This window comes from Gopherus flavomarginatus, chromosome 3 (assembly GCF_025201925.1).
Source record: "Gopherus flavomarginatus isolate rGopFla2 chromosome 3, rGopFla2.mat.asm, whole genome shotgun sequence".
In the NCBI taxonomy this organism is placed as follows: domain Eukaryota; kingdom Metazoa; phylum Chordata; order Testudines; family Testudinidae; genus Gopherus; species Gopherus flavomarginatus.
The window spans coordinates 143408855-143480422 of record NC_066619.1 but is presented as its reverse complement, the minus strand read 5'-3'; the positions used below and the strand labels follow the sequence as shown (position 1 = coordinate 143480422).

General features: G+C 44.6%; 2 protein-coding genes across 3 annotated transcripts; one reads left to right on the top strand and one right to left on the bottom strand.

Moving 5' to 3' along the window:
• Positions 1 to 32148: 32148 nt before the first annotated feature.
• SARAF (store-operated calcium entry associated regulatory factor) lies at positions 32149 to 54433 on the bottom strand. Of its 2 annotated transcripts, XM_050948328.1 has the most exons (6): positions 54316 to 54433; positions 50014 to 50189; positions 48243 to 48648; positions 42557 to 42665; positions 37441 to 37568; positions 32149 to 35292 (listed from the first exon to the last, which is right to left on the bottom strand). In XM_050948328.1, the coding sequence occupies exons 1-6, from the start codon at positions 54416 to 54418 to the stop codon at positions 35267 to 35269; spliced, it is 948 nt and encodes a 315-aa protein (XP_050804285.1). In that variant the 5' UTR covers positions 54419 to 54433; the 3' UTR covers positions 32149 to 35266. The 2 variants fall into 2 exon arrangements, with proteins under 2 accessions (XP_050804285.1, XP_050804286.1); XM_050948329.1 differs by lacking the exons at positions 32149 to 35292; positions 37441 to 37568 and adding an exon at positions 39763 to 39995 and having other exon boundaries at positions 54316 to 54430.
• A 7208-nt stretch (positions 54434 to 61641) lies between these two features.
• Positions 61642 to 70670, top strand: LEPROTL1 (leptin receptor overlapping transcript like 1). The gene is made up of 4 exons (XM_050948362.1): positions 61642 to 61758; positions 65446 to 65524; positions 67077 to 67263; positions 68242 to 70670. The coding sequence occupies exons 1-4, from the start codon at positions 61743 to 61745 to the stop codon at positions 68356 to 68358; spliced, it is 399 nt and encodes a 132-aa protein (XP_050804319.1). The 5' UTR covers positions 61642 to 61742; the 3' UTR covers positions 68359 to 70670.
• The last annotated feature ends 898 nt before the right edge of the window (positions 70671 to 71568 follow it).

Here is a 71568-nt window from a genome sequence, read left to right as displayed (position 1 = left end):
CATCTGCAAACTTTGCCACCTCACTGTTTACCCCTTTCTCCAGATCATTTATGAATAAATTGAATAGGATTGGTCCTAGGACTGACCCTTGGGGAACACCACTAGTTACCCCTCTCCATTCTGAGAATTTACCATTAATTCCTCTCCTTTGTTCCCTGTCTTTTAACCAGTTCTCAATCCATGAAAGGACCTTCCCTTTTATCCCATGACAGCTTAATTTAAGTAAGAGGGACCTTTGGTGAGGGACCTTATCAAAGGCTTTCTGGAAATCTAAGTATACTATGTCCACTGGATCCCCCTTGTCCACGTTTGTTGACCCCTTCAAAGAACTCTAATAGATTAGTAAGACATGATTTCCCTTTACAGAAACCATGTTGACTATTGCTCAACAGTTTATATTTTTCTATGCGTCTGACAATTTTATTCTTAACTATTGTTTTGACTAATTTGCCTGGTACCGGCGTAATTGCCAGGATCACCTCTAGAATCCTTTTTAAATATTGGCGTTACATTAGCTAAGTTCCAGTCATTGGGTACCGAAGCTGATTTAAAGGACAGGGTACAAATTTTAGTTAATAGATCCACAACTTTACATTTGAGTTCTTTCAGAACTCTTGGGTGAATGCCATCTGGTCCCGGTGACTTGTTAATGTTAAGTTTATCAATTAATTCCCAAACCTCCTCTAGTGACACTTCAATCTGTGACAGTTCCTCAGATTTGTCACCTACAAAAGCCGGCTCAGGTTTGGGAATCTCCCTAACATCCTCAACCGTGAAGACTGAAGCAAAGAATCCATTTAGTTTCTCCGCAATGACTTTATCATCTTTAAGTGCTCCTTTTGTATCTCGATCATCAAGGGGCCCTACTGGTTGTTTAGCAGGCTTCCTGCTTCTGATGTACTTAAAAATATTTTATTACCTTTGGAGTTTTTGGCTAGCCGTTCTTCAAACTCCTCTTTGGCTTTTCTTATTACACTCTTACACTTAAGCTGGCAATGTTTATGCTCCTTTCTATTTGCCTCACTAGGATTTTACTTCCAGTTTTTAAAGGAAGTCTTTATCTCCCACTGCTTCTTTTACATGGTTGTTAAGCCACGGTGGCTCTATTTTAGTTCTTTTACTGTGTTTCTTAATTTGGGGTATACATTGAAGTTGGGCCTCTATTATGGTGTCTTTAAAAAGCACCCATGCAGCTTGCAGGGATTTCACTTTAGTCACTGTACCTTTTAACTTCTGTTTAACTAACCCCCTCATTTTTGTATAGTTCTCCCTTTTGAAATTAAATGTCACAGTGTTGGGCTGTTGAGATGTTCTTCCCACCACAGGGATGTTGAATGCTATTGTATTATAGTCACTATTTCCAAGCGGTCCTGCTATAGTTACCTCTTGGACCAGCTCCTGCGCTCCACTCAGGATTAAATCTAGAGTTGCCTCTCCCCTTGTGGGTTCCCGTACCAGCTGCTCCATGAAGCAGTCATTTAAAGTATCGAGAAATTTCATCTCTGTATTTCGTCCTGAAGTGAAATGTTCCCAGTCAATATGGGGATAATTGAAATCCCCCACTATTATTGGGTTCTTAATTTTGATAGCCTCTCTAATTTCCCTTAGCATTTTATCATCACTATTACTGTCCTGGTCAGGTGGTCGATAATAGATCCCTAAGATTATATTTTTATTAGAGCATGAAATTTCTATCCATAGAAATTCAATGGAACATGTGGATTCACTTAAGATTTTTATTTCATTTGAATCTACATTTTCTTTCACATATACTGCCACTCCTTCCCCTGCACGACCTGTTCTGTCCTTCCGATATATTTTGTACCCCAGACCGATTGTGTTCCATTGATTGCTCTCAGTCCACCAGGTTTCTGTGATGCCTATTATATCAATATCCTCCTTTATCACAAGGCACTCTAGTTCACCCATCTTATTATTTAGACTTCTAGCATTTGTGTACAAGCACTTTAAAAACTTGTCCCGGTTTATTTGTCTGCCCTTTTCTGATGTGCCAGATTCTTTTTTATGTGACTTTTATCATCTGATCCGGCCCTTACATTATCCTCTTCCGTCCTCTGCTCCTGACTATAACCTGGAGATTCTCTATCATCAGACTCTCCCCTAAGAGAAGTCTGTGTCCGAGCCACATGCTCCTCTGCAGCAGTCGGCTTTCCCCCATCGCCTAGTTTAAAAACTGCTCTACAACCTTTTTAACTGCTCTACAACCTTTTTAAAGGTTATAGGACAGAGACTGTGACCCCCACACACACACACCAGAGATCAGGGCCTGGCATCCTCTCCCTGAGAAGAGATTCCTCCTGCATGCACCCGGGGTGAGGATTCAGCCCCGTCCAAGAATATTTTCACTAGCTGCCTATGACAATAACTAAACTAGTGTGACTTCACCAGCAGAGTGCAGCCACATTGCTTGGTTTATGTCATCTTATGCTAATTCCGGTGTGAATCGTGTCCACACAGATCTGCAATTTTTCAAAATAAATGCACAGAAGTCTAGATGGATATCCCATGGTGCAGTGTTCTGGAAAAGCCCTCATGTGTTGAACAAGGTTGTATACTGGTATGGCTATATCACTCTAATTATACCACCATAGTTATACCAGTATAACTCCCTGTATGGACACTCTTATTGGATGTGTTTCTAAAAGCTCTGCTCTAGGAATCATTTTGGGGCAGTTCTCTGTCCTGTATTATTTAGGGGATCAGACTAGATGATCACAATGGTCCCTTCTATCCTTGGAATCTATGAAAAGGTTTGTCCACATGGGGAGTTATACTGGTATAATTATTTTAGCATAATTAGGCTGGTAAATTTCCCTGCATAGACAAGTCCTAACGTGCTGCTATAGTGGGCAGACAAAAAAAGCAAGAACACCCTGAAACCTCTGTTTTCTCAGATCTTGGAAGTTGATGAACAGCCTAAGGCTGTGTCTACACTGCACTCCTTACAATGGCAGAGCTGTGCAGTTGCAGCCGTGCCATTGTAAGGTGCGCAGTGTAGCCGCTTTTATCTCCGTGAGAGGGCTCTCCTGGTGACAAAATAAAACCACCTCCAATGAGGGGTGGTAGTGTCATTGCCAGGCGCCCATCTCCTGATGCCAAAGCACTGCCCACAGCGCTTTTTGTCATTAAAACCCCTGGGCACAAAAAGGTTAACTACGAAAGTGCACTGTAGACATGGCCTAAGCCCTCCCACCCCCCCCGCCCAAAATATGCACCCAAGTCATTGGCAGCCAGGAGCCTGCTGTCCTGCAGGCTGTGGGGTTATTTCAAGATTTGTTCCTTGAATTTTTTTCAAATATTGGCAACTCTGGGATTCTGCTTATTAGCAACCTCTCGGTTCCCAGCAAAAAAGGACAGTTACCTGTTCCGTGACTGGCGTTCTTCGAGATGTGTTGCTCAGGTGTGTTCCACTATAGGTGTGCGTGCTCGCCACATGCACCGGTGCTGGAAGTTTTTCCCTTAGCAGTACCTGTAGTGGGGGAGTCCCGCTGCGACCCCTTGAGTGGCGCTGACATATCGTGCTATAAAGGGGGCTGTGCTTGCCCCCCACCCTCAGTTCCTTCTTGCCAGACAACTCCGACAGAGGGGAAGGAGGGTGGGACGTGGAATCACCCGAGCAACACATCTCGAAGAACGCCAGTCACGGAATAGGTAACTGTCCTTTCTTCTTTGAGTGATTGCTCATGTGTATTCCACTATAGGTGACTCCAAGCTATACCTGATGGAGGTGGGTAGGAGTTCAAATGTAAAGTTTTAAGGGTTACCGAGGTGGAGCACCGCCTTACCAAACCTGGCGTCATCCCTTGTTTGGAAGACGATCGCATAGTGTGATGAAAAGGTGTGGACAGAGGACCACGTAGCAGCACTACAGATGTCCTGAATAGAGACATGAGCCACATAAGTCACTAACGAGGCCTGGGCTCTGGTGGAATGCGCCTTTACAATAGGAGGCGGGGTAACCCCTGCCAGGGCATAACAGGTGCAAATGCACGAGGTGAGCCAGCGGGAGATGCGCTGGGTGAACACCGGCTGTCCCCTCATATGCTAGGCCGAAGCAATAAAAAGCTGGGGGGATCTCCTAAATGACCTGGTTCTGTCCAGGTAGAAGGCCAGCGCTCTGCGCACGTCCAACGTGTGCATGCTGCATTCCTCATTGGAGGAATGGGGTTTAGGACAGAGGATCAGGAGAAAAATATCCTGATCCATGTGAAAAACCGAGACTACCTTTGGCAAAAAAGCGCGGTGAGGGCGGAGCTGAACCTTGTCCTTATGGAAGACCGTATACGGTGGTTCAGAAGTCAGGGCCCTGAGCTCCGAGACCCGGAGGGCTGAGGTGATGGCCAGTAGGAATGCCACCTTCTATGACAGGTGGGACAACGAGCACATGGCTAACGACTCAAAGGGAGCCCTGTGAGGCGGGAGAGCACCAGGTTCAGGTCCCAGAGCGGAACCGGGGGTCTGGCGTATGGGAATGCCCGATCTAACCCTTTCAGAAACTGGGCCGTCATGTGATGCGAGAACACAGACAGGCCTTGCACCGGGGCGGTGGAAGGCCGAAATGGCCGCCAGGTGCACCCTGACCGAAGAGGGTGCCAGCCCTTGGGTCCTAAGGAAGAGGAGGTAGTCGAGGACAAGCTGGATAGATGCGGAGGAAGGAGAGGAACCTCTATCCCTTGCCCACATAGAGAACCTATACCATTTAGCCAGGTAGGTTCGACGTATGGAGGGTTTCCTACTTTCCAGCAGGCCCTTCCTCACATCCTCAGAACACCTCCCTTCCTCCTCATTTAACCACGGAGCAGCCACACTGTCAGGTAGAGCGTGGCTAGGTTGGGATGGAGGAGACGACCTTCCTCCTGGGAGAGGAGGTCAGGGCAGATCGGCAGCCAGCACAGAGGGGCCACTAAGAGTTGCAGTAGGGACCCATACCAATGCTGACCGGCCCAATCCGGGGCTATAAGAATAACCCTCACCCCGTCTGACTTCACCTTCTGTAGGACCCTGCCTATTAAGGGGAAGGGTGGGAAGGCATACAACAGGGGCCCCAACCATGGGAGCAGGAAGGCATCCCATATCGCCCCATTGCCTCCTCCCACTCTGGAGCAGAATCGAGGACACTGTTGATTCTGAGCAGTGGCGAACAGGTCTACCTGGGGAGCACCCCACTGTAGGAAGATCATCCTGGCTACCTCCCTGTGCAGGGACCACTCGTGCTGCTGGGAGAACACCCTGCTCAGATGGTCTGCGAGTATGTTGCTCTTGCCAGGCAGGTACAAAGCCCGCAGAAGTACGTTGTGGGTTATACAAAACTCCCACAGGAGTTGGGCTTCCTGGCATAAGGCCCAGGAATGCGTGCCCCCATTTGTTGATGTAATACACGGCGGTCGTGTTGTCTGTAAGGACTCTGACCACCTTCCCCTGTATGTGCTGGCAAAATGTGCTGCCATGCACGTGCAAACGGGTGTCTGACTGTTCTTCAAACAGGGCCTTGCCATCAAACGGCAGGTCCTGCATTATAGATTGGGACTCGACCGACAACCCCGAGAGCAAGAGCCACGATTCCCATCGCATGGAGACTGCGGAAGCCATCGTACGAACGGCTGTGTCTGCTGCATCCGAAGCCGCCTGGAGAGCTGCTCTGGCCGTGGCCGCACCCTCGTCGATCAGAGCCCAAAACTCCTTTCCATCCTTGTCTCGAACAAGGGGCTCAAACTTAGAGAGGGAACCCCAGAGATTAAACTCATACCTGCTCAGCAGTGCCTGGTGGTTGGCTACTCTGAGCTGGAAACTCGCAGACGAATAAACCTTTTTCTAAAGATGTCCAGTCTACGAGCGTCCTTGTCTTTTGGTGTGGGCACGGGCTGGCCATTCTGCTCACGGTGGTGGACCGACTCTACCACCAAGGAGTTAGGAGTGGGTGGGTATATAGGTACGCGTGACCCTTTGTGGGGACGAAGTACTTCCTCTCAGCCTTTTTGGAAATTGGACCAAGCGAGGCCGGGGTCTGCCAGAGGGGATGCTGGCTACTCCCTGATGGGATGGGAACGGCACACACCCCGGTACCGAGGAGGCGAGGACATTAAAGAGGTTATCAGAGGGTTCCTCCATCTCTTGGCCCAGAGCTCGAGATTTGCTGCCACCCTCCTAAGCAGCTCCTGGTGCACCATGAAGTCCTCTTGGGAAGAGGGAGGTGGCACTGCAACTGAATCACCCTGCTCCAAAGAGGTGGATGGTGCGGTGCCTTCAGCAACCGACGGCATCGTGGGCTCAACGTCCATGTCCGGTGCCAAAGTCGGTGCTGGGGGTTCACTATTGTCCTTGCCAGGGAACGGCTTGGAAATTAGATGCATCGGGCGCCGGCTGGGCTGGTTGCTCATGCGGTGCGGCACGGCCCAGGGAGAGACAGCTGCGTGCAGACGCCGAAGTCCTAGAGGAATGCACAGTGCCGTAGGAGCGGTCTCTATCATGATGGCTCCTGCCTCGAGACTTCGACCTGGAAGAAGTCGAGAGGTAAATGTTCAAAGAGGTGTCTCTGGACTCCCTGCAGTGCTTGTGACCACGGCCACCTCGGTGCTGGGGGCTCTCGGGACACACTCTGAGCATGGCCTCTGTGATGGTGGGCGCTTGAGTACAAGCATCAGTGCCGATGGCGGCGAGACCTGTTCCTCTCAGACTGACTGGAGGAGGAACGGCAGCATCTCTTGTCACCTCCTCGATGGCATCCGAGACCAGAGGAGTGGGATCCGCTCACTGAAGGCCTCCGACACCTCCGGGGAGGGCTGATGGGCGCCCAAGGGCAGCTTCCCACGGGACTGGGGGCCCTAATGAGGTAGCACACCTGGCACCAGAAGCGTCAAGATATCACGCGTGGCCTGAGCTGCCTCTGGTGTCGAAGGCATGCGTACTTCAGGTGAGGCTCGCGCGGACGGGACTGGACTACTCTGCTCAGTGCGAGTTGGAGGTCTATGTCCCGATGGGGATCATGGGCTGCTCAACTCAGGTCTGTCCTCACCCCTGTGCTATTCTCGGCGCCGCTGGGTCCTCCCTTGTTTAGCAGGGGAGCGGTGCCAGCTCGTTGACGGCGCCTCGCTGTGCACCGAGGACACGGTACCGGGCACGGAATCAGGATGGCGCACCGGAGGCGCTTCGCTGCGTGCCAAAGATGAGGTGCGGGCGCGGGCTCGGCTCGACGCGCCGGTGCTGGGGTCAATGCTGACTCTATGAGGAGAGCTTGGAGTCGGATCTCACGCTCCTTCTTTGTTCGCGGCTTGAAGGAGTGGCAAATTTTACACTTCTCACTAATGTGAGCCTCACCCAGACAGCAAAGACATTGACTGTGTAGATCGCTTCTGGGCATGGAGTTGCGACAGGAGTCGCACGACTTGACGCCTGGGCCACGGTGCATGCCCCAAGCCAGGCTTTGCAAGAGAAAGTTCAGCAAAGAAGTTTTCAAGGAAACTGGATACCACTAAGGCTATAACGCTGCAGCCAAGTCTGGAGCAAGTTTCGACTACCTTCACTGGCGGCAAGAAGGAACTGAGGGTAGGGGGAGCGTGCAGCCCCCTTTATAGCGTGATATGTCAGCGCCACTCCAGGGATCGCAGCGGGGCTCCCCCACTACAGATACTGCTAAGGGAAAAACTGCCACACCGGTGCACGTGGCGAGCATGCACACCTATAGTGGAATACACAGGAGCAATCACTCGAAGAAGAAGTTGCTATTATCTTAGAATTGCCAATAAGCGAAAGGCAAGTTTGCAGGGCTGCAACCTATCTGTGAATTGCCTTCCTGGGCTGCAGCCTTTCAAACCCACTTGCAGCCAGGGAAAATGTTACTAACCACATACCTATTGCCAATATCTGAATCCCATTAACATTAATGTCAATGGGACAGGATCAGTTCCAGGCAAGATGTTGCAATTAAGTTAAAGTTGTTGATATCAGAATTATAATTATTAAGCAACATCCACTGTACTTCCTTGGGCTCCTGTGGTGGCTCCTACAACTCCTAGACCCCAGCCCTGCAATACGCAGTATGTAGCTCGACTGCTGCATAGAGCCTCACTGACTTCACTGCAGGAGCATCAGTCCACCTTTGTGCTCCATGCAGCCCCTCTCTGCCCCCAGCTCCTGCCTTGGACTCGGGTCTCTGCTGCAGCTCCTCTGTGATTGGGTGGTCCATTTCAACCATCCCTAATTTAATCTGAGTACATGGAGCTGGAGATACCATCAGCTGAGACCTACGAGGACTTTGATCTAAGAACCCAGAGGAGAGTCGTTTATTTTTTAGAAAAAAAAATTAAGAAAATGGTTAGACAGTTTTTTAATTATTAAAAAAGATGAAAACTTTTTTTTTAAATAGTGTATTTCTAATACCTTGGTCAAAACTGGCTTGTTTAATTCCAAGCAGCATGGTTTCTCATTTAGCATTCATATTTGCAATGTTTTACAACTGTGCATACTTAGTTACACAGTGAATTATTCCCTGATCCCCACCTCCCCATTGCAAATTCTTAGCTCCGGTATAGAGGAGAACATGTAAAATTAACCAAGCTTGTGTTTGCTGGCAAGGGAAGAGAACCATATTGGAACGTGACCCAGGAATGGCTGCTGTTCTGATGATAACATGGGACTGCCTGCACTAGAGAAATGACTCATTGCTGACAATGGGTGGCAGTGACAGGTGCAGTACAATCAGTGCTGAACATTATTTAACGGCAAGTGTAGCCCAGGGCAAACTGGGTTCCATGTGGTTCCAATGCACTTTGACCAGTTTTGAGCCTCAGTTTCTGAAGAAGTCCAGAAACACTTGCAGTTAAATCATGTTCAGCATTGATCTAGCTGCACCTGTTTCTGATGCCTATAAACCAGGCTAGAGAGAGAGAAATACAAAAGGGGCTTGATTTTTACCTTCATCGCATTCGGAATCTGTAGCAATTCTGGGCCTTCTGATATTGCTTCAGAAAGCACTGGGGATATGCAGAAAAGCAAGAAGAAAGCACTCTTTTGGGGCCTGGACAAATGCCGATAAAACATTTCACCTGGACAAAGGTCAGTCCTGTTTCACAGCACTTCTCGAGTAGCAGTGTTTACTGTTCACTCCCCAATCTTGCGAGGAGCTCAGTGTGGGCAAGCCCCTACCCCCATACAAAGGCCTGCTCATTGCAAGATCGGGCCACAGCTGGAAAGAGACCCATTCCAAGAGCCACATAAAGCATTAATTCATGCTGTAGGAAGAGCTGAGATACTTTCTAATGCGGACTGAAGTGTTTTGATTTCAAACTCTTTCTCCCCCATAAACTGCTGCATGGAAATTCGGCTTTTCCTTATCTACTGCCTTATAAAAAACAAGAACTCTAAACTCCATTCCTTGCTGGAGACTTTCCAATCTATTTGCATGTTCCTGTGCATATTGGTATTATTGGCCAACCAAAGTGTTATTTTGCAGTGTGGTTTGTGCTAGACTAATTTGAGAACTTGATCACTTGAGTTAACTCTGAAGTGAAGATGCACACTGGCAGGCTGAGGCCTTTCCTCCACTGTTGCTGCTTGGGGCCTCCTCCTGCCTGGAAAGGGGAGGGAGGTGAGGCCACTAGGGAACTACATGGTAGTGATGGACCCACATTTTAATGTGCATAGGGTCCTTGATCTCCTTGACTCAGCCTCAGACGTATTTGTCGCTTCCCTTGTGCATCAGATTACCGGTGACTCTTGGAACATGCACAGGTGCAGTGCAGCCTCCTACTTGCTGCCGCTGCAGTTCTAATTCCCCTGCTTAGTGGCCAGGTTTCTCACCTGAAGCTGATCCAAAGATCTCTCTCATATTAGTCAGGGCCACCCAGAGGATTCAGGGGGCCTGGGGCAAAGCAATTTCTGGGGCCCCTTCCATAAAAAAAAGGTGTAATACTATAGAATACTATATTCTTGTGGGGGCCCCTGTGGGGCCCAGGGCCAATTGCCCCACTTGCCCCTCCGGGGGCCCTGGGAAAAATAAACATTTAAAAACCTTCTGCATCTCAGAACAAACCCCATTATGAGAAAACTTCTTTTCAAGTCACCTTTACAAGGTATCACTGGGTCTCAGCATCAGCTAGTGCTAAAAGGCACTAAAGCTCATTAAAAGGGTTGGAAAAAGATTTTCCATCAAAACTTTTCTTGGATCGAAAACTAGGGGTTTTTTAAAAGTAGAAAAAAATCATGGACAATGTCTGCTTTCCTTCAAAATTTGTTGTGGTTTTTTTAATTGAAAAGCTGAAATTAGTCTGCCAAAACCTGAATATGGTTTGGGGTTTCAGAAGTGTGTGGCCAAATATTTGCTGCTTGCTGTGTTTGATTGTTTAAAGAAACAATACAAAAATTCTGATTAAAAAAAATCCAAAACTTTTGAACCACCTCAGCTTGTGACCAAACGCCCGAGCCCATCCAGTCAGAGATTTTTCCAGGTTTCTGATACTCTGCTGGCTTCCTTGACTCATATCTGTCTCCATAACTTTGGGTTCATTTAGCTTAGAACGTAAGAACGGTCGTACCGGGTCAGACCAAAGGTCCATCCAGCCCAGTATCCTGTCTACTGACAGTGGCCAATGCCAACTGCCCCAGAGGGAGTGAAGCTAACAGGTAATGATCAAGTGATCTCTCTCCTGCCATCCATCTCCACCCTTTGACAAACAGAGGCTTGGGACACCGTTCCTTACCCATCCTGGCTAATAGTCATTAATGGACTTAACCTCCATGAATTTATGTTTCCTAGAGACTGGCTCCATGGGGTCCCTCACAAACTGGAGGCGGTTACTGTGGGTTTATCTTTAGCATAGATTATGTACATACTCCACGAACTGAGCATTTGAGCTTGTTCCAGAATCTGGGATGAGCCTATGTTGTGAAAACTGAAATGCTCAAAATAGCACATGCACTTGACTGGACACAGGGTGCTAAAATTAAATTAACCCAGGGGGTCTCAAACTGGGGGTCGGGACACCTCATGGGGTCATGACATTATTACTGGGGGTTGCGAGCTGTCAGCCTCCACCTCAAACCCTGCTTTGCCTCCAGCATTTATAATCGTGTTAAATATATAAAAAAGTGTTTTTAATTTATAGGGGGGGGTCGCACTCAGAGGTTTGCTGTGTGAAAGGGGTCACCAGTACAAAAGTTTGAGAACCACTGAATTAACCCCTCTGGAGCCTTGGGGAATGCAGGGGAGGGGGGGTCTCCCTTGGTAGGATTGGGAAGGAGGTAGGTGGTGTAGGATATTGCTCTTCTCATGTGATTCCCTCTCCCATGGCTCTCTTGGCTCTATCACTGTTAATCTAAAGTGGCTAATTTTAATGTAGCTGCTCTCCCCTGACATGACTCTCCCTATGGCACTGAAATTAAATATAGACTATAATTTGGCATTTGAGAAGTGAAAGGGATGATAGCCGTAAGGGAAAAGATAACAGCTTGTCTCTTTATGTTAAATAGCTGTCTGCAAGCCTCAACCTGCTGAATGAGCTTTAGGGTAGGGAAGGCTGTGCCTCCCAAACAGCCTGGCCCTGCCCCGTCTGACCCCCACCCACTTCCTGCTCCCCGACTGCTGCCTCAGGATCCCCGATCCATCCTGCTCCTTGTCCCTTCACTGCCCCCGAGATGCCCCTCAACCACCCCCTGCTTCCTGTCCCCTGACTGCCCCGACCCCTATCCACACACCCCCAAGTCCTGACAGATCTCCGGAATGCCAACGATCCAACCTCCCGTTCCCCATTCCCTGACCACCTCCCCAGAACCACTGTCCCCAGGACTCCCTACCCCTTATCCAACCCCCCCCAGCCCCAGCCCCCTTACTATGCCGCTTACCCCCGCCCAGGGGTGAAAGTAACTTTCAGGACTTACCGGTACTGCAGGAGTCCTGAGGGGTGTGTGGCCTCAACCAGAAGAGGTGTGGCTTCAAGATTTAAAGGCCGAGGGGCACGGGCTGTGGCTGGGAGACCCAGGGGCTTTAAATCAACCCCGGGGCTCTCAGCTGCAGAGGTGGCTGGGAGCCCCTGCAGCTCACGGGCAAATTAAAGTGCCCTGGGCTCTGACCTCCAGCAGCCAGAGCTGCGGGCAAGATTTAAAGGGCCCAGAGCTCCCGCTACTGTGGGGAACCCCAAGCCTTGCTGGGCTGGGGCTGAGATTTAAAGGGCCCGGAGCTCCTGCCGCTGTGGGGAGGTCTGAGCCCTTTAAATCCGTCTGCAGTCCGGTCATGGGAGCCGTGGGTCAGATTTAAAGGGCTCTGGGCTGGCTGCAGCTGCGGGAGCTCTGAGCCCTTTAAATCCGGCCCCAGCACATCCACTGGAGCTGTGGGCGGGATTTAAAGGGCTCTGGGTTCCCCGCAAGAGCGGGGAGCTCTGAGCCCTTTAAATCTCAGCCCCCAGAGCCACGGGTCGGATTTAAAAGGTTCTGGGCTGCCTGCAACCACGGGAGCTCTGAGCCCTTTAAATCGGGCCCCAGCCTGACCGCCGGAGCCACGGGCGGGATTTAAAGAGCTCTGGGCTGCCTCCTGTGGCGGGGAGCCCAGAGCCCTTTAAATCCCCACCGTGGAGGCCAGTGCGGTCCAGCACGGTGTGCTGGCTCTTGCCGCTACGCCGTACCGGACCAAACCGGCTTACTTTTACCTCTGCCCCCGCCTCTCCCGGATCCTCAGCGCACCATGGACAGCACTGCAGCGACATAGCTCCATGGGACCTGAGCTCCTGCTGCTTGGCCGCAGCTCACAGCCCCGCCCCTTACCACACGGCTCTGAGCGGGAGGCGCTCAGGCCCTGCTCAAGCTACACCGCTTTAGCTCTATCCAGGCGCCGGGGGATGGGGGGAGCCTCAAAATTCTTGTGGGAGCCCCTGTGGGGCCCAGGGCAAATTGCCCCACTTCCCCCCTCCCCCCCCGAGTAGCCCTGATATTAGTGTCAGTGGTCTGACAATTGACTCCTGCCTCTTGTGAGTTGTCCTGTTTTCCGACACAATTCAAGTCAACAAGAGAAATGTCAGGTGATCAGTGGCAAGCACTTGATCACATTAAACGAAAGGGTCCTGGGGGCAATGGTGGAGAGGAAAGTGCTATTCCCATTTCATAGCAGAACTTCTCTCTCAACTTGACAGGGCTCAGCTGTGGGACAAAGTCCAAAATGAAAGACAAACAACTAATTCTTGCAGCAACAGGATCTGCCATAGGATTCCTTCCTTGCATGTAAATAGCTCTTCCTATAAGTTCAACTCTGTGCTTATTTCTGCTACAGCACTGGCCAGCAGTAAAAGAGACGCAGATTTATGTGGCATACAGTTAAATTGGAGACTAAAATGAGTGATAGCCCTCAGAACGCTAAATAGATTATTGTTGTTTATTTATTAAAGTTTTGTACTTATAAATGGTGGTTTTGAGACTTCAGGGCCATCAGAAGACTGCAGAAAACATCCACAAATGCTGTGGAGTCTTTCACTCCAAGTGTATGGAATTCTGCAAAGAATTACCATGGTAAATTCTAAAGAGCCGTCGAGTCAAATGGTTTTTCTCATTTACTTAACTTTTACTGAGCCTGCAAACATTTAATACACGTAACTTTATTACTGGGCTCAGTTTTGCCACACTGAATTGTATCTATCTGCATAGGTGGCCCATTGACTTCAGTGGAGTAAATATTTGTAAAGTAAGAGCCAGATTCACAAGGCAAATTAAGACACTTTGCTGTCTATTGAAATTCTCACCCCCAAGGTAGGTGTTCAGGCTCCCCATGCAATGTATGGAGCTAGATATCTAAAAATGGGATTCTTAAACTCAAGATATTACTTCATGTCAGTTAGGGTGGCAGAATCAGATTCATAGGTGTTAAGGCCAGAAGGGACTATCATGATCATCTAGTCTGACCTGCACACCGCAGGCCACAGAACCTCACCTACCCACTCCTGTAATAGACCCCTAACCTCTGGGTGAGTTACCTAAGTCATCAAAACTTAATTTAAAGATTTCAAGTTAGAGAATCCACCATTTACTCTAGTTCAAACAAGCAAGTGCCCCAGGACCCACACTGCAGAGGGAGATGAAAAAGGCCAGGGTCTCTGCCAATCTGTCCTGGGGGAAAGTCCCTCCCAATTCCAAATATGGTGATCAGTTAGACCTTGAGTAAGTAGGCAAGACTCACCAGCCAGACACCTGGGACAGAATTCTTTTCATTAACTTGGAACTCTCCCCATTTCTTACTGTTGGAGATATTTGCTAATAGCAGTCAATGGCCTGGTCTACACTATGCGTTTAAACCGATTTTAGCAGCGTTAAACCGATTTAACGTTGTACCCATCCACACTACGAGGCCCTTTATATCGATATAAAGGGCTCTTTATATCGGTTTCTGCACTCCTCCCCGACGAGAGGAGTAGCGCTAAAATCGGTATTACCATATCGGATTAGGATTAGTGTGGCCGCAAATTGACAGTATTGGCCTCCGGGCGGTATCCCACAGTGCACCACTGTGACTGCTCTGCACAGCAATCTCAGCTCGGATGCAGTGGCCAGGTAAACAGGAAAAGCCCCACGAAATTTTGATTTTCATTTCCTGTTTGCCCAGCGTGGAGCTCTGATCAGCACGGGTGGCAATGCAGTCCCAAATCCAAAAAGAGCTCCAGCATGGACCGTACGGGAGATACTGGATCTGACCGCTGTATGGGGAGACAAATCTGTTCTATCAGAGCTCCGTTACAGAAGATGAAATGCCAAAGCATTTGAAAAAAAAATCTACAGGCTACACAGTGCTGCGTGACAAGCGTAACGGGAAGCCAGAGACTCAAACGGACGCTCATGGAGGGAGGGAGGGGGTACTGAGGACTCCAGCAATCCCACAGTCCACAGCAGTCTCCGAAAAGTATTTGCATTCTTGGCTGAGCTCCCAATGCCTGTAGGTTCAAACACATTGTCCAGCATGGTTCAGGGTATAGCTCGTCAATTTACTCCCTCCCCCCCCACGTGAAAGAAAAGGGAAAGAAATAGTTTCTTGACTTTTTTCAATGTCACCCTATGTCTACTGAATGCTGCTGGTAGACGCGATGCTGCAGCAGTGAAGAGTAGTATCCGCTCCTCTCCCCTTCCTGGTGGCAGATGGTACAATATGACTGATACAGAGCGACTGATAACCATCTCTGCTATCATGCAAAAGCAAATGAATGCTGCTGTGTAGCGCTGGAGTATCGCCTCTGTCCGCAGCATCCAGTACACATACGGTGACTCTAAAAAAAAAAAAGCTGAACGGGCTCCGTGGTTGCCATGCTCTGGTGTCTGCCAGGGCAATCCAGGGAAAAAGGGCGCGAAATGATTGTCTGCCGTTGCTTTCCCGGAGGAAGGAATGACTGACGACATTTACCCAGAACCACCCGCAACAATGATTTTTGCCCCATCAGCCACTGGGCTCTCAACCCAGAATTCTAAGGGGCGGGGGAGACTGCGGGAACTATGGGATAGCTATGGAATAGCTACCCACAGTGCAACGCTCCGGAAATCAACGCTAGCCTCGGACCATGGATGCCCACCGCCGAATTAATGTGCTTAGTGTGGCCACGTGCATTTGACTTTATACAATCTGTTTTATAAAATTGGTTTATGTAAAATTGGAATAATCCTGTAGTGTAGACGTACCCAATGGACCATATGCCACCTTAAGAAATCTCATCATACCATTCCCTCCTTAAACTTATTAAGCTCAATTTTAAAACAAGCTAGATTTTTTGCACCCACTACTCCCCTTGGAAGGCCGTTCCAAAACTTCACTTGTCTGAGGGTTAGAATGCTTTGTCTAATTTCATTCCTAAATTTATTGATAGCCAATTTATATCCATTTGTTCTTGTGCCAATATTGGTTCTTAATTTTAATAATTCCTCTCCCTCCACGGTGTTTATCCCTCTGATGTATTTATAGAGAGCATGCTTAATTTTGTTAGGCAAGCAAGCCACACTCCTTAAGGCTTCTCTTGTAAGGTAGGTTCTCCATTCATCTGATCATCCTAGTAGCTCTTCTCTGCACCTGTTTTAGTTTGAATTAATCTTTCTTAAACATGCAGTAGTCCAGATAAGGCAGGGGTAGGCAACCTGTGGCACGCAAGCGGATTTTCAGTGCCACACACACTGCCTGGGCCTGGCCACTGGTCCAGGAGGCTCTGCATTTTAGTTTAATTTTAAATGAAGCTTCTTAAACATTTTTTAAAAAAAGTCGGTTACTCACCTTTGTAACTGTTGTTCTTCAAGATGTGTTGCTCATATCCATTCCAATTAGGTGTGCGGGCACCACGTTCACGTCCATCGGAAGATTTTTACCCTAGCAACACTCGGTGGGTCGGCTGGGCGCCCCCTGGCATGGCGCCACTATGGCACCGAATGTATACCCCTGCCAACCCGTCCGCTCCTCAGTTCCTTCTTGCCGGCTACTCCGACAGTGGGGAAGGAGGGCGGGTTTTGGAATGGATATGAGCAACACATCTCAAAGAACAACAGTTACAAAGGTGAGTAACCGTCTTTTCTTCTTCGAGTGCTTGCTCATATCCATTCCAATTAGGTGAATCCCAAGCCTTACCTAGGCGGTGGGGTCAGAGTGAGATACTGCAGCATGTAGAACCGCAGAGCCGAAGGCTGCGTCCTCTCTGGATTGTTGCACCAGGGCATAATGGGAAGTGAAGGTATGTACTGAAGACCACGTAGCTGCTTGACATATCTCCTGGATGGGTACTTGAGCTAGGAAGGCGGCCGATGAGGCCTGAGCCCTGGTAGAATGAGCGGTAATATGGCCCGGAGAGACATGAGCTAGATCATAGCAACTACGGATGCACGCCGTTACACGACGAAATTCTCTGAGAAGAGACGGGTAGGCCTTTCATCTGATCTGCCACTGCCACAAAAAGTTGGGGCGTTTTGTGGAAGGGTCTCGTTCGGTCAATGTAGAAAGCGAGCGCCCTACGGACGTTGAGGGAATGCAACTGCTGTTCTCTACGAGATGTATGCGGTTTGGGAAAGAAGACCGGGAGGAATATTTCCTGGTTGAGATGGAAAGCCGAGACTACTTTAGGGAGGAACGCCGGATGTGGATGTAACTGCACCTTGTCTTTGTGGAACACCACGTATGGTGGGTCCACCATCAGAGCCCGAAGCTCAGAGATTCTCCTAGCCGATGTGATGGCCACAAGGAAGGCTGTTTTCCATGACAAATACAGGAGCGAGCAGGTCACCAACGGCTCGAATGGAGGAGTCATAAGTCTCGTCAGGACCAAGTTGAGGTCCCAGGAAGGGGCGGGGCATCGTACTAGGGGGTATAGACGCTCCAAACCTTTAAGGAACCTCGAGACCATAGGGTGGGAGAAGACGGAGTAAGTACCTTCTCCGGGGTGGAAAGTAGAAATAGCCGTCAAGTGCACTCGCAATGATGAGATAGTGAGGCCTTGCTGTTTAAGATACCAGAGGTAGTCCAATATAGTGGGAATGAGAATCTCCATGGGTGTTACCTTTAGTGTTTGACACCAGCAAGAAAAACGCTTCCACTTGGCCAAGTGCGTAGACCGGGTGGAAGGTTTTCTGCTACTCAGGAGTACTTCTTGCACTGGGGCAGAGCAACATAACTCTGACTGTGTTAACCATCCAGGAGCCACGCTGTGAGATGGAGGGATTGCAGGTCCGGGTGGTGAAGCCTGCCGTGGTCCTGCGTTATAAGATCCTGATGCGGGAGCAGAGGGATCAGGTTGGCTATCGAGTGGTTCAGCAATGTGGTGTACCAGTGCTGTCGGGGCCATGCAGGAGCGATCAGGATCAGGCGAGCCCTGTCCCTGCGGAGCTTTAAGAGAACCCTGTGCACCAGTGGGAAGGGTGGAAAGGCGTACAGCAGCTGGTTCTTCCATGAGATTAGGAAGGCGTCCGATATCGAGCCTGGGGCGAGACCTTGGAAGGAGCAGAACTTCTGGCACTTCCTGTTGTCGCGGGAAGCGAAGAGGTCTATGTGGGGAAAGCCCCACTTCTGGAAGATGGAATGTAGAACGTCCGGGTGAAGCGACCACTCGTGAGACCGAAAAGATCTGCTGAGATGGTCTGCCAGGGTGTTCCGGACTCCTGGGAGGAACGATGCTACAAGGTCTATCAAGTGGGCTATGCAAAATTCCCACAATTGGATCGCCTCCTGACAAAGGGGGGAGGTTCGAGTCCCTCCCTGCTTGTTTATGTAGTGCATGGCCGTTGTGTTGTCGGTATGCACTGAAACACAACGACCTTGCAGATGTTGTAGGAACGTCTGGCATGCCAGGCGGACTGCTCTCAGCTCCCGGACGTTTATGTGCAACGCTAGCTCTTGAGATGACCAGAGGCCTTGCGTGCGATGATGGTCTAGATGAGCCCCCCAGCCGAGAGATGACGTGTCCATCGTTAGGGACACCAAGGGCTGCCCTGCACAAACCAGGGAGGGTGTTAGCCATCAGTTGAGGGAGTCTAAGATGCTCTGAGGAATGATGACCACCATGTCTATGGTATCTCTGCCTGGACGGTACACTGAGGCGAGCCAGGTTTGAAGGGGACGCATGCGTAGTTTTGCGTGCTTGGTTACAAAGATACATGCGGCCATGTGACCGAGGAGGCTCAGACAGGTGCAAGCCGAGGTCGTCAGAAAGGTTTGGAGGCTTTTTATAACAGAGACTAGTGCCTGAAACCGGGGCAGTGGCAGGCAGGCTTTTGCGAGTTTGGCATCCAGAATGGCCCCAGTGAATTCTATTCTTTGAGTGGCACGAGAGAAGATTTCTCTAGATTGATCATCAGGCCCAGTCTCTCGAATAGGTCCGTGATGATGGCTATGTGCTGGGTGACCTGAGCCTCGGAGGTCCCTCGAATAAGCCAGTCGTCTAGGTAAGGAAACATATGTATTCGCCGATGACGGAGGAAGGCGGTCACTACCACCATGCACTTTGTAAAGACGTGAGGGGCCGTAGAGAGGCCAAACGGAAGGACCGCAAATTGGAAATGTTGGCGGTGCACCGTAAACCATAGGTACCGTCTGTGTGGGGGATAAATAGCGATATGGAAATATGCGTCCTTCATGTCGAGAGCAGCGTACCAGTCTCCAGGATCCAAGGAAGGGATAATGGTCCCCAGGGATACCATGCGGAACTTCAACTTCTTTAAAAACATGTTGAGTCCTCGCAGGTCCAAGTTGGGTCGAAGACCTCCTTTTGCTTTGGGGATTAGGAAATATCGGGAGTAAAATCCCCTGCCCCTTAATTCCTCCGATACCACCTCTATAGCTCCGATCGAGAGGAGCGTGCGAACCTCTTGCCAGAGGAATTGCTCGTGAGAGGGGTCCCTAGAGGGACGGGGAGGGGGGGTGAGAGAGAGGGGGCGAAATAAATTGGAGGTGGTATCCAAATTCCACCGTGCGTAGGACCCAACAATCCGAGCTTAATTGGGACCACATAGGGAGGAAGGAGGAAAGGCGGTTGGAAAACTGAAGGGGATCCTGGGGAAGGACTGGTGCTCTGCTCTCGGGTGCACCTTCAAAAGTTCGCTTTTGGGCCCGTCGCTGGTTTGGCGGGACTGGTATTGTGTCCGCCTTGGGACCCAGACTGTAGTCTGCGGTTCCCGTGACCACGCCTTCTGCCAAAGTCTTGTCATGGTCTGGGTGGGGGGTAAGGGCACTGAGGTTGGCTATGGAAGGACCTCTGTTGGGTTTGTGGGGTGTGCATCCCAAGGGAACGCATGATCACCCGATTGTCCTTAAGACTCTGTAGCCTAGGGTCCATTTTCTGGGAGAAAAGGCCCTGGCCTTCAAACAGCAGGTCCTGGATGGTGTGTTGCAGTTCAGGAGGTAGACCTGACACTTGCAGCCACGAGATCCTCCTCATCCTAATTCCTGAGGCCACAGTTCTGGCCGCTGAATCCGCAGCATTGAGGAAGGCCTGCAGAGACGTCCGTGCCACTTTCTTTCCTTCCTCGAGAAGGGCTTGGAATTCCTGGTGGGACCAGCTCAGTGAACCTACCCACCGACTGCCAGGTGTTACAATTATATCTATTGAGCAGGGCCTGTTGGTTGGCCACCCTGAGTTGGAGGCCTCCTGCAGAGTAGACTTTACGTCTCAACAGGTCCATCCGTCTAGCCTCCTGCGATTTTGGGGCAGGGGCTTGCTGGCCATGGCGCTCTCGCTCATTGATGGATTGAACCACCAGGGAGCATGGAAGAGGATGGGTATATAGGTATTCGAACCCTTTCCACTCCTCTGGCCGTAGGAGGGATAGATGCCGGGGATTGCCAGATTGTGTCCGCTTTAGCTTGGATGGAGTGTATAAATGGCAAAGTTACACGGGTTGGGGCATCCGCCAACAGTATGTCTATCACCAGGTCTTCAACCTCCGGGATCTCCTCCACCTGGAGATTGATATTTAAGGTGACTCGCCTCAAAAGGTGCTGGTGAGCTCAGAGGTCGATAGGGGGCGGGCCTCAGGACGATGTACCGGCCTGCCTCATTGGGTGAAGAGGAGGACAACAGATCCGGTACCAGTGGTTCGTGTAGGGACTCTTGGTCCGGAGGTACGTCAGGGTCCGGGAGGACCTGAGGGTTTGGTGCCTGAGGAGAGTGATCTATACTCGCTGGAGGGGGGCGGCTAACAGTGGCCTCCGGTGAGCGATGTTCCGACGGGGCGGAACGTGATGGTACCGTGGGTTCGCCTTGGGCCTGGTGATATGCCCAAAGCGTCCAAAAGGACCACTGATGAGGATCTTGGTCTGGACCTTGAGCCTCATGGAGAAACCGGCTGAGTGGCTCTGAATCGGGATAGGCGGCACTATCAGCGTGCGATGATTCAGACGCGTGCCTCGATGGCCTTGGCGGAGTGGAGGCCGTATGAGGATAAGCCCTGTCTCTAGGGTACCATATTTCGTGCCGCACCAGAGAGCAGTACCGGGATCCACACTGGTACTGGGATCGTGATCGGGACCTGCGACTGGTGCGGTGCCCGGAGGTCAACCAGGATCTTGACGCTCTATGATGAGAGCGGCTGTGGTGCGAACGGTGCCGGGAGCTGGACCAGTGCCTGGAGTATCGGTCCGGTGAGTGGGACCTCGAGTGGTGCTGCGAGTGCGACCGGTACCGAGGAGGAGATCGGTACCGGGACTGTGAGTGGCACCTGGATCTGGAGTGATGACGAGATCGAGAACTTTGGCGGGACCTCGATCTTGACTGCTGTCTGCCTGAGGTGCCGATGGAAGGTGATCTTACCATGGCAGGCTTGCCTGTCGATTGAATAACCCGCACCGGCGGTGCCGGGAGTTGAGGCAGGGCAGGCTCTGTTAACGCAATAAGTTCCCTCACCATAGCAAATGTCTCTGGCATAGTGGGAACGAGAAGCTCTACCGAGGCATGTGCCAGGGAGCTGTCATGCACAGGACTTGACAGCTCTTGCACGGCCGGAATCAATGGTGCGGAGATTGTCGGTGCGGCGGCAGTTAGTGGTGCCGAGCGGCTCGACTTAGATTGCTGCTCAGACTGTGGTGCAGATAGTGGGGCCGCAGGAGCTTTAAGCTTCTTGGCACGCGGGGAGAGGGAGCGGTGCCGGGCCGCTGGTACCGAGCTGTCTTCGCGGTGCCGGCGCTCTCCGGTGCCGATGAGGCACTTTTCCCCGGTGCGGACTGTCCGGCAGCCGGTGCCAAAGGTGGAGGAGTGAGGGCTGCCTCCATTAGGAGATGCTTAAGACGAAAGTCCTGCTCCTTTTTCGTCCGCGGCTTGAACGATTTGCAGATCCGGCACTTGTCTGCAAGGTGGGATTCCCCCAAGCACTTGAGGCAGGAGTCGTGGGGGTCTCCTGTGGGCATCGGCCGGCGGCAGGCCGAGCACAGTTTTAAACCCGGTGAGCCAGGCATGGGCCTGGGCACCGAGAGAGGGAAAGGGCTAATCCCCAACCCTCTGAACTATATACACTAACTACGTTTACAAAAATCTATTAACTAGAACTACAGAGAATAAACTATATACACAATAAGTATTAGAATGAGCGAAAAGCTAGGGAGGTGGAGATTAGCTAAGATGCGCTCCACTGTTCCAACGACCGACATGGGCAGTAAGAAGGAACTGAGGAGTGGACGGGTCAGCAGGGGTATATACTTGGTGCCATAGCGGCGCCACGCCAAGGGGCGCCCAGCCAACCCACCAAGTGTTGCTAAGGTAAAAATCTTCCGACGGACGTGCATGCGGCACGCACACACCTAATTGGAATGGATATGAGCAAGCACTCGAAAAAGAATGTATTTACTTTACATACAACAATAGTTTAGTTGTATATTATAGATTTATAGAAAGAGACCTTCTAAAAAAGTTCAAATGTATTACTGGCACACAAAACCTTAAATTAGAGTGAATAAATGAAGACTCAGCATAGCACTTCTGAAAGGTTGCCGATCCCTGAGATAAGGTCTCACGAGTGCCTTGTATAATGGTACTAACATTTTCCAATTGCTTCTGGAAGTACCTCACCTGATGCAGTCTAGGATTGCATTCAACTTTTTCACAGCTGCATCACACTGGCAACTCATAGTCATCCTTTGATCAGCTAATATACCATGTCATTCTCCTCCTCTGTTGAGTCCAACTGATACATCTCCAACTTATTGCAAAAATTCTTGTTAGTTCCTAAATGCCTGACCTTGCACTTTGCACTATTAAATTTCTGCCCATTTCTACTACTCCAGTTTTCAAGGTTATCCGAATCATCTTGTATGATATTCTGATCCGCCTCCTTATTGGCAATACCTCTCAAGTTTGGATCAGCCACAAAATTTTATTTGAACACTCTCACATTAATGAAAATGTTAAATAAGACTTGTCCCAAGACCAATCCTTGAGGAACTCATCTGACAGCTCACCTTTCAGCAAGACCTGTTGTAGTCTCTCCTTTAACCAGTTCCTTTATTTTCGAATCTCATATTAAACCCCATCTTCTCCAATTTAACTAATTTCCCATGTGAAACTGTATCAAATACTTTACAGATATCCTGGTAAATTAGATCTACTACATTTCCTTTGTCTAGCAAAATTGGTTATCTTCTCAAAGTGATCAGGTTGGTCTGGCACAATCTAACTTTTTAAAAACCATGTTATATTTTATCCTTTATGTCCCTAACTATATAGGGTGACCCCAAGTTGACAGATTCATTAAAATCCTTGCTAGTTGGCTTGCAATTTCATGTGATAGTTCCTTTAATGTTCTTGGATAGAGATTATCTGCTGCCCCAATTTATCCCATTAAACTGTTTTGAGTGTGGCTTCCATGTTGGATGTGGTAATTTCTACTTCCATATCCTTGTTCCCATTAGCCACCCTGCCACTGCTTCTAAACTTATTACCCTCATCAAAACTGAGGCAAAGTATACTTTTAGGCGGTGGGACTTACTTACATTATCTCTAATCTTTATCCCATCCTCACTGCATAATAGTCCTACTTTTTCTTTCCTTGTTTTCTTTTTATTTACGTGGCTAAAGAGCCTTTTAATATTGGCTTTAATTTCCTTGGCAAGGTCCTACTCTGCTTGGCTTTTGGCAGTTCTCACTTTTCCTTACACTTTTTGATCTGCAAGAGGAAGCTTTCCTTGGTGATCCCTCCCATCTTCCATTCCTTGTAGGCTTTCTGCTTTCGTATGACACCATTTGAGATGCTTGGATTCATCTAGCTTGGTCTTTAAAACTCCCCTCTATGAATTTCCCGCCCTTACTTGGGATGCAGGCTTCAGATAGCTTCTGCAACTTATCCCAAGTCTCCTCCACATTCAGATTCTTGAGTTCTTCAGTCCAGTCCACTTCCCTAGCTAATTCCATTTTTTTTTTATTTTGCCTTTTGAAATCAAGGACCCTATATGCATATCTATTGTTGTTTACTCTTCTATTAGTTTAAACAGAATTAACCCTTGATCACTCAGTGATTATTATTTGTATGCAGTAGCACTGAGAGGCTCTGACCAAGATCACAGTAAGAGATGGTTCCTGCCTCAGTGAGCCTGCAACTTTACTTGGTAGTTTCAATTTACTGTGTGCAGTATCAGTGAAGTCATGGGCCTTCACGGGAGCAAAGTTATTCACATGCATAGGTTTTCTCAGGATTGTGCTCTAAGCTTGTCGACAAGTTACCTTATGAAAGGAGAGACAAAGAGCTTGGCTTGTTTAGCCTAACCAAAAGAAGGCTGAGAGGAGATATGACTGCTCTCTATAAAAATATCAGAGGGATAAACACCAGGGAGAGAGAGGAATTATTTAAGTTTAGTACCAATGTGGACACAAGAACAAATGGATATAAACTGGACACTAGGAAGTTTAGACTTGAAATTAGATGAAGGTTTCTAACCATCAGAGGAGTGAAGTTCTGGAACAGCCTTCCAAGGGGAGCAGTGGGTGCAAAAGACATATCTGGCTTCAAGACTAAGGAGGGGATGGTATGATGGGATAGCTTAATTTTGTAATTAATCTTTGACTATTAGTGATAAATATGCCCAGTGGCCTGTGATGGGATGTTAGATGGGGTGGGATCTGAGTTACTACAGAGAATTCTTTCCTGGGTGCTGGCTGGTGAGTCTTGCCCACATGCTCAGGGTTTAACTGATAGCCATATTTGGGGTTAAGAAGGAATTTTCCTCCAGGGCAGATTGGCAGAGGCCCTGGGGGTTTTTCCCCTTCCTCTGCAACATGGGGTACGGGTTACTTGCTGGAAGATTCTCTGCACCCTGAAGTCTTTAAAGCATGATTTGAGTACTCCAATAGCTCAGACATAGGTTAGGGGTTTATTATAGGAATGGGTGGGTGAGATTCTGCGGCTTGCATTGTGCAGGTCAAACTAGATCAGGGTTTCTCAAACGGGTCGCCGCTTGTGTAGAAAAAGCCCCTGGCAGGCCGGGCCGGTGTGTTTACCTGCCCCGTCCGCAGGTCCGGCAGATCGCAGCTCCTACTGGCCGTGGATCGCTGCTCCGGGCCAATGGTAGCTGCTGGAAGCGCACTGGCCCAGAGCAGCGATCCGCAGCCAGTAGGAGCCGCGATCGGCCGGACCTGCGGACAGGGCAGGTAAACACACCGGCCCGGCCTGCCAGGGGCTTTCCCTACACAAGCGGCGACCCCTGTTTGAGAAACCCTGGACTAGATGATCAAAATGGTCCCTTCTGACCTTAAAGTCTATGAGATACCCAGGGAGATGCTCAAAAGTAAGAGTAAAGGTGAAACACACAGGTTCATATTTGGTACATTATAGCTGTACAGATTATATGGAACAATTATACAAGTACTAGAATATAGTTGAGGAAAGAACAAAGTACATAGGAAGTAACTAACATCTGTAGTGAATTTAATTGTTAGTGTTATGCCTTTTGATTTGTCTTTTGCACTTTTAAATATCTATAGGCTCTGCAAAGTTAAATGCCATTCAGCGTTCATTTCAGTGCCAGCAATCATAGGAGAGATAGATACACGTGCAGTTTTTAAAATCTGTAACAGATTCAAAGTTTATGGTTGAACCTTGGGAGTGGAATAATATCACTCTTTAAAAAGAAACTAATGAGATGCATTGTGTGTTAAGCAGTCAAATGATTGCTGTGTTCATTACTATGTATTCTTTGCATTGTAGATGTGCCTAGAGGCTCTAATAAGGGATGACCATTGTGCTGGATTTTGCACGCACACACACACGCACACCATTCCTGTCCTTCACCGTTTACAATGACGACATTTTTGTTTGTTACTTATGCAGCTACATTGAAATTAATGGAAGATGCACAAGTAACTGAGCAGATTTGCCTAGTGTCTGTTACCTGGGTAGCTTTGTTTCTTGTCTGAATCTTATTTTCATAAGTCCAAGGCTGCTTGTGGTGGTGGTAGGCCTCAGCTGCTACTTGAGTGATTCCAAAACAGAAACAAACGCACACTAAAGATGAAGATTTAAGAACAATCTGTCTTATCAGCCCTGGCAGCAGAACAGGAAGTTCTTGCTTTAGAAAACCAGTTGATAAAGCTGCTCCTATAAGTACATAAAGGCCTGATCTTGCTTCACTATAGTCAGTAGTGCAACTTCCATTGACTTCACTCAGAATAGGATTAAGCCTAAAGTGTGGGGAGAAGGGGGCCAAAATACGTTTTAGAAAAATAATTTCACTCCAGCTGAGTCTCATAAATTATTGATTCTTTCTGGCTCTTTCTGATGCTCTAGTCCGACCTGCATAACACAAGTTATAGAGAGCTACCCAGTGATCCCTTCAGTGGAAGGGATTATTCTTTCCTGTTGTCTCACAAGGGAGACCAATATAAGTTGTATTTGAACTATAGCATCTCTCAAAAAGACAGTCAATGTTGATTTCAAGACTCCAGCTAGATTCAAAGGACTTAGGCACCAAATTCAACATTTATGCACTGCTGCTATTCTCAAAACAACTGCTCAGTTGCCAACTAACCCTGTAAATCCCTATGTTTTGGCAGTAGGCACATGCGAAGCCACTTAAATCCAGATATTGACCCCCCACCCACAGCTAACAAGCTAGTTGAAGCCCCAGTAGGATTCTTAAACGAGACGTTCCCCCATTTATTGCACCAGTAGGTCTGAGTGTGCATACATACCCGGTGGTTAGGGCATTCACTTAAGATGTAGGAGACCCAGGTGTGAATCACCACTCTGCCTGAGTTAGAGCAGAGACTTGAATCCAGGTCTCTGACATCCCAGATGAGTGCCTTAACCACTGGGCTATTGGGTATGATGGGGTGGGGGGAAGTCATTCTCCCTGAGAAAGGCCTGATGTGACATAGGCACCTAACTCCAGAAGAGGGTTCATTGTTGAGAATCCTTAGCAAAGGGAGGCAGCTGTTGCCTGCCTGTCAGTCGAAGTATGTCTACACCAGCTGTTGGCCCAGGTCAGCTGACTCAAGCTCATGGGGCTTAGGCTGCAGGGCTGTAAAACTGCTGTGTAGATAGATGTGTGGGCTCAGGCTGGAGTCTAAGCTCTGGGACCCCACAAGGGGGGACTGTCCCAAAGCCTGGGCTCCAGTCCAAGCCTGAACTGCAATTTTTAGCCCTGTAGCTTGAGCTCTGTAAGCCTGACTCAGCTGATCCATGCCAGCGACAACTATGCTGGGGTCGCTTATTCCAGTGTAGATGTACTCTCTGGCACCCGAGGCCCAGATCAAAGGCAGTAAAGGCCTAGATTCACAAAAGGCACCTAAGCCCTATGCCTTTCCTTTGCATTTCACACCGGGCTGGGTTAGGTGGGTCTCACCTCTGCTTCCCGGCTTCTAAGCAACCCTTTCTTAGGTGCTTAACTCTCCTCTTACTGAGCTTAACTTGGAGCTGACAATTCCATGAGGCAAAAAGGTCCCTAGGTGTTTCCATGCTTAACTCCTAAGTACCTTTGTACCTTCTGGCCCCTCAACTCGTGGTTTGCACACATTTTTTGTACCCATTTAACTATAGTTTAGAAATTGATAATCTACGCAGCTCCAAGGGTGGATAGTTACATCAGTATAAAGGAGTTTAGGAAGTAAGCTGTAGCAATATAACTCCACTATAGTTAAATTGATACAGAAACTGTGTAGATGTGATGCTGAATTTACCATATCCCTTAGGAAGCTGTGTAATCCCTCTCCCTGTTAAACAGCTGCATTTATTTCTATTCAGATTTTTTCTTTCTTCAACTTCCAACCAGTGGATCTTGCCTACTAGAGAGAGAAAAAATAGCTGCTGTTAGGCCACCTTCTGTGCAGGTCCTTATTAGACCATGACCAAGTTATCTATTAACGTTTCTTTCCTTATACTGCCACGCTTAATAAGTTTGGCATTTAAATAGGCCCAACCAGCAGTTAAAATTAAAATGTCAGGCCAGAAGGCTGGAAGGTGGAGTTATCACAACTAAGCATCACAACTTCTCTCTGTGCAAGAGAAGACTAAACGAATGTTCTTAAACGAAAACTTAAGCCTGGTCTACTGCTAACTGATACAGCGAGGCCAGCAAAAGTCCTGCTGTAGATGCATTTATGTCAGCAAAGGAACTCTTCTACTGGTACAAGCTGCTGCCTACGCTAGGAGGATTCAGTGAAATACTGACACTGGCAAACCCTTTCTAGTGTAAGCCAGGCTTTATATTTTGCAGAAAGTAGCTAAACTTATGGAAATATCTTAAAACCACAGAATCTGTTATTCTTTTGCAGCCCTGATGTCATGTACACAGTGCAGAATAATCCACTAATGCAAAGTGAAGTTGTCAGTTTTGATACTAGGTGGCACCACAGTCAGTTATAGCTCTGGGTTCTTAGGTACTCTTTCAGCTTCCTCTCTTTCAAATTTTGTGCTGCGGGGGCCTTCTTTTTCCTGTTAGGCCCTTGTGCACTACAACCCAGCCATGTTTAACCACAGTTGTAAATTGGCTTTTTTTTGTATCTGTTCAGAAAAAGCAATGAGGGAAAAATGTTTAAACATAGCTGTGGCCAAAGCATGTTACAATGCACTTAATATTGTAGCTTAAATAGTGTTCACCACCAGCTGAGCAACATCAATTGCCAACATCTGCTGTCAGCAATAGGGAGTTTGGTTTCTTTTAGTATAAGTGCACCATAGAATATTGGGCAGACGAACAACTGCTTCTCCTAGAGTGGAATTTTCATGCATCAGTCACCACTTTTTACAGCTGGTTATAAATTTTTGAAAGATTAATTAGTCAATATCCTTTTTATCTGAAATTCACTAATACTAAAGCACTTTTAAACATAACCAAAGTTAAGCTTAGCATAACGTGGGGGGGGGGGGGGAGAATGAATGGAACTCAACAGGAATCCTCTCCTTACATATCACTACTTTTCAAAGCACTCTAAATTAAGTATTCTTTTATAAGATTTGATGTAGAGACATAGTACCGACCACCTGACCAGCATGGTGATAGTTACTATGAAATACTCAGGGAGTTTAGGGAGGCTATTAAAATAATAAAACTCAATAATAATAATGGGGAATTTCAACTATACCCATATTTACTGGGTACACGTCACCTCAGGACGGGATGCAGAGATAAAGTTTCTTGACAACTTAAATGACTGCTTCCTGGAGCAGCTAGTCCTGGAACCCACAAGAGGAGAGGGAATTCCTGATTTAGTCCTAAGTGGAGCACAGGATCTGGTCCAAGAGATGAATATAGCTGAACTGCTTGGTAATAGCGGCTGTAATATAATTACATTTAAAATCTCTATGGCAGGGAAAACACCACAACAGCCCAACAGGTAGCATTTAATTTCAGAAAGTGGAACTACACAAAACTGAGGAGGTTAGTGAAACAGAAATTAAAAGGTACGGTGCCAAAAGTGAAATCCCTGCAAGCTGCATGGAAACTTTTTAAAGACACCATAATAAAGGCTCAACTTAAATGTATACCTCAAATTAAAAAAAACATTGTAAGAGAACCAAAAAAGTGCCACCGTGGTTAAACAACAAAGTAAAAACAGATAGATGCAAAAAGGCATCCTTTAAAAAGTAGAAGTTAAATCCTAGCGAGGAAAATAGAAAGGAGCATAAACTCTGGCAAATGAAGTGTGAAAATATGATTGGGAAGGCCAAAAAAGAATTTGAAGAACAGCTAGCCAAAGACTCAAAAAGTAATAGCAAAATTTTTTAAAAGTACATCAGAAGCAGGAAGCCTGTTAAAAAAACCAGCGGGGCTACTGGACAATCTAGATGCTAAAGGAGCACTCAAGGACAACAAGGCCCTGCGGAGAAATGAAATGAATACTTTGCATCGGTCTTCATGGCTGAGGATGTGAGGGGGATTCCCAAACCTGAGCCATTTTTTAGTTGACAAATCTGAGGAACTGTCCCAGATTGAGGTGTCATTAGAAGTGGTTTTGGAACTAATTGATAAATTAAACAGTAATAAGTCACCAGGACGAGATAGTATTCACCCAAGAGTTCTGAAGGAGACTGTAACCTATCATTTATATCAGCTTCTCTACCAAATGACTGGAGAATAGCTAATGTGACGCCAATTTTTAAAAAGGGCTCCAGAGCTGATTCCGGCAATTACAGGCCAGTAAGCCTGACTTCAGTACCAGGCAAACTGGTTGAAACTATAGTAAAGAACAGAATTGTCCGGCACATAGATGAACATAATTTGTTGGGGAAGAGTCAACATGGTTTTTGTAAAGGGAAATCATGCCTCACCAATCTACCAGAATTCTTTGAGGGGGTCAACAATCATGTGGATAAGGGGGATCAAAACCTTTGACAAGGTCTCTCTCACCAAAGGCTTTTAAACAAAGTAAGCTGTCGTGGGATAAGAGAGAAGGTCCTCTCGTGGATCGGTAACTGGTTAAAAGATAGGAAACAAAGGGCAGGAATAAATTACCAGTTTTCTGAATGGAGAGAGGTAAATAGTGGTGTCCCCCAGGGGTCTGTACAACATACTCATAAATTGTCTGGAAAAAGGGGAAACAGTGAGGTGGAAAAAATTGCAGATGACACAAAACTACTCCAGAGAGCTACAAAGGCATCTCACAAAACTGGGTGACTGGGCAAAAGGCAGATGAAATTCAATATAGATAAATGCAAAGTAATGTACATTAGAAAGCATAATCCCAACTATATATATAAAATGACGGGATCTAAATTAGCTGTTACTCAAGAAAGAGATCTTGGAGTCATTGTGGATAGTTCTCTGAGACCATCCACTCAGTGGGTAGTGGCAGTCAAAAAAGTTAACAGAATGTTGGGAATCATTAAGGGATAGATAAGACGACAAAATATCACGTTGCCGATATATAAATTAATGTTATACGCACATCTTCAATACTGTGTGCAGATCATACAATATTAGGGTTGGAAGGGACCTCAGGAGGTCATCTAGTCCAATCCACTGCTCAAAGCAGGACCAATCCCCAACTAAATCATCCCAGCCAGGGCTTTGTCAAGCCTGACCTTAAAAACCTCTAAGGAAGGAGATTCCACCACCTCCCTAGGTAACCCATTCCAGTGCTTCACCACCACCTAGTGAAAAAGTTTTTCCTAATATCCAACCTAAACCTCCCCCACTGCAACTCCTTGTTCTGTCATCTGTGGTCACCCCATCTCAAAAAAGATATTGGAATTGGAAAAGTTTCAGCAAAGGTCAACAAAAATTATTAGGGGTATGGAACAGCTTCCATCTGTGGAGAGATTAATAAGATTGGGACTTTTTAGCTTGGAAAAGAGATGACTAAGGGGGGCTATGATAGAGGTCTATAAAATCATGACTGGTGTGGATAAAGTAAATAAGGATATGTTATTTACTCCTCATAACACAAGAACTAGAGTTCACCCAATAAAATTAATAAGCAGCAGATTTAAAATAAACAAAAGTATTTCTTCATACAATGCACAGTTAACCTGTGGAACTCTTTGCCAGAGGATGTTGTGAAGGCCGAGACTACAACAGGGTTCAAAAAAGAACTAGGTAAATTAATGGAGGACAGGTCCATCAATAGCTATTCGCCAGGATGGACAGGGATGCTATCCTTAACCTCTGTTTGCCAGAAGCTGGTAATAGGAGACAGGGGATGGATCATTTGATGTTTACCTGCTCTGTTCATTTTCTCTGGGGCACCTGGCACTGACCACTGTCAGAAGACAAGATACTGGGCGAGATGCACTTTTGGGCTGACCCAGAATGGTTGTTCTTATATTTTCTTACATTGGAATTAGATTGTTTTGCTAGATTTCGTTTGCAAGACTGACAATAATAAATCCTCTAATATGCTCTAATAATTTCCCCCTTTAAAACAAAATATGGCATATACCAGCCTTGCAGCCAGATGTGCAGGCTAATAATGCTGATTGGGAAGCCAATGATGAGATGCAACAGTCACTCCAAAGGTGCAGTGGTATCACAGGTGCGCTGTAAAATAGCATCATGGTATACTATAAAAACATGGTAATGAGAAGAGTAATCTAGGCTTTAGATACAGTGTACTTCCTGGGGTTTGAAACAGTACCTCCCCCTATGAATTGTTTGCTTTTGCCCTGCCCTTTGTTGCTTTAATAAAAATAAATCAACGGATAGGTTGGTAGAGCTTAGAGATATCAATGTAATCAAGGTTACCCATCAGAACAAATACATAATAATATTCAAAATACAAAGCAAAGCATTATCTGAAGCATGTACTATATACAATTATGTATTTCTAAGCCAAGCACAGAATTTAAACTCCATCCAGACAGTTCTATGATAATGGATATTTATCTTGCATAGCAAGGAAACAAAGTGCTAAAAAAGCTAAACTATACATTAAATTTCACTAAATTATACATAGCTAAAAAATAAAGACGGCTAAGTAAAAATAAGCTACGTTCCTCTACTTGGCCAACAAAACCAAAAACCCCACCAAAAAAAGCTATCAACCCTTGCTACCATTTACTATAAGAGCTAAGATAGTTACACACACATTCTAGCAAGCCAACAGTAAGACTAATGCTCTCTCCCTGTTTATTCTGTTCTCTAGATTGAAAGCGAAAATGAACCTGCTCAATTCCTCTCCCCAACAACCACGTGGTCCTTGGGCAGCTCTAAACAGCAAAATTCCCATCCCTGGATCTGCCCGCCGTCCCAGATCAGTTACTGTCTTTCTGGCTGTATAAAGGTGACTCTCTCTCACACACAAAAAAAAAAAAAACAAAAAAAACCCTCTTAACTGTCTAACAGTGTTCCTTCTTCGGCTGTCAGGATCAGTAATGAGCAAGCCAAGGCCTGAATGTCGTGTTCCTGCAGTAGTCTTGGTCCCCACTAGTCCAGCAGAAAGCAGATCCAGATCTCTCAGATGGTGAAGTAGAAATTACTACAAATTTGGGACTAAGTGTTCCATACTTCCACCTTTTCATGTTCTCTGTATGTATAAATATCTCCTGTCTGTCATCCGAAGAAGTGAACTGTAGCCCACGAAAGCTTATGCTGAAATAAATTTGTTAGTCTAAGTGCCACAAGTACTCTTGTTTTTTTTGCGGACTATTTTTAGTGGCAGTTCCTCATTCTGAATAGTTTCTTGGTTAACAGGATTCTTATAAATGTAGTCTTCTTGCATGAAACAAGCCCCAAACTCAGGCAAAATAGTCTTAAACAAATTGCATTTGTGCTTAATAATAGTTGTGGTTACATTTTTCTTTTTGCGCCTACTAGCACTGAGGCCAGGTTTACATTAGGGCTTTTGCTGGTACTGAAATGTCGCTAAAAAAATTACCACTCAAACTGCCATTACTATACCATCCAGAGTTTCTACTGCATACCTGGCCTCAGTGTCATATTATTCTCTTCATACCTCCAGTGGTCCTTAGAGGATCCTGTTTCTTTGCTTTTTAAAGCAGCTCCTCTTCTCTTCCCAGATCCTGATGTGAAGAAGGTAGGGGAAGCTCCCACAGAGCCCATCATTGGTGGTTCCAAAATAACATCAGAAAGCAATGCCAAAGGGCCACAGAGTCCATGTTACAGAAAAAGGCTACAACATTTTTAAAAACAAAATCGGCAGAGCTGGCTCAGACACAGCCTTGTAGGGGTATGCCTAAACTGCAGCTTGAAGGTGTGATTTTAGCACTCAAGCTGGTGCACTAAAAATATCAGTGTGGCTGTTAGAGCATTGGCTGGTTGCTCTAGTCCAAGCCCACCTGACCCCTGGATCTGAGCTTGGGCAGGTAGCCTGAGCTACCACCTGCACTGCAACATCTACACTGCTATTTTTAGTGTGCTAGACTCTCACTAACTCGGCTCAAGCTATCTACCCGTGCTAGGAACCACGCCTCCAAGCTGCAATGTAGACATATCCTAGGAGACCTGGATTCACGTTCTGGGCTCAGTCTCGAGGTCTGCTGTGCTCTGGAGGAAGACATTTTAGTTTTTGAGCAGGGGCAGCAATGCTCTTTGTCAAATTACAGTGATCACTCCCAACCAATTGAGTCCTGGCCACTTCTCCCTAAAGGAAGGATGGTGGCTGAGGCATAAGCTGTGTCTGCACTAAGGATTTTTCTGGTAAGAGCTTTCCACCATAGCTAACATCCATGGTTGAAACATCTAGAGCCCTACTATAGACAAGACAAATGTGGCCATAAGCACTTAACACCACATCAATCTGTTCTGACGAGATTTGGAGTTAAAGGCAATGGCCAGTGGCTTCTTATCTAGGCTAAGTCACCCAATGTTACATGAACCAGTGGATATATATTTAAAAAAACAAATACCTAATAACGCACATAAGTCATGTCATTTCAAGGATGAATGATAAAGCAAGGAAAACTTCAAATATGCAACCTTCAGGCCTCAATGTTGATGCCAAGATCCCCATTACATGTGGGACAAAGGCAGAAAAAGTCCTGAACATCAGAACACTATTCTTTTTTTGCACTCTTACAATTATGGACAATGCCTGCATATATGATGAACTGAATTCACTGTTACTGTAACACACATCAATTCTGTAAGTGAAAGAAAGACCAAACTGATCTTCACAAAACAGCACTGAAGTGAACAATTCCTTACATGTCAGGCTTCATTATGTACTGAGGTCCAGATCCTCAAAGATATTTAGGCTCCTTTCTCTTCCATTGATTTCAATAATATCTTTTGGGAAGCTGGGCTTGAGTGTTTATTACCAAGTTTGCTAGCGTCCCAGCATCCCCACTGGCTTGCAAATGCTGGAGCACAAAGACTGAGAAACCCTGGTTGAAAAGAACTGGCTCCCAGGGCATGGTAAGCTAGTTATTTTGGAAGACTGGGACAGTTACCATTGCCAGATAGCTAAAATAGTAAAGGTTGGTAAGATATCCCTTTGTAAACTTGGAGGACTTTGTTTTTATTATAGGAAAATAGGGTATGTTTTGATACCTGCTAAATCTCTAAACAAGATGGTAGTATCCAACCTCTCTGTTAGGGCTATGAAAAACTCATTGCCTATATTTATTCATTCATTCCTCTCCACGCAGTCATACAGACTTTAATCTGAACACATCAAAAAAACTGTTCTTCCCACCAAGAGCAGTATCTGCTCACTGATCTTATCTCCATTTTCTTTTCAAAACAAAAATCCAAAGCATAACATCTACAACATCTAAACCCAAGGAACATCTTATAAACAAACTAACTCAACGCGCAGCCTATAAGTCCTCTGGAGAAGGATTTCAATAGTTTTTAAAACTGAAGCTCCATATTTTAAAAAGAAGGCACTCAAATGCAGGGAGGAAGAGTGTATTTAACTGCAACCGTGCCAGGAAACTAAGATCATCATCTCCTTTTTGTGCTTCCAAAGCCTGCAAAGGAAAAAGACAATCATTACAAAAACATTAACAGCTTCAGCCCAGCCACCAGCTTTCCATTTGGTTCCCCTCTCCTTTACACTTGTACACACTGATAACTGAGTCGTGTTAAAGATAGCCACAGGATTAGTGTGACAGAGCGTAACACTGAGCTGGCCTGGGAAAGATTTCTAGGTGACGACTTGGACTGTCTGATTTCTGACAAAAGAGTTTACTAAAACACACACAAATAGAAGAGAGGAGAACTCCTTAACAGACTAATGAAGTCTGCAGACTATTAAGGATGGGCCTAGTTCATTGAAAGCCTACAGGGAAGCTCCACATGTGTCATTTAGATTGCAAACCCTCCAGACCAGGAATTTTTTTGAATGCTGTGTGAGTATAAGTACAATGGGTCCTCAATCCTGATGGCAGTCTTTGGCTGCTACCATGATATAAATGTTCATTAATAAATCAACCCTTGGCCCCATATTAATCAACGAGCAATATCTTAGAACACAGCTATGGCACTTGCCATAAACTGCCACTACTCAAGCAGGAGCAAGAGAAAGACGAACTCGTTGCACCTAAAGCAACTTTACTGCCTCTATGGAAACAAAGAAGAAAAGGTGATAATCTGGAATGACAAAACCTATTTACATGAGAAAGGAGTTAAGGGAGACGTGGTTACAGCCTGGCTCCAATTTGTAGTGAAGATGGAATCGTAACTTTGTTCGATAATCTGAAGTTTTAGTCTGGTTAAGAAATACTTCTAAGTTTCTGTCTATGCTACAAACTGCAATAGTGTTGTAACAAGCTCTTGACTACTGAAAATGTAGGGTGGATGGGGCACTAAAAAGGAAAAATCTCTGTGCCCCAATCCAGACCACCAGACAGCCCTGTGGCCCTTTATCTCATACAAACATGGAGGTTTAATGGAGGTATTGTGAATAAGGATGGGAACCACACACTGAACACCAAGGATAAAAATATAGTTCAGCAGTTTCATTCACTCAGCAACTTCCACAGTGACTGAGAAAAATTAATAGTATACGTTCATGTAATTAAAGACTATACCACAATGCAGATGCACAAGGGGCAGAGCAAGGATTGCACAGTGGTGCAATCAAATCCTTATGATCTTCTAAGGAGAGTTTTTTTGTGTTAAATTTATTACATTTAATCAAATCAACTACCGTAGTCTAGAGAAGGCTGATGGGGGGCACATGGTAACAGCCTTCATATGTGTCAGGGGTTGGCAACCTTTCAGAAGTGGTGTTTCTTCATTTATTCACTCTATTTTAAGGTTTCGTGTGCCAGTAATAAATTAACATTTTTAGAAGGTCTCTTTCTATAAGTCTATAATATATAACTAAACTATTGTTGTATGTAAAGTAAATAAATAAAGCCTTTAAAACGTTTAAGAAGCTTCATTTAAAATTAAATTAAAATGCAGAGCTCCCTGGACTGGAGGCCAGGACCCAGGCAGTGTGAGTGCCACTGAAAATCAGCTTGTGTGCTGCCTTTGGCACATGTGCCATAAGTTGCCTACCCTTGATATATGTAATAGCCTATTATAAAGATGATGGGGATTAATTGTACTCCATGTCTGACTATAAGGATAGTTAAGCACTGAAATAGGCTTCCAAGGGAGGTTGTAGAATCTCAGTCATTGGAGGTTTTTAGGAACAGGCTGGACAAATACCTGTCAGAGACCTCTTGAGGTCCCTTCCAGCCCAGCATTTCTATGATTCTATGTAAAAATTCTGAATTCCTGAATATGTTCATTACAGAGCTGAAGGTAGCAGTCTTGGAAGGTAATTTGGCACTTCATGCATACAGTTTACCTGTAGCTGTATCAGTCCCAGGAAAAGATATTACCTCTCCCACCTTGTCTCTCTAATTTGGCATTTTGGTTATTTGTGTTTTTTAATCAATAATACTTTGGGAAAGAAGCTATCTGCACTAGGAAGTCCACACACATTCAAGGAACTTTATGGAGAACAGCAACCCAGCAAGGTGTTAGATTTTATTTTGCCCAGGAGGAATGGATCCAAAGCCCACTAAAATCCATGGGAGTCTGTTCATTCATTTCAATGTGCTTTGGATCAGCCCCAAAATCTCTTAAAAAGCCACAGGAAAATAAAACAGTCTTTGCCTTACCAGAAGCAGTTCTTGTCCCTGAGGGATGAGGCCCCGTACAGCCACTTGAATTTCTGCCTGGAGGAGGAGGAGTGGTAGGACCAGCGTATGGATTGACATAAGGAAAATATGAGGAATGTGGTTGTGCCCTGACAAAAGAAACATGCGTTTAAGTTGTGGGTTTGTTTTTTTTTTTTGTTTTTTTTTTAAAAGAAAGGTCACTGCTTAAGAAGGTATTAACACCCAGAGTGAAGCATCTCTTTTAAAAAGGCAGATGAGAGTAGAAAAATACAATTGCACACATTTTACTTATTTTTAGGCCTAAAAATTAGCAAGATGCAAAGAGGAATTAGACATATACATCGACAACAAGGTTTTTCAGAGCTATCCTACTTAATGCTAATAACTTTTGGAAGAGATATTAAACCTCATGCTTCAGGATTTAACCAGTCTCTAACTCCTAGGGATTAGGAGGTTTCTTGCACCTTCCGAAGAAGAATCTGGTGGTGAGTATTGTCAGAAACTGGACTAGATTTTTTTTTATACAGTCTGGCAATTCCTTTGTTCTTCTATTACATTCATGTAATGTAAAAAAAAGTGCTTTAAAGTATCTCTAGGATATTTTACTAGAGAAGATATGAGCAACTGCAATACAGGTGTGACTAGAGACACTGAGTAAAATTCATGATCTTTGACTCATCTCACTTCAGTTTATTCTTAACTTCTACAGGCAGGAGATTTCTACTTTTTGAAAATCCAAAATCTACTCCTTCACACTAAGTTTGGATCATAATTTCTTCTTATTCTTGTCAGAACATGGGGAAAGAAGAGTTTTTTAATGGAACAAAGCTACTATGATACTTGGTAACATCGGTATCCTTGGCATGTGCTGTCACAAGTTTGAAAATGTTGGTTTAAAATCTGTTTTAAGACAGAAAGCTAAAGTTAGGCTCTTAAATACTTATTTAGACCACTAAATAAGTGACTCGAGTTTCAGGCATTCTGAACACCCAAGAGCTCCGACTGAAGTCAACAAGCACATATTTTCTATACACAAATTTCGTGGTGTTTAGACCAGTTTAAAGCTTAAAAAATCCAGATATTTGAAACAGCCTAGGAGCCTAATGGGGGTGACTTCATTTACTTCAACAAGCCACTCTCCTCTGAAGAGTGACACTGTAAACATTTCTGTTTCTTCCTACTGAAGAAATCTGCAGTGTGTGTGTATTCAGTCATATTTGCCAGCTTTGCTGCTTTTAAGTGTTGCTCCGTCCAGCAGAAGAAAATGACCAATCTGCTGCTTTAGAAAAGCAAATGTTACGGAGAAGTTATTTTGCCTTCCTGCAGACGGTTACTGGCAGTGGAATGAGTGAAGTCATAGCTAATCAGGATGCAGAGAATGTGGAACGTGTGTTGTTCACTATCATCCAAGGAGCAGTGGACTATCCAGACCCTATTGCACAGAAAACATGTTTTATTATTCTTTCTAAACTGGTGGAGCTTTGGGGGGGGGGGCAAAGATGGGCCAGTAGGTTTTGCAGACTTTGTATACAAGCACATTGTCCCTGCATGTTTCTTAGCACCTTTAAAACAAACTTTTGACTTGGCAGATGCACAGACAGTATTGGCTTTATCAGAATGTGCAGTGACATTAAAAACAATTCATCTCAAAAGAGGCCCTGAATGCATTCATTATCTTCAGCAAGAATATCTGCCTTCACTGCAGGTAGCTCCTGAAATAATCCAGGAGTTTTGTCAAGCACTTCAGCAGTCTGATGCTAAAGTTTTTAAAAATTACTTAAAAGGTATTCTTTCAAAGAGCAAAGCCCTAAGGAAAATACTGGAATCCTCTGTTCCATAATCAGGAACTCCAGTTATTTATACAAATACTTCTGTTAGCCCTTCAGAGCGAAGAGTGTCAGTTGGATTCTATTGCTGCTGCTTGTACATCAGAATTGGTCTCTGATCCCAAACTGTTTTTTCTGCAGAGTTTGTCTCCTCCAGCTCCCTCACAATCACTTTTCAAAGTAGACTGAAACTTCAATGCATTCCAGCATGTTTTGTATTAGAGTCATAAAGCTTTTATCAGTTAGTATCCCAACTTTTGTTCCTTAAATACACACAGCCCGATAAAAGGTGAGTTGACATATCTGTAGGTAGCCCAGTCACTTGATAACAAAACCCTCCTGTGCAAGATCAGTTTGCGCTCTGCAGAGTCCCAGAAGAGCTATAAAATCCCACTAAAATGGCAACTGTTGCTACTCCTACTAGGCTGTTTGGAAGAGTTTACAAATTTTTTTGATTTTTAAATAAACATTTCAAAGGTGAATGGTAGATGAGGGCTCAGATATTTAAATTACTTTATTATTGTAACACACATTTTTGCCTATTACTTTGTACAAAGTAATATTTAAGTAAAAGTCCTTTGTAGAACCATGCCACTTGGATTTTCATTCATGGGATACGAGGTGGGGAGACTAGTCCACGTACTGGAGCCCCTGGAATCTGGCTCCCCATAATGTCACAGAATGGTGCATTCTGGATGTCACAGCAGAGCAGGAACCAACGCAAAGTGACTTTAGGGGAGATAAAATTAAGAACAATGGCTAATTTATAGGACAGTCATGTGATTAAAAAAATTATCACAATTAATTATGCAATTAATTGCGCTGTTAAACAATAATATAATACCATTTATTTAAATATTTTGGATGCTTTTTACATTTTCAAATATATTGATTTCAATTACAACACAGAATACTTTATTTTTATTGCAAATATTTGCACTGTAAAAAACAAATGAAATAGTATTTTTCAATTCACCTAATACAAGTACTGTAGTGCAATCTCTTGATCATGAAAGTTGAACTTACAAATGCAGAATTATGTACAAAAAAATAACTGCATTAAAAAATAATACAGTGTAAAACTTTGGAGCCTACACGTCCACTCACTCCTATTTCCTGTTCAGCCAATTGCTCAGACAAACAAGTTTGTTTACATTTGCAGGAGAAAATGCTGCCCGCTTCCTGTTCATGATGTCTCCTGAAAGTGAGAACAGGCGTTCGCAAGGCACTGTTGTAGCTGGCATCACAAGATATTTACGTGCCAGATGCGCTAAAGATTCATGTTCCTTCATGCTTTTACCACCATTCCAGAGGACATGCGTCCATGCTGATGATGGGTTCTGCTCAATCACTATCCAAAGCAGTGCAGACAGACGCATGTTCATTTTCATCATCTGAATGAGATGTCACCAGCAGAAGGTTGATTCTGTAGTTTCTGCATCAGAATATTGCTCTTTTAAGACTTCTGAAAGCATGCTCTACACCAGTGGTTCTCAAACATTTTTTTGTGTGGACCACTTGAAAATTGCTGAGGGTCTCGGCGGACCACTTAATGAGCTTTCCAAATGTTGTTTGTACCATTAGCTAACTACTGTAAAAGGCTTTGGATAAAAGCGCTGTATAAAAAAAAACCTAAAAGTTTTTTTTGGTCTACAAATAAAAGCACACTAATATTTTAATATCAGTAGTCTTGCCTTTCTAATGTGCCCTCTCCTCTGCTGTGGCAGCCCCCAAGCTGGGGCTGGGAAGGAGGGGGATCTCTCCCCAGCAGCTGCAGCCCTGGAGCTGGGGAAAGTCACCTCCTTCTCTGGCGGCCACAGCCCTGCATGTCCCAAATTCCCCCCCTCTTCTCAACCGATTGCCCCCTTCCACCTACCCCCTATTTCCCCCAAGGCCACCATCTCACCTTACATATGCATCTTCTCCAGGGTCCAGGTACCTAATCAGTGGAGCCACACCTGCGCGGCTCCACTAATTAGGTGGGTGGCCCTTCATTCTCTTGTGCATGGCCGCCCAGGTGCGCACCTTAGAGGGAACTATCTGTGGACCACCTGAATGGAGCTCGCGGACCACAGTTTGAGAACCTCTGGTCTAAACCTTATCCCATTCCAATTTTGGAAGGCACTTCAGATTCTTAAACCTTGGGTCCAGTGCTGTAGCTATCTTTAGAAAATTCACATTGGTATCTTCTTTGCATCTTGTCAAATCTGCCGTGAAAGTGTTCTTAAGTTATCATCCGAAACTGCTACAACATGAAATATATGGCAGAATGCAGGTAAAACAGAGCTGGAGAGACAATTATCCCCCCAAGGAGTTCAGACACAAATTTAATTAACACATTTTTAAAAAAAAAAGCGTCATCAGCATGGAAGCATGTCCTCTGGAATGGTGACCAAAGCATGAAGGGGCATACGAAAGTTTAGCATATCTGGCATGTAAATATCTTGCAATGCTGGCTACAAAAGTGCCATGCGAATGCCTGTTCTCACTTTCAGGTGACATTGTAAATAAGCAGGCAGCATTATCTCCCGTAACTGTAAACAAACTTGTTTGAGTGATTGGCTGAACAAGAAGTAGGATTGAGTGGATTTGTAGGCTCAAAATTTTACTCTCTTTTTATTGCCATTAGGTAACAAAAAAAAAAAAATCTACATTTGTAAATTGCACTTTCATGATAAAGAGATCGCATTACAGTACTTGTGAGGTGAATTGAAAAATACTATTTCATTTGTTTATAATTTTTATAGCGCAAATATTTAATCAATAATAATATAAAGTGAGCACTATACACTTTGTGTTGTGTTGTAATTTAAATCAATATATTTGAAAATGTAGAAAAACATAAAAAATATTTAATAAATTTCAATTGGCATTCTATCGTTAGTGCAATGAAAACTGTGACTAATTTTTTTTGAGTTAATCGCGTGAGTTAATGGCAATGAATCAACAGCTCATCTAATTAACAATTTACTTCTATTCTAAATACTCTTAGCTATGTCACTGGAGACATTCCACACAGCTTTTTTACATAATTTTTTAAATTTGCAATTCATTTAAACAAGCTACAACGGTAGGTGCCTTCACTGAAAAAAACCAGTCTCATAGAACCCTTTTAAAATGCCCCATCTGCTGAAGCTGCAGCTTCCACCTGGGAGTTGCTACTGTGGCAGTACTTCGCAGTTTGGATGATGCAGGATCCTGCAAGCTCAAATCCAGAAGCAATGTGAATATTTTATAGCCAGATAAAGACTACTAGGAACAGGGAGGGAGAGAGTGAGAGTAGTGCTTACCTCTGACTACCAGCCAAGTATCCTAGTAGGCCTCCTGTTCCGAGTCCAGTCCAAAACCCTCGTCCTAAATTGGCCTCAGAACTGGAACTGCCACCAAAACCACCAGCTCCTTAATTCAAATTGCAAATGGGGGAAAAAAAACAAAAAAAACTATCAAATATGAGTCAGTAGCAGTTAACCATCCGCAGAGTCAATAATACGTCATATTAAAGAATTATTTTAACAAAGAAGAACTGTTAGACTGACTCCAAATGACTTCAATCCTTCAATGGATCAATCCCCATTTGAAAAGCTTCAGGGAGCGGTTCTGCTCTGGAAAGTGACTACATTAAAAAATGAACCTTGATAGCGCATCAGACTTCTAATCTGAGGGTCCCGGGTTCAAGTCCCTTCTCAGGTGGACGGACCTTTCCCCCTGTGATATCCTCCTACACCTTCAGATGGTGTCTCCTCAGGACTTTCCTTAACATTTCCTTTTGGGGGGATAGCTCAGTGGTTTGATTGCTAAACCCAGGTTTATCAGCTCAATCCTTGAGGGAGCCATTTAGGTATCTGGGGCAAAAATAGGTCTGGGGAGTGGTCCTGCTTTGAGCAGGGGGTTGGACTCCTGAGGTCCCTTCCAACCCTGGTATTCTATAAAATGGTACCTTCTGTTTTTATTACAGTAATGTTTAGTGCAGGGGTCAGCAACCTTTCAGAAGTAATGTGCCAAGTCTTCATTTATTCACTCTAATTTAAGGTTCTGCATGCCAGTAATACATGTTAACATTTTTAGAAGGTCTCTTTCTGTAAGTCTATAATATATAACTAAACTATTGTTCTCTGTAAAGTAAATAAGGTTTTTTAAATGTTTAAGAAGCTTCATTTGAAATTAAATGAAAAAGCAGGGCCCCCCAGACTAGTGGCCAGGACCCGCAGTGTGAGTGCCACCGAAAATCAGCTCGCGTACTGCCTTTGGTACACATGCCATAGGTTGCCTACCCCTGGCTTAGTGGCTCCATCCAACAATGTCTTTGTTACTAGACATTGCACAAGAACAGGGAAGGCATATAAAAATATTGCTCAGGCATGCTGGAGTGAAATCAGGAAGGCCAAATCACACTTGGAGTTGCAGCTAGCAAGAGATGTTAAAAATAAAAAGAGGGGTTTCTTCAGGTATGTTAGCAACAAGAAGAAAGTCAAGGAAAGTGTGGGCCCCTTACTGAATGAAGGAGGCAACCTAGTGACAGAGGATGTGGAAAAAGCTAATGTACTCAATGATTTTTTTGCCCTTGTCTTCACAGACAAGGTCAGTTCCCAGAGTGCTGCACTGGACAGCACAGCATGGGGAGAAGGTGACCAGCCCTCTGTGGAGAAAGAAGTGGTTCGGGACTATTTAGAAAAACTGGACAAGCACAAGTCCATGGGGCCGGATGCGCTGCATCCGAGGGTGCTAAAGGAGTTGGCGGATGTGATTGCAGAGCCATTGGCCATTATCTTTGAAAACTCAAAGAAATCAGGGGAGGTCCCAGAGGACTGGAAAAAGGCTAATATAGTGACCATCTTTAAAAAAGGGAAGGAGGAGGATCCGAGGAACTACAGGCCAGTCAGCCTCCCCTTGGTCCCTGGAAAAATCACGGAGCAGGTCCTCAAGGAATCAATTCTGAAGCACTTAGAGGAGAGGAAAATGATCAGGAACAGTCAGCATGGATTCACCAAGGGCAAGTCATGCCTGACTAACCTAACTGCCTTCTATGAGGAGATAACTGGGTCTATGGATGTGGGGAAAGCAGTGGATGTGTTATTCCTTGACTTTAGCAAGGCTTTGATATGGTCTCCCACAGTATTCTTGCCGGCAAGTTAAAGAAGCATGGGCTGGATGATTGGACTGTAAGATGGATAGAAAGCTGACTACATTGTCGGGCTCAACGGGTAGTGATTAAAGGCTCTATGTCTAGTTGGCAGCTGGTTTCAAGCGGAGTGCCCCAAGATTCGGTCCTGGGGCTGGTTTTGTTCAACATCTTTATTAATGATCTGGAGGATGGCATGGACTGCACCCTCAGCAAGTTTGCAGATGACACTAAACTGGGACGAGTGGTAGATACGCTGGAGGGTAGGGATAGGATACAGAGGGACCTAGACAAATCAGAGAACTGGGCCAAAAGAAACCTGATGAGGTTCAACAAGGACAAGTACAGGCACTTAGGACAGAAGAATCCAATTCACTGTTACAGACGAAGAACCGAATGGCTAGGAAGCAGTTCTGCAGAAAACGACCTAGAGGTTACAGTGGACGAGAAGCTGCATAGGAGTCAACAGTGTGCCCTTGTTGCCAAGAAGGCTAATGGCATTTTGGGTTGTATAAGTAGGGGAACTGCCAGCAGACTGAGGGACGTGATCATTCCCCTCTATTTGACTTTGGTGAAGCTTCTTCTGGAGTACTGTGTCCAGTTTTGAGCCCCACACTATAAGAAGGATGTGAAAAAATTGGAAAGAGTCCAGCAGAGGGCAACAAAGATGATTAGGGGGCTGGAGCACATGACCTATGAGGAGAGGCTGAGGGAACTGAGATTGTTTAATTTGCAGAAGAGAAGAATGAGGGGGGATTTGATAGCTGCTTTCAACTACCTGAAAGGAGGTTCCAAAGAGGATGGATCTAGACTGTTCTCAGTGGTAGCAGATGACAGAACAAGGAGTAATGGTCTCAAGTTGCAGTGGGGGAGGTTTAGGTTGGATATTAGTAAAAACTTTTTCACTAGGAGGGTGGTGAAGCACTGGAATTGGTTATCTAGGGAGGTGGTGGAATCTCCTTCCTTAGAGGTTTTTACGGTCAGGCTTGACAAAGGCCTGGCTGGGTTGATTTAGTTGGGAAATGGTCCTGCTTTGAGCAGGGGGTTGGACTAGATGACCTCCTGAGGTCCCTTCCAACCCTGATAGTCTATGATTCTAACACATTAAGAGACAGTCCCTGTACCAAAGAGCTTATACAGGCAAGACAGATAAAGCAACTCATCCAAGATCACACAGTAAGTCATTGGCAAAGCTGGGAACAGAACCTCGCTCAGTACCTTATACATTAGACCACACTGCCTCCCAGTCTTCTCACTCAACAAATTTGCTGCCATTTTGAGTAAATAAGTATGTTGAGTAGTATGTGCTCAATCTAGTGACTAAAACAACACTATCACATTTATCTCCTGGTAGTTCTGTCTTAAGTGTGTGTTAACAGAACTGTTAACTAAGATCAGACTGCAAAATCTTCATTACTGGTGATGCATGAGTCAGGGAAAACCCAGCTTGACTTAAATCTCTGGTTGAACTTGCAGAATTATCAGTTAGAAAAAGCCAGATTTTTTAATTGTAAGCAGAAGCCTTTTAATCTGGAGTCAGAGGCAATGTGGAATTTCACAATGTCATTTACAGTCACATTTCAAATAGAACTGCACTCTAAACTAACTCTACAGATAAACATATTCATAATTACTAAAAAAAAAAAAAATAAAGTAAGTGATCAGAGACGGCATTCCAAACTCCCCCTGAACTCGCCCAATCTAAACCATCTGCCAGAAATGTCACATGCACTTTATGCCATAGTAGTCTGAGGGAAATCAATAAGGTATTTGAGATAAGAGTTAAAGAAAAATTTTACAAAACAGGGAAAATTTCCTAGCATGTCTAAAATCTGTTGGCTCTGGCAAGGATGGGGACCCTGGCTAAATTTGGATGATAAGGAATAGGATGGAAGAAGAAAATGACTTTTTGCTCTGCGCTTGACAACACCCTAGCACAGTAGGGTCCTGGTCCATGGCTGAGTTTTGTAGGTGATTCACAGTACTAATACATAATAATGATAACCATAGCCATTGCTGTTCTGTAGGAACTCACCAGGGTCATTAATGGGCACACGGCACAGACACATGGTTTAGAAATTCCACAATAAGCGAATGGGAACAGATTTTTCAAAAGCATTTATGGAATTTAAGAGCACAAGTCCCATTAACATACATATAAAAGCACGCACCCCCACACTATTTCACAGCATTAAATTTTCAAGGTTCCACACGACCTATCCCTACCCTACCTCTCATTCAGTATTAAAAGGTTGACCCCTACTTCTGATTAGCCAACGATGCCAGCCTCCATTGCCCACTACTTACATTTTCAAACAAGCACCTTCATGCTTCTCCTGTGCTGCCCCACATACTTGGGAGGCACTCCCCATAAACATCTGCATAACTACAGTACAACCTCTGAGCTATGAACACCTCAGGAATGGAGGTTGTTTGTAACTCTGAACAAAACATTATGGTTGTTCTTCCAAAAGTTTACAACTGAACATTGACTTAATACAGCTTTGAAACTTTACTATGAAGAAAAAAAATGCTTCTTTCCCTTTTTTTTAAAGTAGTTTACATTTAACATACTACTGTATTTGCTTTTTTTTTTGGTCTCTGCTGCTGCCTGACTCTGTACTTCCAGTTCCAAAGGAGGTGTGTGGTTGACTGGTCAGTTTGTAACTCTGGTGTTCGTAACTCTGAGGTTCTACTGTACCGCATTATCCACCTTCAACTCCCTCCTTAAAACTCCCCTTTGCCATGAAGCCTACAAAAAACTTGACAATCATGGCTGGCTGCTGGCATGCTGAGACCACTGCCTATCATGCTGACCAATGTTATCTCATTGTTTCCTTGTGCACCTCTGTGGATCTGTCTGTATCCATCTGCTGTCTCTTTCCTTATATTTAAATTTATAAACTTTGGGGCACTGGACTGTCTTTTTTCTGTTTATACAGCACCAAGCACAATGGCATACCACATTGTAACGTGCTTGCATGCTCTGCAAGAACGAGGTCCGCACACACTGTGAGTTATTTGGCTTTAATGAAGGTAAAGTGACACATTCGCAACGGGGACCTCGGGCGTTGCTGTCACTGTGGCGGGGAACCCAGCACCGAAGCTCAGCTCGGCCTGGGTTGGAGTCCAAAGGCGGGACCGGGAGCATACAGCTATATAGACACAATACATAAGCAATTCATACATACGCAAAAAGGGACTTCCCACAGGCTATATCCGCCCCTTGGCCAAAGGCCAGGGACTGTCCATGGGCGGTGTACGCCCTTTGGCCTAAGGCCACACAAGCTAGTTTCAACCAGTTAAAAGCAAGTTATAACTGGCATGCCGTGTCCTACAACGACCGGCCACTTAGCAAGCAGGGGCTTTCCACAAGGCCCCCGAGAAAGCGGAAATACCCTAGCTAGGCCGTGATACAGTCTTCTGCAGTCCCCTACACACATAAAAATAATTTTACTCAAAATGTTTGACTCCTTTCAAGCTGTGACCGACCAACCCCCCTGACCAAATAAATATGAAGTTTCATGCTAAAAGGACGGCTTTGAAAAAAGTTAAGTTTGCCAAAAATAATGGGGAGTTTCAAAGACAAAGGGCAATCAGGCATCCAACTTTCTTTGAGGGTCAGTAGGAGTTGGCCATTTGTGCCTTTGAAAGTCTCCTCCAAAGAGTATGGTGCAAAGCTAGTTGCAACTTTAGTAATGAACTCATGACTGTGAGCTCCATAACTGACATTCACACTCAGCAATGCATGAAGACATTGTTTTGTTTCTTAAACTATTCCTGTCCACATTTGCTGCAGCCAGACCAATATCTCATTGCTTTTTATTTCTAACACTACAACAAGCTTAGAACCACACCTGTGAAGCTGGATTTAAAACCAGGAGGAGGTGGTGTCTGAGTATTCTGCCAAGATGTCCTAGCGTATCCATCACCATTAGAGAAATCCTGTTGAGGCAGCTGATTACTGAGGAATAGCTTGTAACATCCATAAGCAAGGAGTAGAAGTACTATTACGACAATCACTCCAGCAACAGAGTTAGAGGAATCCTGAGAATTCACTTTACTTGATTGGTAATAGCTGGAGCCAAAGCTTCCACCAAAGTTGTCCGCTTTTCTTTGGCCTTCCTCAGTTAACTCTAACCCATACTGCAAACCACAAGATCCCCTTAAGATGTAAGGGTCATCTGGATAATCATAGCCTTCACAGCTCACTTCGATTCTTCCAAAGCGATAGGAGTTTTCCAAGTCTGCCTTACACTCCCACTGAAATTAGTAAACAAAATTCAAAGTAGTAACCATTTCCTGGTAGGTGAGAGTAGCTCTTTTGTTTGCTTTCCTATATATGTAGTGAAATATAGCAATAATTAATAACATAATTTAAAAACAGTAATTAAGAAAGCTTCTGGACATCTGTATTTTAAAAGTTAGCTATCAAGAGTCACAAACCTTTAACTTAAACTGAACATTCAAAAAGTAAAGCAATTGTAACTTTAAAAGACAATGTTTCAGTAGTTGACATATCAGGTTTTTCTAAGCATTCATCTTTAAAGAATACTGCAGAGTATCATGTAATAAAAACAACAATAGCCTTTAAAACGTTTTAATAAGCATCCCCCACAAGAAAGCTGTGTCGTAGTTACAATGAAATACTGATCAAGGTTGCAATCTGATCCATGTTAACAGGCTATTGTATCCAGGTGGAGCGCCATTGACATCAGTGAGACAGAAGGGTTGCCCACACAGATTAAATTGCAGGATCAGAAACAATGATGTAAAGAAACCATTCTGTAAGGAAAGTCATAAATGCAACTCTTAAAGATGTGCCTATCTCAAACAAAAAAATGGTTTTAGCCATAGGGCATGCATAGCTTTAGCAAGATTTAACTAGGTAATTCCTGAAGAAAGAATTCGACTGAATTTACAAAGTTATACCAAGATCTTTCAGTGTTTCTATTGCTAAGACTCCCATTTCAGCTTTTCTTCCTCAGAAATCTATTTTGCTATTACCTAAACTTTTGACAATTAGATAAAATATTAAACCACATTTTTGCTTGAAAGATTTGCATCAGTTTAACTTAAATTGGTTTTAAAAATCAGTTTAGCTAAGATGGTACAAACCTCTGTGTTTGGTCATAGAATGCTTTGTTTCTGTTTTAGCGTAAATTGATTGGCAACCTGTTTCAACAAAGCCAAAATAAGGGTATCCAAGTATGGTCTTACACTGCTTTAACTAACCCAGTTTAAAAATAATTAAGTTAAACTGCCGCAACTTTCTCATGTAGACGAGACCTTATTTTCACACTAAAGAAAGATATGGTTAATATGGAGACTTTTGTATTGGTCTCTGATTTCAGAAAGTGTATCTGAAGAAACCTAACATTTGGCTCAAATTTGACTGGATAGTGTTCTTTTAAACAAAATCTAAGTTTGGGGTGTAAACTAACAGACAATGTCCCTTTAAAACTATGCTTTTGAACAGTCTTTAAAGGAATAATCTGCACTACCATTTAGAAATATTATTGTGATTCTTTTCAGTTTATGGTTGCTGAACAGTTCATTCAGTCTGTGCAAAGAGATTCTTATTTAATATTTAGCATTTCATTTACATGCACTTTTAAGTGAACCTACCTGTATGTCAAAGCCATCCCAGCCTTTGTTATGACACTGAACAACCATGGGAACATACGCACATCCAGCTGTACCTCCAGTACATTGTAACTGGGGAATTGGAGATGTCCGCCGAGAAGTAGTATATTGATCTCTGTAGAAAGTGAGAGCTTGGACCTCCCGCAACAAAACTCTCCCTGAAACAGGAAGTACACAAATTAACAGAACTAGTATCCATGAAGAATTTGTTTCAGAACAAGAGTAAATGTGACAGTTAACACAAGCAGCCTGCCAAGGTGCTTTCAGAACAGGGAGCACCAGGGTGGATTTGATTTTAATCACTAGTCAGGAAGACTTGATTTAATCATGGATTTCTACATAAAAGGGCACTCCTGTTGGTTGTTACAACTGTAATACATATTCTTCACAGGTAGAGGAACTTCATTAAAATATTCCCAAACTGGGTCTCTTTTACGGCCTGCTGCCATTATAGGTTTTCCCTTCTAGTGAGAGAATGGTATGGCAGATTTCAAATCAATGAAGGCTACACTCAGAAAGACCTCAAGACTTCTGGAATATGCTGCTCAGTTTCACTTTTGTTTCTACTGCCTGTCCCTCCCTTCTCACATTTATCTCCAGACTTCTTCTCCTTGTCCAGATCTATTCTGCCCCCAAAAATCTTCTAATTCATTGAACTTTTTGAAACTTTGCACTTTTAAAGAAAGAGTTGGGGATTGATTCTGTGTACACAATTTGCAGAGGGACAATAGGTTTGAGGTCAGTTATTTCTCACCTCTATATATTATTTATTTATGTATTTATTTTAAAACATTTTTGCTGTTAACAAGCATGTTATCTCTGGAGACAAATCCACAGTTTGAGAACTGCAAAACTAAACATCTCTGCTGGTATCTTCTAGACTGAGCACTGAGTCTCATTGGCGAGATAGAAAGATTAACCTAAATAATCTAAACAGAAGACCCTGGAACCCCGTAAGATTGGGTCCCTAATCCATGAACTATTGGAACTCATTTACAAAAACTTTTCTTAAACATTAAATGAATACCGTATATACTTGTTCATTACCCTGTTTGTTTATAAGCCGACCCCCCAGGATGGATAAGTAAAAAGAGCAAAAACTATATGACCCTTTCAGAAGCCGACTCTATATTTCAGGGGTTGGAAAACTTTGGCTCCCAGCCCATCAGGGTAAGCCACTGGCAGGTTGGGATGTTTTGTTTACCTGGAGGGTCTGCAGGTATGGAGCCCCTCAGCTCCCTGTGGCAGCAGTTTGCTGTTCCCGCAGCTCCCATTGGCTGGGAACTGTGAACCACGGCCACAGGGCGCTGAGGGGCTCCATGCCTGCAGACGCTCCAGGTAAACAAAATGACTATGTATTAGATATCCAATTCAATGATTCCATAGAGTTTAAAATCACCAAATTTTGGTGTAGAGCCGTTTATAAGCCGACCTCCCCTTTGATATGTCACTTTTTTACCAAAAATATTCAGCTTATGAATGAGTATATACGGTATATTGTCTCATAATACAAGAACTAGGCGTCACCAAATGAAATTAATAGGCAGCAGGTTTAAAACAAATAAAAGGAAGTTCTTCTTCACACAGCGCACAATCAACTTGTGGAACTCCTTACCTGAGAAGGTTGTGAAGGCTAGAACTACAACAGTGTTTAAAAGAGAACTGGATAACTTCATGGAGGTTAAGTCCATTAATGGCTATTAGCCAGGATGGATAAGTAATGGTGTCCCTTGACTCTGTTTGTCAGAGGGTGGAGATGGATGGCAGGAGAGAGATCACTTGATCATTACCTGTTAGGTTCACTCCCTCTGGGGCACCTGGCATTGGCCACTGTCGGTAGACAGGATACTGGGCTAGACGGACCTTTGGTCTGATCCAGTATGGCTGTTCTTATGTTCTTATACTATAAAATTAGAATTTATAATCCCTATTCCATGATGAGATATCTGAGCTATAATGTATCTTAGTTTAAACTATCGTTAGATTGGATTTTTTGATTAAATGCTTTTGGAGGAAAAAATCTATTTAAATAAAAAAATATGATTTTTTTTTAAATTATTGATTTTTATCCACTCTGAGCACTTTAAAAACCACTTGGGACTCCCAGCAACAATGTAATTGTGGCTGAAAGTCTGACACTGACAGACCCTACCAATAGGACCCAGCTCTGTTCTACTCCTTTCAAAGAGATGTCAATGTGCATGTCACAGACCAGCTGGCATCTCACAAATAACATAAGACTTCACAGAATCATAGATTATTAGTTGGAGATCATCTAGTCCAACCCCCTGCTCAAAGCAGGATCAATCCCCAAATGGCCCCCCTCAAGGATTGAACTCACAATCCTGGGCTTAGCAGGCCAGTGCTCAAACCACTGGAGCTATCCCTCCCCCTTATGCAAGAACCTTTAGTAGCAATACAAGTTTCTCTGACAAGCGAATCCCTGACTGTGTATTTACCATACAGATGCTCATGAAAAAAGCCGTTAAAATAAATATTTCTCTGCTTCATAGACTCCATACAAAGCTTTTGACTGGCACTCATGACTGAACCTAAATTTAGTACAAAAATGGAAGTGGAGGAGAAACTTATGACATTAGTCAATCCATGTACCAGTCCATCACATTCAGGACAGCAATATACAAACTGAAGACTTCAAGAAAGAAAGATGAGTAAAACGGGGTTTAATTTCAGTCTAGCCTTTTTCTATTTATACATCAGTGACATAACAATGCTACTGGAACAATCCCCAAGTCAAGAAAGCTCATTAAAAGACTCGAAAATTAAATGCCTGCTGTGTCATGATGACTAAGCATGCTTATGAGGATTGTCAAGAATCTTACACTTTCTAGACATTTACTGCAATACATGAGCCATGCAGGTCAAACAAGCAAACAAACCCTCACAATCATAATTTTTCAGGGGGACAAAAAATGAAAACAGGCAAAACAGTAAAAATCTGTCAGAGACTTGCAGAGAGACCCTAAACAACACATACCACAAGAACAGCTGTATTGAGTCAGTCCAATGGTCCATCTAGCCCAGGATTCTGTCTAAGGAGATTAGGGCAGTGGTTCTCAACCGATTTACCAACGTCCAATACTACCTGTATGGCCCTGAGGCTGTGGCTCTGTGGCAGCTGATTGGGTTGCAAGTGGCCTGCAGGCCACAGGCTGAGAACTGCTGGGTGAGGGGAAGTTTATAAAAAAGAAGGCCTGGACCGATAAGGGGTTGGGTGACCAGATAGAAAGTGTAAAAAATCAGAACACGGTGGGCAGGGTGACCAAATGGGATGAAGAAAATAATGGGACACAGGGGGGGGGGGGGAGTCCTGCCAGCAGAGTAAAAAAAAAAATGCCAGAGTCCCGCTGGTGGACAGAGAGAGAGAGAAAAAAATAACGGAGTCCCCGAGTCCCTCCAGTGGGGGGGAGGGGGGATGGTGGTGGATAGAAAGAAAACAAACAGAGTCCCGCAGGCAGAGAGAGAGGGAGGGGGGAAAACACCAAAAAACGGAGTTCTGGAGTCCTGCTGGGGGGGGTGGGGAGGGGAGAGAAAGAAAAAAAAGCAGAGTCCCATTGGCAGAACAAAACAAAAAACAGGAGTGTGAAATATGAGGACACAATTCGTCCTGAACAAACATTAATCAGGATGCAGGACAAACACCTAAAAATCAGGACAGTCCCGATTTTATTGGGACATCTGGTCACCCGGGGTAATAGAAGCCTATATAAGAAAAATTCCAAATCAGGACCGTCCCTATAAAATCGGGACATCTGGTCACCCTAGATGGGGGTGACTGAAGATGGTTTTAAATAAGAGAAAAAGAAAGTGTCTTAAAAGGGGCAAACATAAACCTCCCCCCCCCCCCCCGTGTCATCTTATGGAAAACCTGGGGATCAACAGGGAAGAGGAGAGGAAAGGCCCTGCTGAGACAGGAGCTCGCCTGGGTTAAGACTGGAACTAAGGGCGCCCCGCCTCCCACCCTTACAGCTGCAGCCGCACCTGGCGGTGACATCACTTGTGTACTGGCGGTATAACGGGATGTGAACGTGGGGGAGGGGAGCCTGCCAGGGGATGGTTCCCCCAGGTCTGGCCTGTCTGTCCCTATGCTGAGCACCCGCTTCGGCCAGCTCTGGTACCGTGCGGGCGCCCGGCTGGGAGGCCGAGTCAGGGCAAGGTACCAAGCCCGTGCGCCTCTGCCGTGGCACGTTAACAGCGGGCGGGCTCGGGGCGCTGAGAGGCCGGCGCAGCCCCCCTCCCCCCGCGGAGGGGTCGCGCCCTTACCCGGCTGGTCCCAGCCCCGCGCAAGCCCCGGCCCGCTCAGGAGCAGCAGCAGCGACACGAGCAGGACCCGCCCGCCGGCCGCCATGACGATTACAGGGCACATCCGGCTGCTACAGCGTCCGTTACTGCGCAGGCGCCTGCGAGCCGCGCCCTCTGATTCGCTGGTGATTGTCCAGCGGCGCTCGCTCGCGCATCCCTGCTGCGTTCTGGCCTCGCTCCGCCCTCCCCCGTCCTGATCCCGCCCCCTGTCCTGCAGAGCCAATGGGAGGCGAGGAGTCTCTGAGCGGACAAGAGGGTTGGCTGGGCAATGTCTAAGGGTATGTCTACATCTAAAATTTTGCAGCGCTGGTTGTTACAGCTGTATTAGTACAGCTGTATAGGGCCAGCGCTGCAGAGTGGCCACACTTACAGCAACCAGCGCTGCAAGTGGTGTTAGATGTGGCCACACTGCAGCGCTGTTGGGCGGCTTCAAGGGGTTTCGGGGAACGCGAGAGCAAACCGGGAAAGGAGACCAGCTTCGCCGCGGTTTGCTCTCGCGTTCCCCGAACCACCCTGCAAACCGCAGGGAAGGAGACCTGCTTGCTCCGGGGTTCGGGGAACGCGAGAGCAAACCGGGGAAGGAGACCAGCTTTCCCGCGGTTTGCTCTCGCGTTCCCCGAACCCCCCTGCAAACCGCAGGGAAGGAGACCTGCTTGCACAGGGGTTCGGGGAACGCGAGAGCAAACCGGGGAAGGAGACCAGCTTCCCCGCGGTTTGCTCTCGCGTTCCCCGAACCCCCCTGCAAACCGCAGGGAAGGAGACCTGCTTGCTCGGGGGTTCGGGGAACGCGAGAGCAAACCGCAGGGAAGGAGACCTGCTTGCTCGGGGGTTCGGGGAACGCGAGAACAAACCGGGGAAGGAGACCTGCTTGATTACCAGAGAGGCTTCCTCAGGTATGCTGGGATACCTGCTTATTCCACGGAGGTCAAGAAAAGCGCTGGTAAGTGTCTACACTTGATTACCAGCGCTGGATCACCAGCGCTGGATCCTCTACACCCGAGACAAAACGGGAGTACGGCCAGCGCTGCAAACGGAGTTGCAGCGCTGGTGATGCCCTGCAGATGTGTACACCTCCTAAGTTGCAGCGCTGTAACCCCCTCACCAGCGCTGCAACTTTGTGATGTAGACAAGCCCTAAGGCTAGGATTTAGTCAGGGGTATTTTTAGTAAAAGTCATGGACAGGTCACAGCAATAGCCAAAAAGTCGGGGCCCCGACCTGCCCATGACCTGTCCTATATACCCCTGTCTAAAACTGAGGTGCTGAAGGAGGGTGGGGCAGGACTCCAGCAGACGCTGCTGCTTTGGGGGGATGATCCTGGGCCTGCAGATGTTACTGCGGGAGGTGACCTGGGGCCCCGGCACTGCTGCTCTGGGCAGGGTGGGGCAGCCCAGGGCACCATCACTGCTGTTCCTGGACCGCTGCTCCGGGGTACTGCAAGTAGAGGCTGGTGCAGCTGGCCCCTCGTGCCCTGGGGGCAACCACACCAGCTGTTGCAAAAGTCCCAGCAGTCCGAGAAAGTAATGGAATCCATGACTTCTGTGACCTCTGTGAAAGACTCATAGCCGTAGCAATGTCTAATAGGTGCACATATTATTTCTGTACTGCAGCTGTTTCCCATATTCCCTCGCTGTTCAGCACCACCCAATGTGAGTGCCTCTCAGGCTGGGCCTCTGCTCTGCCACAGCGCTGGAGCTGCGGGCCAGTGCAGGCAGAGTTAAGGGTGTCTGGAAGCGATTTTGTGTCCTCAGGTTGTTTTGTTAGGAAAGAGTGACATTGGGTGCAGGTGGGGCTGAAGGAACGGAAGATTATTATACCCCATACAGGGTGGCCTTGCCTGGGGCTGAGCCACTCCCCAAAGCTCCTGGTGCCCTCTCAGAGCAGGGGCCCCCTCCACAGCACATGGGCCTCTGACTCCAGCCCCACTGATCAGAATACATGCTCCCTCCTGGGCACGTTTTAATGTAAAAAGCAACTAAGAGTCCTGTGACACCTTATAGACTAACAGATGTATTGGAGCATGAGATTTCATGGGTGAATACGAAATACGAGAGCCCAGCCTGCATCCCTTTGGCCAGGCCTCCTAGGGGTAGTCTTGACTTTAGTCACAGACTCAGCTGGTTACACGGAGTGGGTTAAAACCTGGGTTACTTACAACAGCAGGAAGATAAGGGCTAACAGCTCAAGGCCAAGCCTGCCATGTAGCCTTGGTTGAACGCGAGCTGCTAACCCAAGTTAAATGCCGAATAGTTGTGTCTTCTCTGCTGTTTTAATCCAATTTTGCTATCCTGAGTTAAGAACACACTTTGCAGCCTAAACATACCTAAATGGTGATGCTCTTGTTCAATCAAAAGTTATTGGGCTTGCTGCAGGACACACTGGTTGAAATTCTGTGGCTTGTGTTATGCACTAGATCAGAGGTCAGTTTAGATAAACACAGTGGTCCCTTCTGGCCTTAACAACTGAATCTATAGACCCAATTTATGCATTATAGCGCTCATTTGTGTTAATACAGTTTTTTAATATTGTAAACTTTCTGTGGGTCATATAGTGCTTAGTGTATTAAGCCAGAGGTTCTCTACCTTTTTCTTTCTGAACCCTGCCCCCCCCATGCTATAAAAACTCCTTTGCCCACCTGTGCCACTATAACAGTTTTTCTGCATAGAAAAGCCCAGGCTGGCATTGAGGGGTTGTCATAAACAGATAGCTAAGGGTTAATGTCTCTTTCACGTGGAAAGAAGTAACCTGAAACACCTGACCAGAGGACCAATCAGGAAACAAGACTTTTTCAAATCTGGGTGGAGGGAAGTTTGTGTGTGAGTCCTTTGTTCTTGGTCTTCTGCCTGTCTCTCTCTCTCTCGGCTATGAGAGGATTTCTGTTTCCTGCTTTCTAATCTTCTGTTTCCAAGTTGTGAGTACAGAAATCATAAAACAATAGAGGTTATTGTTTTTTTTCTTTTGTATTTACATGGTATAGTTGCTGGAATGTTTTGAATTGTATTCTTTTTGAATAAGGCTGTTTATTCATATTTCTTTTAAGCAATTGACCCTGTATTTGTCACCTTAATACAGAGAGACTATTTTTATGTATTTTTCTTTCTTTTTACATAAAGCTTTCTTTTAAGACCTGTTGGAGTTTTTCTTTGGGGGGGGGGGGGAACTCCAGGGAATTGAGTCTGTACTCACCAGGGAATTGGTGGGAGGAAGGAGTCAGGGGGGAAAATCTCTGTGTGTTAGATTTACTAGCCTGACTTTGCATACCCTCTGGGTGAAGAGGGAAGTGCTTGTGTTTTCCAGGACTGGAAATAGAGAGGGTGGAATCCCTCTGTTTAGATTCACAGAGCTTGCTTCTGTGTATCTCTCCAGGAACCTGGAAGGGAAGGGAAATGGTTTATTCCCCTTTGTTGTGAGACTCAAGGAATTTGGGTCTTGGGGTCCCCAGGGAAGGTTTTTGGGAGGACCAGAGTGCCCCAAAACACTCTATTTTTTTGGGTGGTGGCAGCTTTACCAGGTCCAAGCTGGTAACTAAGCTTGGAGGTTTTCATGCTAACCCTCATATTTTGAACGCTAAGGTCCAAATCTGGGAATAGGTTATGACGGGGTAGCAAGCAGCCACACAGGGCAATTGACTGGGGCCCCACACCACGGGATACCCTGTAAAGCTAAGTTGCTCAGGCTTTGGCTTCATCCCCCCGTGGCAGGGCTCTGGCTCAGGTTTGGGCTTTTTGCCCTGGCCCCATAGAGTCCAATGCCAGCCCTGCTTGGCAGACTCCCTGAAATCTGCTTGCAGCCCTCCATGGGGCTCTTGACCCCCAGCTGAGAACTGCTGTGTTAAACTTAAATGTAGACCACACCCAATCCTCCTCTTGAAAGACTGAGCCTTACATTTTTTTTGGCAAAATGTAGCAAATTGGTTGTGCTTATTGAGGACTTGAGCTAGATACAGATGTGCAAAAAGCATGTGGGTCATGGAGGGCCTTTTTTGCTTTGTACTATCGTTTATTTTTAAACATTTTCTAATAAACTTTTAAATCTTTTCCCTCCAAGTTCCTTTGCTCTGCATTCAGTGTGCAGTTACATAGTTTATGTGTGACTCTTTTGAAAGGGATGAGCAATTATTTTATACATCCAACAACATCTGAAATTGTTCAGGTGGGAGGGAGGAGCAGCACTCTGTAAGCTGCAGAATTGCCAACCTCAAGCATTCAAAAATCATGACTCAGACCCAAATTAAATTTGCCTAAAAAATAACAAAATAACAACAGTGGGGATGTTTTGATTTGTCTTCAGCATCCTGGTCTGACTGGCTCACAGTGTCAGCCAACCACAAGGGCTAGAAATGAACTTGTTTTACAGAGGAACGTCTCCCATAATGAAAGCATCAAATGTTGTGCGACTAATGATAATATCAGGGGGGTTGCAATATTTCTGAGATAAAAGCTAAGGCACTGCTGGCATCTGCACCCAGCAGAGAGTGATCCAGGGCCAGGCTGAAGGGGGTATGACTTGAACAGTTCATCCAGGACCCCTAGAGGGGAGGGACAAGTGGGGCAATTTGTCCTGGGCCCCACAGGGGCCCCAACGACAATGTCTGAGACTCCCCCCCGGACCTGACCCTGCCTTTCCCCATCCCCCAGGGCCTCAGCGCGCTGCGTCCAGGAGCAGCCCTGGACAGAGCTAAAGCGGTGTAGCTTGGGCAGGGCCTGAGTGCCTCCCGCTCAGAGACGCTTGGTAAGGGGGTGGGGCCTGAGCTCCTCCCGCTCCGAGCTGCTTGGTAAGGGGCAGGGCTGCTAGCTGTGGCCAAGTGGTGGGAGCTCAGGTCTTGTGAAGTTACGCCGCTGCAGTGCTATCCAGGGACGCTCCTCAGCTTGGTGCACTGAGGATCCAGGACAGGCGGGGGTAAGCAGCATGGTAAGGGAGCCAGGGGGATTGGATAAGGGGTAGGGAGTCCTGAAGACAGTCAAGGGACACCTCTGCAGCTGAGAGCCCCGGGTTGATTTAAAGCCCCTGGATCTCCCAGCCACAGCCCATGCCCTTTAAATTTTGAGGCCACGCCTCTTCTGGTTGAGGGCCCCCCCCCCCCCCCACTCAGGACTCCTGCAGTACCAGTAAGTCCTGTAAGTTACTTTCACCCCTGGGCGGGAGTAAGTGGCATGTTAAGAGGGCCAGGGCTGGGGGGGTTGGATAAGGAGTAAGGGGTCCTGGGTACAGTGGTTCTGGGGGTATGGTCAGGGAATGGGGAATGGGGGGTTGGATTGTGGGTGTTCTGGAGATCTGTCAGGACTTTGGGGAGGGGCGTGGATAGGGATCGGGGCAGTCAGTGGACAGGGAGTGGGGGGGGTTGGTGGGGGGGGTCCCAGAGTGGTGGTTGGGGGGCACCTCGAGGGGGCGGTGAGGGGACAAGGAGCAGGATGGATTGGGGATTCTGAGGCAGCAGTCGGGGAGTAGGAAGTGGGCGGGGGTTGGATGGGGGCAGGGCCAGGCTGTTGGGGGAGGCACAGCCTTCCCTACCCTAAAGCTCATTCAGCAGGTTGAGGCTTGCAGACAGCTATTTAACACAAAGAGACAAGCTGTTATCTTTTCCCTTACGGCTACCATCCCTTTCACTTCTCAAATGCCAAATTATAGTCTACATTTAATTTCAGTGCCATAGGGAGATTCATTTCAGGGGAGGGCAGCTTCATTAAATTTAGCCACTTTAGATTAACAGTGATAGAGCCAAGAGAGCCATGGGGGAGGGAATCACATGAGAAGAGCAATATCCTACACCACCTACCTCCTTCCCAATCCTACCAAGGGAAACTCCGCTCCCCTGCATTCCCCGAGGCTCCAGAGGGGTTAATTCAGTGGTTCTCAAACTTTTGTACTGGTGACCCCTTTCACACAGCAAATCTCTGAGTGCGACCCCTCCCTATAAATTAAAAACACTTTTTTATATATTTAATGCTATTATAAATGCTGGAGGCAAAGCAGGGTTTGAGGTGGAGGCTGACAGCTCGCAACCCCCAGTAAGAATGTCATGACCCCATGAGGTGTCCCGAACCCCAGTTTGAGAACCCCTGGGTTAATTTAATTTTAGCATCCTGTGTCCATTCACATGCATGTGCTATTTTGAAAATATCAGTTTTCACAACGTAGGCTCATCCCAGATTCTGGAACAAGCTCAAATGCTCAGTTTGTGGAGTTTGTACATAAACTATACTAAAGACAAACCCACAGTATCCGTCTCCAGTTTGTGAGGGACCCCAAGGAGCCAGTCTGTAGGAAACAGATAAATTCATGGAGGTTAAGTCCATTAATGGCTACTAGCCAAGATGGGTAAAGAACGGTGTCCCTATATGGATGGCAGGACAGCGATCACTTGATCATTACCTGTTAGGTTCACTCCCTCTGGGGCACTTGGCATTGGACCTTTGGTCTGACCCAGTATGGCCGTTCTTATGTTCTAAGCTAAATGAATCCAAAGTTATGGAAACAGATATGAGTCAAGGAAGCCAGCAGAGTATCAGAAACCTGGAAAAATCTGAGTGGATGGGCTCAGGTGTTTGGTCACAAGCTGAGGTGGTTCAAAAGTTTTGGATTTTTGTAATCAGAATTTTTGTATTGTTTCTTTAAACAATCAAACACAGCAAGCAGCAAATATTTGGCCACACACTTCTGAAACCCCAAACCATATTCAGGTTTTGGCAGACTAATTTCAGCTTTTCAATTAAAAAAAACACAACAAATTTTGAAGGAAGGCAGACATTATCCGTGATTGTTTCTGCTTTTTGAAAACCTCTAGTTTTGATGGAAAATCTTTTTCCAACCCTTTTTAATGAGCTTTAGTGCCTTTTAGCACTAGCTGATGCTGAGACCCAGTGATTCCTTGTAAAGGTGACTTGAAAAAGAAGTTTTTTCAAAACTAGGTTTGTGTTGAGATGCAGAAGGTTTTTAAATGTTTACTTTTCGCTGGGCCACGGGGAGGGGCAAGTGAGGCAATTGGCCCTGGGCCCTACAGGGTCCCCCCCCAGAATATAGTATTCTATAGTATTGCACCTTTTTTTATGGATGGGCCCCCGAAATTGCCCCAGGCCCCATGAATCCCTGAATCTAGGCAGCCCTGGCTTCACCTTGCTGGTCTGAGGAGGCTGAGTAATATGCAGTCTCTGGCCCTTTAAGGATTCCCCGCTGCAGTACTGGCCCTTTAAGCAGCCACCTTCCTTCCCCGACACCCCACCCCCCAGCGCAGGGTTTCACAGTGCCCGAGTCACATGACGGAGGAGCGCGCTCTTGCCTTGGCGGCTGCGCAGTTCTCACCGGAAGTGTTGCTTCGTCCCGCCCCCTACGCACTTCCGGGGGTTGAGTCGGGGGCTTCTGGCTGTGCGGTGAGGGGAACGGTGGCGACGCCATGGCCGGGATCAAAGGTGCTGGGGGCAGGACCGGTTGTCGGCGTCGGGAGGGGGCGGGGAGCGAACGGGCGCCCCTGAGACCCAAGGTCCCAGCTACACCCCGTGCCCCGAGCGGGGGCAGAGCCTTCGGTCCCTGCTGCGGGGCCCGTCTCCCGCAGCCTGCGCCTGGCAGGGAGCAGTGCCTGGGCCGCGGGGTGCGCGGGAACGGCTGTCGGAGCTGCCTTGCCGCCCGCGGCGCTGAGCGGTTCCCGGCGCGCTCTGGTGTGGGGGCCCGAGAGGTCTGATCCAGGGCAGCCCCCCGCCGGGCGTTGGATGTAGGAGATTGCTCTGCTCGTGTAGCCGGTGGAGGCAAACCCTGCCCGTACTTTGTCCCCACTTGGGTTTGACAGCGAGGTAGCTGCTTCCACATGAAAACAAAGCCTTAGGCTTGTAGCACGTGGTTGGTTTAGCCTTGGCCCGCGTTCGTGCGGGCGCCTTTGCGGGCAGGAGGTCAAATTTTAAACACCCACAGAGAGTAAATTCTGCAATAGGTATTACTTGTGCGTTCCCTCGGTCCGCCAGTGAACGTCATCTTCTGGCGATTGGCAACCTGACTCATCAAATTCTAGCTTTACTCTAATCGTATCTGTGCAACTTCCAAATCTCCAGTAACATTTTTCATAAATCAAATCCTAACTTTAAATGGACTGATCCATACAAAGGAACAAAAGCTTTCTGAAATCTCTTGGGAATACCCTATGTTTCTGTGCAGTTAAATAACTCTAATTTCAGGATGTTATTTAAAGAAAGAGTTACAATAAAGCCAGCAGGCTGGTTAAGAATTGGTAAGCCTTCAGCTTCTTGAAAATCTGTCATTTGCCTCAAAATGTTTTTGGATAAAAACAAACATATGGAACCAAAAGCACCGTATCTTAATGGGGAACAGGTTTAAAAGGAAATCTAAAATATTCCTCTATTAATAATTTCTTTGTTTAACATTTTAAATGAGCTAGAAGTAGCCTCAGGTACTAGCTCTGCTTCTGAGATCTCTTGCTGACTTTTGCTGTATAATTATATTTTCTTTTAAAATAACCCACATAAATAGAGGAAACTGACTGAAACTGTGTATGGGTTAAACAGTACAATGTACTATGGGTAAAATGCTGTCAACTTAATATAGAGCCTGATTCAGAGTTCTCTGAGGTAAGAGTTTTTGTTAGCTCCATTGGGCTTTGGACGCCATACGCAAACTGAATAATCGATTTTGAAAAATTTGAAAGAAAATGTACAGTTCCAAAAACTCTGTTCACTTCAGTTTTATTGTCTGAATCTACTGGGATATTGGTGTGTATATACTACATGGCTTCATGAGAGAGCTCTATTCATTCTCATTGCTAGCTAAATTATACTGCCAAAGTTAAATCCTGTTTTCTTCACAATAGGATTAATAAGTGAAGTAACCCCATGAGGTTACAGTTAGGGACTTATAACCTTGTGCTTCAGAAAGTCCCAGGGTGGATATGATGGTCCCACTTGCATCATCTTTGTTCTTTAAGTATTAACAGGTGAAAACATGTAGAGCCTGATTTTAAATTACATTCAAAACGTCATCTAACATAAACTTTGTTTTAAAGCTTAATATAAATGTTCATGTAACCAAGTTACATTTTTGTGTAGTATTATATACAAATGTACAGAACCTTTAATACCAATAAACATCTCCTTTAAATTAGATATGAAACAAACAAATAAAATGCTCTGATGGCTTGGAATCTGGAAAAAATCTGAGAACTTGAGTTTCAGTAGATTTGAATGAATCCTACTTAATACACAAATGCTCACACTTCAAAAGATTTAATTCTGAAAAGCATAGTAGCTGTAACATTTAATTTGGCTGTATATCAAGTTAAATTTTCATGGGTAAATAACCGAGCAGTTTTAAGAGGACATCATTTGATAGGATGATAAATGAAGATTTAAAACAATTACACTTTCACATCAGTCAGTGGGACTATTCCTTCTGTTTTCTGTCTTCTATTTTCTGATTTAAAAAAAAACCTGATTTCTAGTGGATGCAATTACCATACTTTATTTTTTATATAAACTTGGACATCTGAGAGTGTGAAATAAAATTGAGGTATATGTTGCATGTGACTTGACACTCATTTAGTCAGATATAACTTCAGAATAACATTTAAAAAAAATCACTTAAAAGGTTTCAGAACATAGCCTTGTGAACAGTTACCTGTATCTGACCTATAATACTAAACAATGAATAAGCATAAGGCAGTGAGTTTATCCAAAGGAGGCTGGGCTTCTTTACTAAAATTTTATTGTGCTAAGCGAATATAAGTCCTTTGGAAATATGTCCAGTTGTATTTTTTGCAAGTTTGATTATGAGGTATTCCATTCAATAAGCATGATTTGTGGCTCATTTCGAAGTTCAGCCCATTTGCATTTTTAGTGTGACATTTTTAGTGTCTCACAATTCAGGTAGCTGAATAGATTTCCTCCAAACATGGAAAAAACATTTAATATTCTGTCTAGCCCCTTGGAGTTTTTGAGCAAGTGAAAAACAGAATTATTATTGAATCTGTTTTGCAACCTTAATTACAGCATATTCTGTCAAGCAAATGCTGGGGAAGGGTGAGGAATGAGATCAGCTCACCCCAATCTACTGCAATAGCATCCATTGATCTGTTTTAAGTGTTTGTAAAAGTAAAATTGACTTGGATATTATAAAAAGCAGTACTTGTGGCACCTTAGAGACTAACACATTTATTTGAGCATAAGCTTTCGTGGGCTGCAGCCTACTTCATCAGATGCATAGAATGGAACATACAGTAAGAAGATATATATACATACAGAGAACATGAAAAGGTAGAAGTTGCCGTACCAACTCTAAGAGGCTAATTAATTAAGATGAGCTGTTATCAGTAGGAGAAATTGTTTTTTGTAGTGATAATCAAGATGGCCCATTTCAGACAGTTGACAAGAGGTGTGAGGATACTTAACATGGGGAAATAGATTCAATTTGTGTAATGACCCAGCCACTCCTAGTCTCTATTCAAGTCCAAGTTAATGGTATCTAGTTTGCAAATTAATTCTAAGTTCAGCAGTTTCTCGTTGGAGTCTGTTTTTGAAGCTTTTCTGTTGCAAAATTGCCACCCTTAAGTCTGTTATTGAGTGACCAGAGAGGTTGAAGTGATGTTCTACTGGCTTTTGAATGTTATGATTCCTGATGTCAGATTTGTGTCCATTTATTCTTTTGTGTAGAGACTGTCCGGTTTGGCCAATGTACATGTACTATATGTTCCATTTTATGCATCCGATGAAGTGGGCTGTAGCCCACGAAAGCTTATGCTCAAATAAATGTGTTGGTCTCTAAGGTGCCACACATACTCCTGTTCTTTTTGCGGATACAGACTAACATGGCTGCTACTCTGAAACCTGTTGGATATTATAGGATACTCTGTGTAAGCTCAAAAGCTTGTCTCTCTCCCCAACAGAAGTTGGTCCAATAAAAGATATTTCCTCCTCCACCTTAACTTTGAAAGTCTGTTAATGCAGCAGGAGGAGGCTGTTATTGCAATGACACCCTTGCCTTGTGTAGATATTGGTTAGCTTTGCCAATAGCCAAAAAAATAGTTAATGCTTTCAGATTGTGTTCTATGTGGTCCAACAAACTGACCATTCTGTTCTTGATTTGTGTTTTCCTTACAGCTTTGATTAGTCTGTCCTTTGGGGGAGCAATTGGACTAATGTTCCTAATGCTTGGGTGTGCTCTTCCACAGTACAATAGGTAATGTATACAGTTTAAATACACTTTGACCTCATGGCCCTTTCACTACTGAATAGTCTGTCCTCCAGAGCCAGTGTAGTGAAATTCCTTTTGCTGCACGCTGGCCAGTTCCTATAGGCAATTTTTTGATTATGAATTGAAAATGTTGGAGAAAAAACAAAAAAGGTCACCTGTGAACTAGTTTTCAGCTATCTGGTCAGAAAAGGGAAATCAACTAATATTTATAGCATAGTCTTAAATACATACCATTAAGGAAAGCATCAGAAAAATGTTTCTCAAATACTCCTTTTATCCTATAACCTCTGTGTCTTTGCGATTGACAAGGGTTTTAGCATGTGCTGAAATGGGTAATGAAGTGTATTGCCACTGTGATTGCCACTTTGTCCAACAAACTCTATTGGATAGTTGACAGATTCACTGATATGTGCAGTGTTGTAGCTGAGTTGGTCCCAGAATATTCAAGAGATGATGAGGGCAAAGTAATATCTTTTATTGGACCAATTTCTTGGTCTCTCTCAGCAACAGAAGTTGGTCCAATAAAAGATATTACCTCACCTACCTTGTCTCTCTAGATTCACTGATAGACAAGCTTGTAGACCATCTAGCCAAAGGGCAGGCCCTTCTAGTTTCTTCCATATACCAGGTCTGTTTGATAAATTGTCCTGCCCTTCCAACTGATGGTAAAATGAAAAAATTATACTACACACCTCTTGCTAGGTAGTATGACATCCTGTGCTGCTGTTGTGGGATAAGTTGTCCTCATGGATCCGTATTTTGGTCTGTAGCATCCTTTTTCCTGCTTTCTGTGTTGAATGTCAGGTTTAGTGCTAAATATAATTTGTGACCCCTTCTTATTGAGTGAACTTAAAATATCTGCCAAAGTATTAATTTTCCAAGTTCTTAAAAATATTATGGAGGCATTAATTCCATTGCTATGCTTTTTTTGCCTTTTCTTTTTAAACGTCTGTGGAGAACAATTGTCTCCTTCTACCGATAATTTTTTATGGTCAGCTTTGAAACCCTGTAAAGCTTGGCTTGGTTGCTAAACTATTCAGAGTGGAGTTGATCATATCTGGTTCTTTTAAATGATGCAATGAAGCTCCCAGAAAAACATGGATGAGAACTCCCTCTCAACCTGTTTTCCTCCACTGTCATTGAGGTCAGCTGAAACAGCCCTGGGCTTGAACATCCGAGGCTACTGCCAGAATATTTTCATTGGTGGCCCCACCTTAGGTATGGAATTCACTTCCCACATAGATGAACTGGAGCCAATATGTCTGTCAGTTCATGTTGGAATGCCCCATTTTTAAAGTTTTGCCTGAAGAGGAAAGGTATTAAAAGGGGGTTATAACTTCGCAGTGGGGCAAGAAACTGTAGTTCTTAATATGCTTTGTACAGCAATCATTGTGGTGTAGGGGCTTCTTAAATGTTCCTGTTTCCTGGATGGGAGGATAAAAGTATACTCTTAAGGGTGTATATCAGGAAAAGTGACGACAAACTAGTTACTTTGAAGAAATGGGAATATTAAGTCTTCTTTTTTTCTTTTCCCCAGCCAATACTGGCCACTGTTTGTTCTGTTTTTTTACATCCTTTCTCCTATTCCATACTGCATAGCAAGAAGATTAGTAGATGAAACAGATGCTACAAGTAATGCTTGCAAGGAACTAGCAATATTTCTTACAACAGGCATTGTTGTCTCAGCATTTGGACTACCTATCGTATTTGCCAGAGCACAACTGGTTAGTAATATTTCCATATGGGATCATGTTCTTTGCTAAATGATTTTATGTTGTGTAATACTTTCTCTGAGCTTAACGTTTTGCTGATACACTTTAAACATCTTAGTTTAAAAGTTTGTATCCAAATGTATCTGAGTAGATGAAAATGTATATAACACTGCAAACATTCAAGAAGGAAAACATAACAGCAATATAAAATCTTACCCACAGAAACAAAGCTAGAAATGTTCCAAATAATGCGGAAACCATTTCTGTAATAGTTAGAAAGGACAGTGGTCAGCTATTTCTCTTTCTTCTTTTTGTTAGGCTCAATAAATAAAAATATAGGATGTCAGAGAATTATGAAAAAATGAGTGGACCTCATTCTAATCAATGTATAATTCTCTTCAGCTCCTCCAACCACTCTGTACTGCTTTTTATTCTTTCACTTACACCTTTTAAAAGAATATTTAGTGTGCATTAATTCCATTGAGAATCAGAAAATAAAGATTTTTTTTTTAAAGTTCTTTCCTAGAGGGAAACTTCCCACTAGAATGTGGCTTTCAAAAGTGCCTGAGAGAGTCAGGTGCCCAACTTCTATTGACTTTTAATGGATTCTGAGTATTTAATTCCTTTTAGATGGATTTTGAAAATAACTTTTTCTAGAGGGCTGCATCTATAATTCTACATTTAGGCAAGTCTAGCACTGGGGCCAGCAACCAAAGGAGCACCAGAGTAGATTGAGAGCAGACATGTTTATTATTGTTATCTAACCCTGCTTGGAGCAGGTCTAGATGATACGGTGGTAAAAAACAGCTGTACCTGAACTCTAGCAATGAAGGGAAGCTGCTCGGGTTCTGGACCAACTTGTCCTTGCATCAGTGAATTGTTACACTTCAGACCACATTCAGTAACTTTGCACTCTATTCTTTTTGTCTCATTTGGTTGCTTCTGCTGTCTAGTTCTCTACATATGTAACTAAATTTCCCTTGTCCACAGATTTTGTGGGGAGCATGTGCACTCGTCCTCACAGGGAATACTGTCATCTTTGCTACTATCCTAGGATTTTTCTTGGTCTTTGGCAGCAATGACGACTTCAGCTGGCAGCAGTGGTGAAAGGAGTTTCGTACAGAACTATCGTAGACATCTTATCATTCAGTGGCCATCCATACAAATGAGAGAATGGGCAATAAGGAGAAATAGCATAGCAAGCCTTTGGTGTATTTTAGATACTCCTTTTCACCTTTGTTTATTGTTAAGTATACTATCTTCACTGACTTGTTGATGGATTTCAAAGTTTCTATTGTTTGGAAAGACACTTTGTTTTCACTTCTTTTTATTTAAATATGTTTAGTATCTACTTCATTAAAAATTGTAACTGTTGGTTCTATTCTGTTTTTGTATTTATGCTACATATAAATGCTAGAACAAGAATTTTTAAATAGTTTCCTTGAGAGAGTTTTTAAAGATACATTTTATCTTTTTTTTTCTTTTGAGCATGGTGACTAAAATATGATGTACAAAGGCGACAAAGGAAGCTGTTGTGCTGCCAAAATGCAACATTGTCAATAAGCAAATGTGTAGATTGTCAGTGTGTTTTGGTGGGGGGTATGCGTACTGGATGAGAGTACTAGTTGTAGACTGTTCTGCTCATACTTCTATGACTGAAGGGTTGACACCACTAGCTTGGGGATGGGGCAGCTGTTCTGCCAATAAGCAGGTAATTATTTTCTGGAATCTGATTCCTATGTTTTTAACACCCTTAAAGGAGTACTTCCCCTTTTTTATTCTCAACTCTTCTGTGGGTGTGACATACAAATCTCTTATGTAAGTTTATTGATGCTATAAAATGCAATATTTAAATTGCATTGGTGAGAGAAGAAAACTGACATTTAATTCCATTTTCAAAAAATCAGTGTTGAAATGTTTCTATTTATAAATATTGTATGTTTTTGTTCTTATGTCAACTTTTCACACTTTACCAAAGGGGAGGTAAAATGTTCATTTATGGAGCTACTGATGTATGTTTGCAGTGTATACAAAATATTTTTCCTGCTTCCCTTTTTTAATTTATTTTTTACATAGTATATATTGAGTAAAATGGCTTTTCAAATGTAGACTAACACTTAAATCATAGGTATTTAACTTGCGTAAGAAAATGAATTGCTATATTAATATACAGTACAGTCAAAGCATGACTTTTTTGCAAGTCTTTGACTGAAATGATTTCCTAGTGACTTTGTCAGTCTTTCAGTTCATGCATTATTTAACAGTAATGTTATCTGTAATAATTGTAGTTCTTGTTCCATAAGGGTATGTCACCTGTAATTTACAGTATTTAAGTTTTCTGCATACCTCTCAATTGTCTGTTTTTAATTGATGCAAATCCTATTTATTAGACATTAGTTGTGATACACAGTAGATTAATGCAGATTAGCCAGGCTTGATTATATTAGATGCATCAATAAAGCTGACCAAAAATACTTCTAAAATCTATTTTTAGTCAACTTTTTTTTTAAAAAATGAAGATCAGAAAGCTAACTGTGCAGGTATGATAAAAATTGATTACTTAGGTCATAATTACTCTGCTTTTTTATACTGAAGCACTGGTAAGTGGATCTTGGCTTATCTTGTTTGAAAGGGGATTCTTTTATTTACACGGATGTAAAAGAACTATAAAACTATTTCAAGTCTGATAATCATGATAGTTACATATGTGATATTGAGTGTTCAAGATATTTAGTGTGTAGAGCTACCTGTCAGTCTGTTAAGGCCACACAATGTTGTGGGTAAGAGCTTTGAGCAATATTCCCCATAGCTGTAAAGGAACTGAAGAATAAAGTCTAGGTGTGCAGAAAGTGAATCTTTAGCAAATAGCGCTTCAGCCACCTGTAAAGACATGCAGCAGAAGAATCTGAGTAAGGTGGACATTTTCAAAAGTGCCTAAGTGAGTTAGAAGCATGTCTCAGTGGGACCTGTTCACCTAAATACCTTACATGCTTTTGAAAATCTTCTAAACCAGTGGCTAATGATAGTACTTGCCTTCACACAAAAGGTAGCACTTGTGACTTTGACAACTCCTCCCAGATTCTTGAATTTTTTTTATGACTTGACCCAGTCAATTGCCCAGGAAATGAGTTCTGTTTTTCCCATGCCCACATTGCTTTCCTAGTTGTCAATGTAATACCCTGCTACTCTTCCACTTGCCCACAGAATTTTTTATATTTAATAGCTGTGTATTTTTCTGTTCATTGCATTGACAGCATTGTGTTCTTGACCTTGCACACTAATTAGACATAGTGCTGTCTCTGGTTTCTAGGCTAGACACTTGAGAGGTATGATTTTTCCATATAATATGCACTGAAATAGCATTGCCATCCTTCTATAGAGAACTTTTAATGATGAAACAATAAACATCTTAAATATCAGCTTGAGTTCTGGGTATTTAATGAAAATTTATTGTTAACGTTAGTGATCTGATGTGTTTAAAACATGGATTGCTTTCCCCAACTTGTTTTCATAGGGTTGTCCTTGCTGTTGGAAAAATGTGCTTGTTTTCAATAATTACTTGAGGCAGCTCTGTGAGCCAGTTCTTCATTAATCCAAGGCTTATCATAGAGGTTTAACATTATATATTCATCAGTATATGATGATGTCCCAATGAACTCCAATAAAGCCATAACAGATAATATTTAAAATGTTTAGACACTTTTCCAAGTCTTTTTTCCATTTCTTGAATTTCATTTGTAAGATGTGTAATATCAGATACTACCTCTCTACCTTAATTGTATATGGCTCCAGACTTACATTGCCAATAGATATCACAATATGGGGACTTCTGAAATTCTTAAATTATATATAACAGTATGCTAAACCATACAGTATTCTTTTTGGGCAAATCCACTGGTTACAATTAAGTTAGCACAATTTAAACTTAAATATACCACAGTAATATGTTGTCAGTCAAAACTTTGATATGTTGCGTTTCTGCTACATTTATTGCCTCAGTACACACAAGGTGTAAGAATACTGATTTATAAAGAGTGGTGTGAAATACATCCATCAGCAAACTTCTGACAATTGAGAAGTTGATAACGCATAGGGCCTGTTTCTAACAAAGAAATCAATGAAAATTGTGGATAAGCCCTTTCCTTTTTTCTAAGGGGAAAAACGTATAACTTTATGGGGTCAAATCAGTTTCTGAAAGCAAAAAAAATGTGTATTTCTAATATGTGAAATCTGAGGAAAATTATAATATATGGCTTCTGATGGTTGAAACTCTACTTTTCTAACCGTCACTCATAAGTGAGGAAAACCAGTGAGTCA

What these genes read in the sequence shown, in the direction of transcription:
- LEPROTL1 (XM_050948362.1), top strand. An exon ending in GCTCTTCCACAGTACAATAG is followed by an intron (nt 65,525 to 67,076) that starts GTAATGTATACA and finishes TCTTTTCCCCAG; the next exon opens with CCAATACTGGCCACTGTTTG. An exon ending in TATTTGCCAGAGCACAACTG is followed by an intron (nt 67,264 to 68,241) that starts GTTAGTAATATT and finishes CCTTGTCCACAG; the next exon opens with ATTTTGTGGGGAGCATGTGC.
- SARAF (XM_050948328.1), bottom strand. Translation starts at nt 54,418, where the DNA reads ATGTGCCCTGTAATCGTCATGGCGGCCGGCGGGCGGGTCCTGCTCGTG. An exon ending in GGGATGGCTTTGACATACAG is followed by an intron (nt 48,649 to 50,013) that starts GTAGGTTCACTT and finishes TACTAATTTCAG; the next exon opens with TGGGAGTGTAAGGCAGACTT. An exon ending in TTTTAAATCCAGCTTCACAG is followed by an intron (nt 42,666 to 48,242) that starts GTGTGGTTCTAA and finishes ATTTGAATTAAG; the next exon opens with GAGCTGGTGGTTTTGGTGGC.